Raw genomic sequence first — 72,089 nt, forward strand, 5'->3', positions numbered from 1 at the left:
CAAAATGGAGCCTGGAGTCACATGGGCCAGTCCCTGCATACTTTGCTGAGTCTGAAGGCATATTGGCCTTCTCTCAATGGGTCCATTGTATAGCTGATGGTCCTTAATGGGCCATCAAGCAGGCTAGGCAGAGCTAATCCCAGCTTGTCTGGGATGTCACCCAGAAGCATAGCATAAGTTTGCCATACAGACAGTATAGAGCCAATATTCATAACTTCAACTACAAAACTGATACACCCATATAGACAGCATAATCATAACCAGTAAACCATAACCTTGTCTTAGACACTCCATTTGACCCCCTTTATACAAGATTTGGGTGCCACTACAGGACCTTGGTTGCAACAATGATCTATATGGTCCCAGTTTATGTCAATAACGTCACACCCCCAACGCAAAATTGATGCAGGAAGGGATGACACAAACATCACTGACTGCATCCCAAGAGCCCCCCATCCTTGGGTCTGTCTCGCTACAGCTAGTATTGGGTTAGAAGCCATACCAGTGTACAACAGAAATGGTTTATCAAAGTCATGTTCAACAACATGATTGAACCTCTTTACAAACTCAAGGTAAAACTTAGTTAGAACAATAGTGGATTGGATCTGCTCTTGCAGCATGGTTCCTGTATGTCTCATGTGATCTTGCCAAGAGCTAAAGCAAACAGCTACTTTATCCATACAGGCTTGGGCAAATGTTTGGAACCCAATTAACATCAAATAACTGCAGATATTAATGTTCTTCATAGTACAGGAATCTTGGCATTTAGCCATGAAAGCAATATGGTAGTGTGCCTCAATAACGTCACAGACATGTTTGATGTAGTAAGTTTGTCAGGCCTGAGGTGAGAAGTGTTTGCAAAGTACAGGGGACCCTTTGCCAAGGGGCCTCTGTGTCACAGGTTCCTTCAAGTAATAATGATAAAGGGCCAGATTTTAAAGTCAGTTTTAAAGTTTTAAACCTCCGCAATTTTCACCAGATTTAGGCATCTTGATAAGAGCCAGATTTTCAGAAATACTCAGTACCCAGCATATCCCGGTATGACACTCAGGATTCACCATGCACCCAGCATACTAAGCTTTGTTTGAAAATCTGGCTCATAATTTGATGCCTAAATGGATTGTTGAGCATTTTTGAAAATCTGGCCTGTGAAACAGAGGTGAACTCTCTACTGCTACTTCTGATTTTCAAGACCTTTAAAGGTTCTAAAGGTGTTATATTTAATGCATACATGCAGAGAAGTTAGATAAAAATACTGGTTGAACCTCTCTAGTTCAGGACCTGACCGGTGGCGAACCAGAACATTTGTCAAACAACGGGAAGTCAATGCAGAGTGCCAGCGGGTCTCCATAGGCGTGGGAAGTAGGGGTGGGGAGTGCTGCAGCACCCCCAGGCTTTGTGCCCTGTGTGGCTCCCCACCCGGGGGCCCCGCTACTGCCTGGGGTCCCAGCCACCGGCCCCCCGCCCGGGGGCTCTGAGGCCGGTCCCAGCCCCAGGTCCTCCCCCTCCCTTCTGGAGCTTGAACGCCGCGAATCAGCTGTTTGCAGTGCTCCAGAAGCACTGGGAGGGAGGAAGAGGAGTTGGTAAGCGCAGGGCTGCTGGTGGGCGGCAGAGGGGGGAGCGTGGCGCCGGTGGATGCTCCGCACCCACTAATTTTGCCCCATGGGTGCTCCGGGGCTGGAGCACTGACGGAGTCAGCGCCTATGCTGGACCACGGATAGTGCTGGATTAGAGAGGTTCAACCTGTATTAAATACTCTTGCTGAAAGGTTTCATCATAACACTACCTTATTTGTTAGAATTCAGAACAATAACACACAAGAACCCCAAAACAGAGAGAGACAAAGCAGGCTTCTCCCTAAAATGCAGAGGTATACCTCAGCCCACCTTACTCTAGGACAGTGGTGGGCAAACTACGGCCCACGGGCCAGATCCAGCCCACGGGACCGTTCTGCCCGGCCATTGAGCTCCCAGATGGGGAGGCTAGCCCCCGGCCCCTCCCCGGCTGTCCCCGCCGCAGCCTCAGCTCGCCGTGCAGTCAGCGCTCTGGGCAGCGGGGCTGCGAGCTCCTGCTGGGTAGTGCAGCTGTGAGAGCTGCGGGGGCGTAGTGTATTAAATTGCTCCCCGTAGGAATGTGCTACTTACTGAGCACCAGGACTGGCAGCCGTAAGTAGTACACCGTAAGTAGTATATTTCTATGGGGAGCGATTTAATACACTACACCTCAGGTAGGGAAGGCTGTGCCTCCCCAAACAGCCTGGCCCCAACCCCCTATCCGCCCCCTCCCACTTCCTCTCCCTGACTGCTCCCCTCAGAACCCCTGACCCATCCAACCCCTCCTGCTCCTTGTCCCCTGACTGCCCCTCCCGGGACCCCCTGCCCCTAACCGCCCCCCTGGGACCCCACCCCCTATCCAATCCCCCCTGCTCCCTGTCCCCTGACTGCCCCGACCCCTATCCACACCCCTGCCCCCTGACATGCCACCCGGGACTCCCATGCCTATCCAACCGCCCCTGTTCCCTGTCGCCTGACTGCCCCCCGGGACCCCGAGCCCCTTATCCAACCCCCCCATCCCCTTACCATGCTGCTCAGAGCACCAGGAGTACACCGTAAGTAACACATTCCTATGGGGAGCAATTTAATACACTACACCTGGCCCTCCATACAGTTTTGGAACCGCGATGTAGTCCTCAGGCCAAAAAGTTTGCCCATCCCTGCTCTAGGATGACTCTCTGGAGACTGATTCTGATTGCACACTTCTCTACAAAGCCCTCTAGCCTGCAAGCATGACTAGGAAACCACTTACACATTAAAGTGATAGCTTGTAATTTTAAACACAGTTTTCAATACACCACTAAAAGGTGTCTAAAAATAATGCTTTTAAGGACATCAGGTCATCTTAATATCTTTCAGCAGGTGATTAAGGCCTTATTTCAAAGAAAATAAAAATTCATTTCACATATGTGACTGTGTAGTTCTGAGAAATGGTTGAACTGTTTAACCTGAATCTTCCCCAAAATATTTATCTTGAGGCAGACACCCAGAATGGAAAGTTTCAGCTCAAATGGTTAAGTGTTGGCAGTTATAAGCAGGGCCTTATAATGGAAAGAGGTACTTGCCCTTACTATGTTTTCCTGACAAGTGGCTGGTAAACTGAACTGTTAGACTGCATTTGTATTACTATTTGTTACCTTTATGGTTGCTATGGCAATCTCTTTAGACTACAGTAGAACCTCAAATATACGAACACCACAGTTAGGGACTGACCTAACTGGACACCATGTGAAACCGGAAGTAACCAATCAGGCAGCAGTGGAGACAAAACAATACAAAAACAAATATTGTACTGTGCCTATATTGCATCTTAAAGGTAGGCACATCTGGGCTGCCTGTCCCCATCCCTATCCCCACGCTCGGGGCACCCACTTACAACTAGGAGTTGAAGACGGTGAGATTCTCAGGCAAAGCTGTGAGTCCCTGCTGTCAGCAGGGCCGGCTCTGGCTTTTTTGCCGCCCCAGGCAAAAAAGCCTCCGGCCGCCCCCCCCCCAGTGGGGGGGGGGGAGGGCGGCCGGAGCCCTGGGCGGAGGGCGGCGAGCCCCGGCCGGGGCTTCGCTCTCCCCCCGGCGGCCAGAGCGCCGGGGGGGAGGGCGGCCGGAGCCCTGGGAGGAGGGCGGCGAGCCCTGGCGGGGGCTCCGCTCTCCCCCCGGCGGCCAGAGCGCCGGGGGGGAGGGCGGCCGGAGCCCTGGGAGGAGGGCGGCGAGCCCTGGCGGGGGCTCCGCTCTCCCCCCGGCGGCCAGAGCGCAGGGGGCAGGGCGGCGAGCCCAGCCGTGGCCCCGCTCTCCCCGGCGGCCCGGCCGGAGCGCCGCACCCCCCCCCCCTCCAGGTGCCGCCCCAAGCACAAGCTTGGTGGGCTGGTGCCTGGAGCCGGCCCTGGCTGTCAGCCCAAGACAGCCAGAGCAGAAGCAGCATTGGGGTCTACACTGCTTTCCTGTAAGCGGTGGGTGCTGTTTTCAGCTCCCCTCCCCCAGCTGAGATGGGGGCTGCTGTTTTCACCCACCTGCTGCTTTCACCACCACGCCGTCTCAAGCTTGCCTGGGTCCTGCGAAAGAAGCTGCCTGCAAGGAAGCTGACTAGCTGCCTCTGGAAACTGTCCCGGAGTGTGAACTGCTGGAGCCGGAGTTACGAACATTTCAGAGTTACAGACAACCTCCATTCCCGAGCTGTTCGTAACTCTGAGGTTCTACTGTATCCATAACCTATGGCGGTGGTCCCCAACCTTTTTGAGGCCAGTAGCACATTCATGTTTTCAGAGGAGTGTGGCGGGCGCCAACAATTTTTCAAGGCTTATTTTGTATTTGTACATTAAATAATACGAAAAACATCACATTTAATATTACATAATATATGAATCCAGAGAGAAGAGAGAAGCCGGAGAGAAGCCGCGAGGACAGAGAACACCGGCGCCCGCAGCCCCGGAGTACTCTGTCCCCAGCAGGCACGGGGCCCCGGCTTCTCTCCCCTGCTGGGCACTAGGCGGGCCCCGCACCTGCCGGGAACAGAGAACACCGACACCCACAGCCCCGGAGTTCTCTGTCCCCGGCAGGCGCGGGGCTGCGGCTTCTCTCCCCTGCTGGACACTAGGCAGCCGCACATAAATGCCCCAGTGGGCGCCATGGCGCCTGCAGGCACCGTGTTGGGGACCACTGACCTATGGCCTTTGTCACAACTGGTCTCCTCCTTTTACTTTTTGTCCTGCTCTATTGTAAATGCTATCCCCTTCATATTTATAAATATTCACTCATCTTTCAGGGGACTGACTCATACTTTGCCATTTGTTGTAAAATAAATGTAGAGCATGGAATAAGCATCTAAATAGATACAATAACAGATGTAAAACAATATATTCATTCTGGCCAAGATTTTCTAAAGTGATTAGTGATTTTGGGTGCCCAACTTAAGCTACCTTAAAGGGCCCTAAATTTCAGAGGGTGGGTGCTCAGCACTGTCTGAAAACTGGGACTCTTTAAGCTGGCTCAAGTTGGGCACCCAAAAATTGAAGCACCCAAACTCTAGCCACTTTTGAAAAATCTTGGCCTCTTTTCTTTCTCTTTCTCTTTTTTTCTTTTTCTTTTTTTTTTTGGTAGTCCCTGAGCTTTCTTCTTCTTCTGCCACACCCTTCCTTAGTTTAGATGTTCAGCTGCTGACAATAGGTGTCTCTCCTGTTGTACTGCATGCTGATCTTTTGAGGTAATAAAGAGTTCTCTTGCATTTTATAGGCATGTTTAGTCCATTGACACCAAATGCAATAGCTTTTTCAATAAGATTTGGATCGAGGTGGACTGTGCATTATGTCACCTCAGATAGTGTGTATCTGGTTATGTTTTTAAGGTGGAGTCTTGTGTAATTTCTCTTTACTATTTGTGTTCTATTTCTGGAGGGGATGGTATCTAGTAGTTTGAACATAGTATTGAGTGTCAGAACTATAGTGTGCCCTGACAGAGCATGATACAGGATCTAGCCCTTGGATCATAAATACTTCAGGACAGAGATTATGTCTTTCTATGTGTTTGTACAGTGCCTGACGCAGTGGGACCCTGATCTTGACTGAGCCCTTTGGGTGCCACCATAATAGAAGTAATAAATAACAATAATAAGGGCTTCAGCTACCCACACACGTGAATTGAGTGCTCCCTCACCCCCTCTTCCCAGGCTGAACACTGACTCTCCACTCTGCACCTGCATTTAGTAATGGGCCTGAGCCATAGAGTTTGGTGTGTCTGGTAGATCAAGTGGCAGGGTCTAGCCCTAAGACAAGATGTAACAAGTGAAAGCAACAAACAAAGCAACCTCCTCAGTGTGGAAAGTACACTTGGGCTCACTTTCTGTTGTTTGGATATGATTTTTAAATTTAGATTTGTTGTTTTTCCCTTTCCTTACATTAACTAACCTCATCTGCCCCTCAGTCAAGCATATATAGATAGATAAACAGATGGGTTGGGTGTAACTGCTGCCTTATATTCAGGATAACTGTAAAGAAGCTCTTGTAAAGAAGTGGCTGAAAGAAGAGTAATAGCACCCAAAACATGGGCCCATGAAGAATCTTCAGTAGAAGGCAAACCATGCCCTCCAATGTGTTTCAAATGCTGGGGGTAGGGTTTGATTGATGGAACTGTGAGTTCTGTGTGTGAGACAGAGAGAGAAAGACAGCACAAGGGGACGGACACACACACACACACACACCCCAGCTGGTAGTACAACCCTGAGAAAAGCCTAGAAAAAGCTTTTGATGTGTGCTGGCTGACAGATGTTTGATCCTGTGAGCAAGGAAGCTGCCTCCTGTTGTTTGCTTCCTCCTGGATTCCAGGAATCAGAAATTTGTCCATTCATTGTAAATACACAAGAATGGATCAAAGGTATCAGACTCCATTATCAATTTCTTTTCCGGCTGGGAACCAGTGCAGCTCACTCTGCACTCAGATGCTTTCTGTGCAACCTATATAGAAGAAAGTGGTCACTTATTCTCACTGCAAAGGGAGAGGGAACTCAGCCTTTTTACAGTGGCTACAATATGACACTCAGGCACTTCTAGCACAGTGTGATTCATCATTTTGTCTGCTGCAGGCAGTCTTTTGTTTCCTTTAGGAAGTGTCCTCGTTTGGGGCAGCAATAGTTCACTTTCTGCTGTGGGCTCTCTCTCATCTTTTGTCTTCGGCACAGGTGGCTGGCCCTTTTTGGCAAGACCCGAGAGTGCTCTGTGCAGCTCACGGATTCTCTTTCCAGTTCGGTATCTGCTGTGTCTTTTTTTATATCACAAGGACATTTCTTCTTTGAAGCAATAATCCATGTGCTTTGTTTGCTGGCTGCTGTGTTTTCCAGTTTGATGGAAGTGGGTTTCATGGGGGGTTGAGGGGAGGGAAGGATTCTGTTTCTGTGCTGCCATCCCTCAGTACTGTATAGAGATCTTAAATAATTTAATTCCTCTCATGCAATTACCGCCTTACTACTGTAGGAACCTCCATTTCAGCTGTTTATTTTGTATTTTTCAATTCTGCCCGACATTCTCCTTCACTTAAGCTGCAGGCACATCTTATCCCCTAAATCCCAAGAGCATCATGAAGGAAGCCAGGCACCGCCTAATATGATATTTTCTATACACAACTGGAATGCATGACACACTTCCCAGAATAAACTGCAGTATCCAGCAATTACTGCATTAACTTGCGTGAAGGGGAGTAGAGTCCTAGCTTTTCAGCTTCCATGAGTGCTTTGCCAGCTAATCAGACTTTCAAGTATGCTTACTGAAAGCAGCAGGGATTCTACTCCTTTAATTACCTCACCCCCTCACAAAACAAAAATAGTAAATCTAATCAAACAGATGTACCTTAATGGCATGTTGGCGACTGCTGCTCTTAGATAGTGGGCCTGGTTCTGTGCTCATCAGAGTCAAGTGGCATTCTGCCATTGACTTTGTTGGGAGCAGGATTGGTCCCAACAGTTTATTTAGATGGAGAACTCAGCTCCAAGTTTCCTTTCTTTTCACTTCACTTCTCCTGCTGGATCTGCATACCTGTTAGGGGCTCAGTCCTGTAAAACTTCCAACTCCCATTGACTCATGTCGGAATGCCATGCATGGGAGGAGAGCTTGCTGATCAGACCACAAAGGTACTGACTGATGTTTATAAGGGTGATGATATGTCTTTGGCCCTGGACGTTAGCCAATAATTGTTAAATTCTTGTGTCTGAGATATCTGATAAAGAGTTAGGGCTTGTCTACACTTAAACTGCTGCAGCAGTGCCTCTGTAGTGCTTCAGTGAAGATGCTACCCATGCTGATGGATGGGCTTTCTCCTCGGCGTATGTAATACAGCTTCCTAAGAGGTGGTAGCTATGTTGATGGGAGAAGCCCTCCTGTTGACATAGTGCTGTCTACTTCAGGAGTTAGGTTGATATAACTGCGTTCCTCAGGGGTGTGGATTTTTCACACCCCGAATTACATAGTTACATTGACATAAGTTGCTAGTGTAGACCAAGCCTTAGACAGCACGCTACCAGTTTAAAAAATAAAAAATAAAAAAAGAGTTTGTAATTCTGCAACAATAAAATAAAATAAACTGAAACCGACTTATATTCATGGTCCATGCTAAGTGAATTTCTAAACCGTAATTCAGCAGCATAAATGCGGGAAAGTAATTTAGATCTTAAAAATTCTTTGAAAAACACAGATGGTGCAAGGAACAGAGCAAAGGGTATTGTTAAGAAGTAAGAGGTTTATGTTAATAATGTCCCTTTACAAATATTATGAATCTAAAATTTTAGCCAACCTGAAGGCAGCCTGTGACTTGGATCATTTAGCTATTTACACCCTTAGAAGAGGGTACTCATCACGTTTTGCCAGCACAGTCATTAGTATGTGGAAAACTGGGCAAACGACTAGGAAGCCTAGCCTGAAAATTTGGTCCAATCCAAAGTTTCTGTCTAATCTGCACTGGCAAAGCCAAGCATAGAAATGGAGATTTCATTCCTCAGGGAATCTCAGCAAGAGGCAGAATTTAGCCCATGGTTTGTGCCCACATGGTCAATTCAGTTAGTAACAATGATAGCTAACAGCACTGGACTCTTATGATAACTTGGCTTACAAATTTACCCTAACTGTGAGCTCAACTGTAAAAAGTGAATGAAAGTTCATAAGGTGTCACAATAAGTTATACCAATAAATGATAATGGGAAAGTTTGCAAATGGGAGCGAGAAAAACTGAAATAGTCTAAACAAAAAGGCCTACTGATATAATTCAAGGACTGTGTTAAAATCGTGCCTGGTAAACAAGAACAAAGTATGAGACAAAAAAAATCAACAAACCAAAATTGGTGTGTCAGAAATTAGGCCTAGTTGATGGACCAAATAATGAGAAGACAGGCTATTCCATCCATCACTTCCTTTTGGCAGTCCTTAAAGAAAGAGACTTAAAGAAAAATTGACTATAGAGTGAGCTTCACTATCGTGGCTGCCAACTCCAGTCTCCTGGGACCCTGGATCTTCTTCAGTCAATCCTGAAAGACGTCCCAACCAGACCGGGCCAGAGAGTCGGAGCCAGCTGACATTACCACCTCCACCAGCTTCGACTAAATCCCAAATGCTACCTGGGATGTGAGACATATTGTCTCCACCCCCCAACACTTGTGTATCCTTTTCCTTCCCTACCCTTTTTCGTCTCTCTCCTATCCTTGTTTTTCCTGCTGCCTACTAAGAGTCTGGCTTAGTTTGCCAAGATGACATATTTTGAAATGCTGCCATAAGCCTGTGACCAGAAAGAGGCAGCTAAAAGCAATGCCCTGAACAGCCTGATGCTGGTATGAGTTTGGCAGCTTTTGGAGTAGCTGATCAGAGCTGGCGCAGTGGCCATGTTTCTCTATCAGTGAGATTGCAAGCAAAAAGTCAACAAAGAGCAGCTGCATTTTCTGTCTTTGCTGCTCTTTTCTCTGCCCTTTTGCATGTGTTTGTCTTGGTTTGTCTTCTAGGAAATGAAATCAAACTTTAACAAAGCAGCAATAACAACAGCTCCAGTCCATCTTGACTAACGACTTCTCTTTTCCACAAAAGGACAGTTATTACCATCTTTAATACTATCTAAAAGACTGTCAAACAAGGGTTTTTTCCTTCAAAAAACTCTCTCCAGCTATGGGGAAAGGGAACAAATAACGTTGAAATAAAAGCCTCACTTAATATTTGACATTTCAAGTGCTTTAACTGTTTCCCCTCTTTTCTGTATCTTTAATAAAAGGTTAAAAAAATTAATAGTACATTTGTCATTGTACTAAGCAGGCTAAAGTCTCTCCATACCAACCTCTGAACCTTGTTTAAAACTGTTTAATGTTGGACAGTAACTAAGGGTAGGTCTATGCTGCAATAAAAGACCCTCCACATGGCCATGGCTGGCCCAGATCAGCTGACTCAGGTGCTTGGGTCTTGAACCGTGGGGCTAAAATTGCTGTGTAGGTGTTTGGGCTCAGGCTAGAGCCCAGGCTCTGAGACCCTCCCCACTCACAGGGTTTCAGAGACTGGGCTCCAGCCCAAGCCCAAACATCTACACTGAAATTTTTAGCCCCCTTAGCCTGAGTCAATTGACCTGAGCTCTGAGACTCAGTGCTGCGGGTTTTTTATTGCAGTATAGCTATACCAAGAGTTATGTTAATACCTTTAGCCCATATATTCCATCTAATTTAATACAACTCTTGCCAGTGATTAAGGCTCATATGTGGTTTTCTTCCTGTACCTGGTTTGGTGCATTTTTTTTGGTAGTGTTGACAGGACCCCTTAACTGTGCCAGTGAAACCAGTTTGGTTGGCCCTTCCTCCTCACAACTATGTGTATAGTAGGAGAGGCCAGGGAGCGCTGTCCCATGAACTGCTGTTGCCATTGTCTATGCCTGTTCTCTAGGCCAGGAGTTCTAACAACAAAATCTGTGGTGACTCTTGCTGGTGGCTGCTCTGACAGTTTTTCCTAAAATATGAAGCTTGAGCCTTAGCATCTCGGGGCTGAAGCCAAAGCCTGAGCCCCAGCACCCCAGGGAAGATAGGTTGGGAACTCACCAGCCACCTGCGGAGTGCCAGATTCCTCTGGCATTGTGCACACCAGCCCCACTTGTCTCCAGTGGTGCTGCCCGGAGCCCCTGAGGAGGCTGCATAGTGCAAGGGGCTGATCCCTGCTGGTAGCGCCAGTGCAAATACCAAGGCGGTGCATCCAGGAGCAACAGCTGGATGCTGCAGGGAGTGGCCGCTGCTTTCTCTCTCTCCCCCCCCCCCCCCCGCCCATGCTTTGGAGGCTGTCGTGGCCACAAAAAATCCACTGATGGATGCACACAGCCTGGGTGGCCGCATTTGAGAAATGCTGCTCTAGGCTCGATTCTCCATTGCCTTGCACCTTGTGTAGTCCTCTACATCTGTGCAAAGTTGATGTAACAGGCTACTATTCTGAACTGGTAGCAGTTAACTTACTTTGCACCGGTGTAAATGATTACACAAGGTGCAGCAGGCTGGAGAACCAGGCCCTCCCTCTCATACTGAGGCAGAGTGGGATAGTTGCCCCCATCTTCTCGGAATACAATGATACAAACACAATTAGGCAACTGTGATAGGTACAGATGCACAAATGAGGTTATGTTGTGGAAAAAAAGCTGCTGTGTGGCTGCAGCTCCAGGGTGTTTGTTGTAAATAGGTCAGATGAGACTGTCATAAAAATAGGATTGTACTTGTAGCAGAGAGAGCGCCTAGGACATGCCATGATCAAACATACTCAAGCACAAAGAATTGTTTAAAAAAGTTCACATCTTTCCTATTTAGAATTGCATCAATTCTCATGTTTAACCTCACTCCATCTCTGTGACACTCTTTTAGAGCTACATATAAAGAACCAAGGCTGGACATTTTCCAACTGAGTATTTTTCTTTTGGAAAATGCCCAATAGTTGCAAGTTAAATGGTTTTGTGGAACCATGTCAATTTTGATGAGATTTCATTTAGAAAGAAAAATTGGCGGGGGGGGGGGGAGAAAGGAGCATTTCAGGAAGGTCGAAATGGAACTTGTTGATCTTTTTGGCGCAGAGCATTTGATTTTCCATTTAGAAATGACTTTTCATTTAAATTTTTAAATATAAAATAATATAAGTCAAAATCAGAATGAAATATTTTGATAGATCGAAAACAATTGGCTTTTTTTTTTAATTTAGTTTCACAAAAAGTTTGTTTGTTCTTTTCATTCCATTTTACAGTGGAAAAAATATCAAAATCTCAAAATTTCCCATTCAACTAAAAAATCCAGTTCCCATTCCACTCTAGTTATGTCCTTATTCTCAGCAACTGCTGCAGGTACCTGGTAACTCTTGATGAGGTGAGTTCAGGTACAAGTTGATCCTCCTTGAACAGCAAGTTCCTTTTCATTTGAGGAGAAAGCATTTGTTTGACCAGTTTTACCACTGGTATTTCTTTTTAGCCATAAATATGGGGCACAGAACAGATGTTATAATTGTACTGACTTGGCTCGGATAAAATCAAAATCTATCTAGCCGCTATTGATCTCCTGAACTTTCTGCCCAGATTTTGCCACTCTTAGATTTTCTTCTTGACCTCTAAAAAAATAAAAATACTATGTTACATAATTTTGTGTACAAATGATTTACAAAAGCAGATCTGCCCTTAGGCTGCTCACTCAGTTCTAGGAGGAATGAATGTCAAGCATACTTGACAGACCTCTAACTGCTGATTCTGTATGCAACAACCTTTGGCCTGGTCTACACTACACCTTTAATTCGGATTTAGTGGCTTTAATTCGAATTAACTCTGGAACCGTCCACACAACGAAGCCATTTAATTCGAATTAAAGGGCCCTTTAATTCGATTTCTGTACTCCACCCCGACGAGCGGAGTAGCGCCAAAATCGAATTTGTCAATTCGAATTAGCGTTAGTGTGGCCGCAATTCGATGTTATTGGCCTCCAGGAGCTATCCCACAGTGCACCATTGTGACCGCTCTGGCCAGCAATCTGAACTCGCATGCACTGGCCAGGTGGACAGGAAAAGCCCCGGGAACATTTGAATTTCATTTCCTGTTTGCACAGCGTGGAGAGCACAGGTGACCACAGAGAGCTCATCAGCACAGGTAACCATGCAGGCTGATAATCGAAAAAGAGCACCAGCATGGACCGTACAGGAGGTACTGGATTTGATCTCTATATGGGGAGAGGATTCAGTGCTAGCTGAACTGCGTTCGAAAAGACGAAATGCCAAAACTTATGAAAAAATTTCCAAGGGCATGATGGAGAGAGGCCACAATAGGGACACAGATCAGTGCCGCGTGAAAGTCAAGGAGCTCAGACAAGCCTATCAAAAAGCAAAGGAGGCAAACGGTCGCTCCGGGTCAGAGCCGCGGACATGCCGCTTCTACGCTGAGCTAAATGCATTTCTAGGGGGGGCCGCCACCACTACCCCACCTCTGACTGTGGATTCCGAGCTGGGGATAATCTCATCAGGGACACCTGATGATTCCGCGGAAGGGGAAGAGGAGGAGGAGGAGGAGGACGAGCTGGCAGAGAGCACCCAGCTCTCCGTTCTCCCCAACAGCCAGGAACTGTTTCTCACCCTGACTGAAGTACCCTCCCAAGCCTCCCAAGCCAGCACCCAAGACCATGACCCCATGGAAGGGACCTCAGGTGAGTTTACCTTTTAAAATAGAAAACATGGTTTAAAAGCAAGCATTTTTAATGATTAATTTGCCCTGAGCACTTGGGATGCATTCGCAGCCAGTACAGCTACTGGAAAAGTCTGTTAACATGTCTGGGGATGGAGCGGAAATCCTCCAGGGACATCTCCATGAAGCTCTCCTGGAGGTACTCCAAAAGCCTTGCCACAAGGTTTCTGGGCAGTGCAGCCTTATTCCGTCCTCCATGGTAGGACACTTGACCACGCCATGCTAGTAGCAAGTAATCTGGTATCATTGCCTGACAGAGCCTGGCAGCGTATGGTCCCGGTGTTTGCTGGCATTCAAGCAACATCCGTTCTTTATCTTGCTGTGTAATCCTCAGGAGAGTGATATCGCTTAGGGTAACCTGGTTGAAATAAGGGAATTTAATTAAGGGGACTGAGGTGGCCGTTCCTACTGGGCTGTTTGCCTGTGGCTGAAAAGAAATCCTTCCCTGCATTTAGCCAAGTGCAAGGGGGGGGGGAGGATTGGCCCAGAGCTTTTCGCGTTTTGCTAGCAGGGATCTTCCCTGATACCAGCCAGGCGGTGGGGGGAGGGATAAAGCACTCATCCCAGAGAATTCATGGCGGGTGGGGGGGGGGGGGTGTTAGTTTGGTTCCTGCAGGGATCTTCCCTGATACCAGCCACGCGGTGGGGGGAGGGATAAAGCACTCATCCCAGAGAATTCATGGCGGGTGGGGGGGGGGGTGTTAGTTTGGTTCCTGCAGGGATCTTCCCTGATACCAGCCACGCGGTGGGGGGAGGGATAAAGCACTCATCCCAGAGAATTCATGGCGGGTGGGGGGGGGGTGTTAGTTTGGTTCCTGCAGGGATCTTCCCTGATACCAGCCACGCGGTGGGGGGAGGGATAAAGCACTCATCCCAGAGAATTCATGGCGGGTGGGGGGGGGGTGTTAGTTTGGTTCCTGCAGGGATCTTCCCTGATACCAGCCACGCGGTGGGGGGAGGGATAAAGCACTCATCCCAGAGAATTCATGGCGGGTGGGGGGGGGTGTTAGTTTGGTTCCTGCAGGGATCTTCCCTGATACCAGCCACGCGGTGGGGGGAGGGATAAAGCACTCATCCCAGAGAATTCATGGCGGGTGGGGGGGGTTTGTTAGTTTGGTTCCTGCAGGGATCTTCCCTGATACCAGCCAGGCGGTGGGGGGAGGGATAAAGCACTCATCCCAGAGAATTGGATGGGGGGGGGGTGTTAACCTTCAGCAGCAGAAAACAAGCTAACAGGAAAACTGCAGCACAACGGGCTTTGCTTGGTATGTGGGAAAGCAGGGCGCAGAAGCCTAAAGACAGTGGCTTACCATGGCAGCATGCAAGGTGAATTCTGTTTCCCCGACCTGCGTCTGTGATCTCTAGCAGCAAAGCCACAGGCACTCAATATTAAGAGGCAAAATGCGACCTTGCACAGAAATCACATGTGCTATGTAATGTGAATAGTATACACCGTGAAAGAGTATAAGCATTGTTCTGAAAAATGTATCTTTTAAAAAAATTCTCTCCTTTTTTCACTCCCTCCAGCAGGTGCAAATGTTTCAAGCCTCCCTCCTCCTTCCCGAAGGCTATCCCAGATAAGGCGTCGTAAAAAAAAAACGAGAGAAGAGATGTTTTCCGAAATCATGCAATCCACCAGGAATGAAAGAGCTCATCTGAATGAGTGGAAGGAGACGGTTTGCAAGTATAGGAAAGAAGCCAGTGACCGTGAGGACAGGAGGGACCAACGTGAGGACATGAGGGACCAACGTGAGGACAGGAGGGACCAACGTGAGGAGAGGAGAGACGCTCGAGATGAGAGGTGGCGGCAGGAAGATCAGAGGAGTCGGGAAGCAACGCTGGGGCTGCTGCGTGAGCAAACAGACATGCTCCGGCGTCTGGTGGAGCTTCAGGAACGGCTGCTGGAGAACCGAGTGCCGCTACAGCCCCTGTATAACCCCCCTACCTCCTCACCATGTTCCATAGCCTCCACACCCAGACGTGTAAGAACACGGGGGGGGAGGCTCCGTACACCCTCCCATTCCACCCCAGTGGACAGCCCAAGCAAAAGGCTGCCATTTTTTTAACCTTTTTTTACTGGGCTTTTCCTTCCCGCAGATCCTCCTCCCAAACCCCACTCAGGTTCTGTGCCGCTACAGCCCCTGTATAACCCCCCTACCTCCTCACCATTTTCCATAGCCTCCACACCCAGATGTGTAAGAACACGGGGGGGGGGAGGCTCCGTACACCCTCCCATTCCACCCCAGTGGACAGCCCAAGCAAAAGGCTGCCATTTTCTTAACCTTTTTTTACTGGGCTTTTCCTTCCCGCTGATCCTCCTCCCAAACCCCACTCAGGTTCTCTCCCTCTTTTTATAATCAATTCATAAAGAATAAATGATTTTTAAACAATGGTGACTTTATTTCCTTTGAAAGCAAGCTGGGGGAAGGGGGAGGGTGGGTTCCTTACAGAGAATGAGTCAATAAAGGGGGCGGGTTTTCAGGAAGGATAAACAAACATAAATTTCACACTGTAGCCTGGCCAGTCATGAAACTGGTTTTCAAAGCTTCCCTAATGCGCAGCGCTTCATCGTGTGCTCTTCTAATCGCCCTGGTGTCTGGCTGCGAGTAATCAGCAGCCAGGCGATTTGCCTCAGCCTCCCACCCTGCCATAAAGGTCTCCCCCTTGCTCTCACAGAGATTGTGAAGCACACAGCAAGCAGTAATAACAATGGGGATATTGGTTTGGCTGAGGTCTGAGCGAGTCAATAAGGATCGCCAGCGACCTTTTAAACGGCCAAATGCACATTCTACCACCATTCTGCACTTGCTCAGCCTGTAGTTGAACAACTCCTGACTCCTGTCCAGGCTGCCTGTGTATGGCTTCATGAGCCATGGCATTAAGGGGTAGGCTGGGTCCCCAAGAATAACAATTGGCATTTCAACATCCCCCACGGTTATTTTCTGGTCCGGAAAGTAAGTCCCTTGCTGCAGCCGTTTAAACAGATTGGTGTTCCTGAAGACGCGAGCGTCATGAACCCTTCCCGGCCAGCCCACATGGATGTTGGTGAAACGTCCCTTGTGATCCACAAGTGCTTGCAGCACCATTGAGAAGTACCCCTTGCGGTTTATGTACTGGGTACCCTGGTGCTCCGGTGCCAAGATAGGAATATGGGTTCCATCTATTGCCCCACCACAGTTAGGGAATCCCATTGCAGCAAAGCCATCCACTATGACCTGCACATTTCCCAGAGTCACTACCTTTCGTAGCAGCACCTCCGTGATTGCTTTGGCTACTTGCATCACAGCAGCCCCCACAGTAGATTTGCCCACTCCAAATTGATTCCCGACTGACCGGTAGCTGTCTGGCGTTGCAAGCTTCCACAGGGCTATCGCCACTCGCTTCTCAACTGTGAGGGCTGCTCTCATCTTGGTATTCTGGCGCTTCAGGGCAGGGGAAAGCAAGTCACAAAGTTCCATGAAAGTGCCCTTACGCATGCGAAAGTTTCTCAGCCACTGGGAATCGTCCCACACCTGCAACACTATGCGGTCCCACCAGTCTGTGCTTGTTTCCCGGGCCCAGAATCGGCGTTCAAAGCCTATAACCTGGCCCATTAACATCATAATCTCCAAAGCACCGGGGCCCGCGGTCTCAGAGAATTCTGTGTCCGTGTCCATGTCCTCATCACGCTGGTCGCTGCGCTGCAATCGCCGCCTCCTCCTCCTCCTCGCCTCTTGTTTCTGGTCCTGTGTAAGCATAAACTCCACGAGAAAGCGCGAGGTGTTTATAATGTTCAAGACTGCGTTCTGGAGCACAACGGGATCCATGCTTGATGCAGAATGGAGTCTGCAGAGTTCACTCAGGAAAAAAGGCGCGAAATGGTTGTCTGCCGTTGCTTTCAGGGAGGGAGGGGGAGGCTGTACCCAGAACTACCTGCGACAATGTTTTTTGCCCCATCATGCACTGGGGTCTCAACCCAGAATTCCAAGGGGGGTGGAGACTGCGGGAACTATGGGATAGCTATGTAAAAGCTACCCACAATGCAACGCTCTGGAAATCGATGCTACTATGGTAGCTTGGACGCACACCACCGAATTAATGGTGCCTAGTGTGGCCGAATACATTCGAATTTATAAAATCGGTTTCCTAAATTCGAATTATATAAATTCGAATTAATCCTGTAGTGTAGACATACCCTTTGACAAGAATTGGTCATTCGGCAAACTGTGGGAGTGTGGGCTCTGGTCTAATGGGAAATGAGAGACAGAAGAATGGGTGTTAGTGGTTTGAGATCACAAGCGGGCACTAAGTGTGGTGTATTGACTACTGTGTTGGAATTGCACAATGTGATGTGATGTGTACCTCACGCAGGCCCTGAAAGGGTTAATGAGGGTCTGAGAGGCCAATTACAACACCTGGTGGGGGGAGAAAGCCAGAGACCCAGGCTAAATTAGAGTTTAAACCCAGCTGCAGAAGTGATTATAAAGGAGCAGAAAAGGGGGCTGCAGGGAGAGGAAGGAACTCTGTAATCACGCTCTGGGACTAGAGAGTAAGGAGACCAGATGGAGAGACAGAGATAAGCCCTGGGATCCTCACTTGAGTAGAAGAGACTGGCAAGTGGCCAGCAGTGACATAGAACAGCCAATGGAGTGGAGCAGGCTCTGGTGGGAAGTACTGGGAAGCCCTTGCAAAAGGTATTCCAGGGAGAGAGCTCGGAGAGGGATGTAAAGTCAGGCCCAAGGAGGATGCAAGGAGGTTTTTGTTCATACTTTTTGGCTTGAGGTTTTGTTGGGGAAATTGCAGGGGAGGGTCCTGAGAGTACCAACTCTGAAACAAAGGTGAAGTTAGAGCGGTTGTAGGGGAGAAGGCCTGAGAGAGATTGGGAACAAAGAAGTTCAGGGAGGCAGCAGCAAGGAGTTGTGTGGAGCAAACCTTGGCTCCTGGTTATAGGGTCCCTCTGGTGGAATCCGGTGTAGTGACAGGCTCCCCTACTAGCCACAGGAGAAGCCCATCCTCATGTAAGGGGATAAGGACATTGGAAAGCCCTCAGAGAAGCATTGAGGTGGTGCTAAAGACCTTGTGTGAGGACATTTGGACTGTCTTTGGTTGGACTTCCTGTTACTCCAAGAGGGGTGGACTAAATTGTGACCTGGCCAGAGGGCTGAGTCACTGAAGAAGTGGTCCACTGGAGGACCAGAGTGGCTGTCAGCAGGGGGCACCATCTGGGGAGAGACATTCACTTTAAGGGGGGTTAAGAGGTGTGTGGGGTTTACTGGGCCTGCTTGCAGGGTAGGGGGCTCGATAGGGAAGCTTGTAAGCTGCAGTCTGTTTGCAGCTAACCAGCCTACAGTAAGATGGAGTGAAGTGTGCTGTGCTGCCTGAAGGAGCAGCTGGCTTTATCTCTTTCTCTGTTTTTGGGGATTCTTGTGTGTTCTCACTCTGAATTTTAAAAAAAATATAGTGTTGTGTTGCACTGCACCCTTCTAGCAAGAGTTCTGTGCCACAAATATAACACTAAACACACCTGAGCTTGAGTCCTATCTCTAATGTGGCTTCATCTGTGGCCTTGGGCAAGTCAGTGTCTCTCTGCTGTGGTTTTCCCAACTGTGAAATGGGACTAATAAAGGTGCAGGCATAAGGAAGGGGTCTAAGGTGTCCACCTGCAAACTTGCCATGTAAAGAAAATCTTGTGCTCCTGCATCTCCACACAGGGGAAGAGACAGGCCAGATTGATGGAGTACTGTCTATAAGGAGCAGACAGCAGAGCATTACTTATTTGGCTGAGGACAGAGCAGGGTAGATAAAGGGGATATAGAGAACCACAGGGAAGAAGACAGATGGAGAAGGTCTCACTTTGCCTTCGCTCTTCCACAGCCGCTTGCTACTTGTTGCAAAGATCCTGTCCTGCATTTCAGATACCCCCGGTTGTGATGAATGTGGAAAGGAGAGAGAAATCCTTCCTGGGTTATTTTTTTTTTTTAATTCCCCAAATCTGGGAGTATTTTAATGTTGTTAAATTATTTATTTTGATGAACAAGAAAATATTTTTAAAAGTTCCTGGCCCCTGCTTTGCACAGATTTCATGCTTCTTTAGAAACACATCATATAATGAAGACCAACCCAGCAGGTATTCTTCACCCTTTGATTGTATTAATCATAATTATACCTAGCTCTTTGCATCAGTAGAAATCCAAGCGCTTTACAAAGGAGGTCAGTGTCATCATCCCCATTTTACAGAGGGGAAAACTAAGCCACAGGGAGAGGAAGTGACTTGCTCAGTGTCATGGTGTAGGCCAGTGGCAAAGCTAGAAATAGAACCCAGGTCTTCTGAGGCCTCGTCCAGTGCACTATCCATTAGGCCACATGTCTCCCATAACCAGCCACCCCCTTAGGACAGTGAAAATACCCTTCTCTTCCCCTGACATCAGCCCTCAAGAAAATCCATTGCGAAGAGATGAGCTTTGCAACATGCCCCAAAGGTCATGTTTGGGAAGTTTCAGACAAAGGGACGTGGGAGGATGTGAGTTTCTGAGCAAAGAATACCTCTGCTGATGTCGTTTGCAGCAGTATCATGGGGGGAGAGGCCAACACTCGGGTCCCAGGTCATTTAGGGCTTTCTAGCTCAAACCCAGATATAGCTGGAAACCCACAGGCAGCCAATGCAGATCCCATCAGTGTAATGTGTTTACAGTGAGATGCACCACTTAACAAGCAGCTTCAGTTTCCTAGGAGAATTAAAGTGCATACCAAATAGAGTATACTGCAGTAGTCTAATAATGAAGCAATAGAGGCATGGAACATGGTAATGAGATCCACAGACAAAAGAAATGGTTTATATAACCTCTTGTCCAGATGTTGATAAACAAGACCACCCTAGCCACTGCAGTACATAACCACCAATTGGGAATGTAATCAGATTGTTAACTTCAATAACAAATGATATATGGACACTCTTAGGTATACTCTTTCCCAGTTCGTCCATTTATACTTCCCAAGCAAACACCACCACCTCTGTTTTATTTAGGCTGAACACAGTATCGAGTAATTGCAGCTGGAGGGGTTGGCTCAGTGATCTAAGCATCGGTTTTAAACACCCAGACTACCTGGCACCACACCTTCAAATTCAGACAGGTTGAACTCAGCTCTTCGTTGTTCTCAGGCAGATACATTGAACTGCCCTAATTTTAACACGTCTGGGGCTTTTGGGTGTTTTTCTGGTGCCCCATTGTCAAGAAGGAGATTTTTGGGGCCTTGGAGTTTCCTGTTTGGAACGGAAATTGGGGATACAGAATCAGGGTATTTTCTTAGTGTAATCTGTTTATGTACAATATGTACACAAGCCCTGTTTCCTTGAATGGCATGGTAACAAATGACATGCAGGAAACTGTTCCTTGGAGGAACCTCAGGTAAGGCCCATTAACCCCCTATGTGCATATTTACTCTGATAGCAGTGTAACCAGTTATACTTTTTACATTGATACCTTGTTCTTCAGTAAAATTGCTGGTGTCTTAATGGGAGACATGTAGCCATATGCTGAGGGAAGGAGGAGGTCAGCCCAACACAAATTGCCATAGCAATGCTGGAGGCAAGCTGACTGAGGACTTCTATTTCCTGTTATCCTTGCTTTTCAAGCCAGCTTTGGACCCACAATTCCAGCTAAGACACATAGCTGTTTTGCAAGCCAACACAGGTACCAGTGATGTAAGGGATTGAATTTATAGCTGAAATCAGTTCTTTCCATTAGTACATCAAATGGCTATAAGGCATCCTTGGCAATCACAACAGCCACTCCAGCAGAATTGAAATAAAAACGGAAAGAGACTTGCTCTGGAATAATTTATGGTGACAATGAATAGCTCTTTAGTAACCAGTATAGAGCAGGGCTGGGAAAACTTTTTGGGCCGAGGGCCACATCTGGGGCAGGGGGTTGGGGTGCGGGAGGGGGTGTGATGTGCAGGAAGGGACTCAGGGCAAGGGATTGGGACAGAGGAGGGGTGTGGTGTGCAGGAAGGGGCTCAGGGCAAGGGATTGGGACAGAGGAGGGGTGTGGGATGTATGAGGGGACTCAGGGAAGGGGGTTTGGGTGCAGGAGGAGTGCGGAGTGCAGGAGGGGGCTCAGGCAAGGGGTGCAGGAAGGGTGCAGACAGCGGGAGGGGGCTCAGGTCAGGGTTTGGGGTGCAGGAGGGGTGCAGGGTGCGGTAAAAGGCTCAGGGGGTTGGGGTGCACAGGGGTGCAGGGTGCAGCAGGGAGCTCAGGGCAGGGGGTTGGGGTGCAGGAGGGGTGTGGGGTGTATGAGGGGGCTCAGGGCAGGGAGTTGGGGTGCAGTAGGGGTGCATGGTGCAGGTAGGGGGCTTGGGGTGGGGTGCAGGAGGGGTTCGGGCTCCAGGGTGGCAGTGGCGCGCACCGGGGCCAGGGCAGGCTCCCTGCATGCCTGCCCTGGCCCCACACCGTGCCGCTCCAGGAAGTGCTGTGGCCCCTGGGGTGGGGGGGAAGGGGCGCAGGGCTCCGCATGCACTGCCCTTGCCGTGCCTCCAGGTACCTCCCCCAAAGCTCCCTTTGGCTGCGGTTCCGCGTTCCTGCCCAATGGGAGTTGCGGGGGGCGGTGCCTGGAGGCAAGGGCAACACACAGAGCCCTCTGCCCTCCCCGCCCCCCGCCCGGGGGCCGCAGGAACTTGGTGCTGGCCGCTTCTGAGAGTGGTGCGGGGCCCGTGGCGCCACGGTGGGCAAACCTGCGGGCCGGATCCAAAGCCCCGAGGGGCCGGATCCATCCCGTGGACCGTAATTTGCCCACCCCTGGTATAGAGGGGGGACAGAGGAGGGGTGTGGGATGTATGAGGGGACTCAGGGAAGGGGGTTTGGGTGCAGGAGGAGTGCGGAGTGCAGGAGGGGGCTCAGGCAAGGGGTGCAGGAAGGGTGCAGACAGCGGGAGGGGGCTCAGGTCAGGGTTTGGGGTGCAGGAGGGGTACAGGGTGCGGTAAAAGGCTCAGGGGGTTGGGGTGCACAGGGGTGCAGGGTGCAACAGGGAGCTCAGGGCAGGGGGTTGGGGTGCAGGAGGGGTGTGGGGTGTATGAGGGGGCTCATACATCTACATTGTACATCTACATTGTACAAGTTTTTTGGCCTTCAATTAGTCTTGCATTCTGAAGAGCATATACTGATAGTCCAACAGCTTCTATAAAATGGAGGGGATGGTTTAGAGGTCTAAGCATCAGGTTTGGCATAACTGCATTGCTTGGATCCACAGATTTACTTGGCAAGGTAAATTCAGCCCTTCATTCTTCTGTGGGAGATAAACTGATTAGCAGTTTGGATTGTTCTTAAGAATCATAGTAGTTTTATTTTGCAGATGCTCAATGTGCTATAAAGTTAGCTTGTTGTAATAATGCATGCCACCATTTTCCTTATTTCCTGGACTGTAAACTCTTCAGTGTAGGGCTGATGTCACAACTTCTATATGTGGCATATATCTTTTGTGTCTGGTCAGTGACTTAGCTGTTGACTTCAGGAGTCCTGTGATTTTTTAGGTCTATGAAGCGCTTCTTCTCAAAACCAGAAGAGGTCTCGTTGTAATGCATAAGACTGAAAAAAGAGCTGTCTTAAAAAGTAACAATACCCAATAATTGCAATAGTGCTGCAGTAGAACCTCACTTATCCAAAGGCCTCAAGGGATATCCAAAACATTTGGGTAAACAAAGTATCAGATGAAAAGAGGAACAGGCCACCTGGGTCCCCTCCTGTGAAACACAGTGAAGAAAATGCCAGATGGCTTTTCATAGTGACTGGTTTTAAAGATGCCGTATTCTGGGCAACACCAGCGTATCTGTACATGTCACAGGGGAATGACTGGACTTTAATTTCCACACAGAGCAGAACCTCAATATTGTTACAGCAAAAAGTCTTGAACATTAGGGATCATTGATGGATAAGCATCCATGATTAAATTCTCCATAGAAAGAGTTAAAGATGCCATGCAGTAACCGCCTTCAGAGTATTGTATGGGTTAAACACAATTAAGAGTATTGTATGGGTTAAAACAACCTTTCTTCCTCTTAGACTTATCGGCGTTTCCTGTATGTTGCACAAAAAAAAGGGCTAAAGGCCAGGCCACCTTTCTAAATGATGCAGTACAACAGGAGCCTTGCACTAGTGGTTTCCCAGGTGTAAAGTACAGCAGCTGAGGGAGGAAAACAGGCACAGAGTGTGTTAAAGTAGGTGGATCTGTTTGAGAGAGAGACAGAGGCCCAAGGACAGTTGCTTCTTGTGACAGGGTAATCAGGTATTTCTGAGGTTTGTGCTGAGATAGGATAATGATCAATCATAAAATACATTTATGTAATACTGTTCTTTCCAATGTATTCTAAAGCTCTTTGCAAACTAAAGAAGCTGAGACTATACTGGGGTCACTTAATTTACCCCGGAATTGCAGCTATTTGTAGTGTGAAATGCAACATATTTTTTAACAGTGCCCAGTAACTCTACAAAAGCAGGAGGTCTCAAGTTTGAATCACAGCAGACATACCTTTATGTAGTAGGCGAAAATAATTCCCTACACACAGTGGTTCCCTTCTATTTTAAATTTCTATGAATAATGTATCCATATGAAAATGCAAAGAGAATTATCAGTTTCAGACTGATTCTGTTCTCAGGGGCGGAATGGAGTTCTACCAGTGCAGTACTACTCCAGAAGGTGATGTAGTAGCAGAGTACCAATCTAGCTTACTCTCTCCTCACTGCACCTCTATGTGTGCACATATACTACATATTGTGCTGCATAGTTTTTGCTGTTGTTGCCCCACAGACCATCATGTTGCATCCTATATTGTTAATCTGCTGAGTAACATTTTAAATAAAGGGAATGCTTATGTCTTATTAGACATTAATGAATACTGAGCAGTGACAGCACAATGCTGTTGTAGATACTTTTAATTATGTATAAAGACCACAAAAGACTATAATTTATATCAATTTATTATCACTAACTATAATGGTAGGCAAATTGAAAGCTGAAATCAAGCAGGAAAGGGGTCTAGGTCAGGAATTCTCTGATAAACAATGGATTGAACTATGTAACCAAATACATAACCTTCATTAATTGGAAGATACACATCCTATAACTATAATCACATACATGCACTGGGTATCTCCAAAATCTATATATAAAATTATAGTAACTATGATGATAAATATAATATTGAATCAGAGAATCTCAGGTCCTATCATAATTCTGGGATAAAGTTTCTAAAAGTTTTCTTGGAAACTCATAATTTATGCCAACCTCAAGTTTGCTTTATGATGGTATCAGAGACGCAACACACCATTCTGGCAGAAAAAGGGTTAATACAGACTCCAACAAGAAGCAAGGCTAGGACTCACCTGCAGCTGCAGGTATAAAAAGGTTTTGCAGTCAGAAAATGAAAAGGGGCCCAGGATGGAAAGTGAAGGATGGGAAGTGAGCCTTCTCCCATAGAATTTTGTGTGCTGAAGGTACCTGAGAAGAACTGTAATATGGTCAGTGAGCAAAAGTCACCAGCAGTCAATAGGGATTTTCAGTGGGATTGACTGAATCATACTATCCCTTAAACTTTGTTTTGGGCAGAGTTGCATTAAGAGGCAAGTTATATCTGTATTTGAGGGCTTTTGAGGATAGAGGGAAATGGTCTGTGGGTGAAGTTTACAGGGGATGAATAATCAAAGATCACACACACACACAGAGCTTAACCTCAGCCAAAGCATCCTGTGTCACTTCTTAACAGGATGGACCTAACTAACATGACTGCTAGGTGAAACATCTACACACTTGCTTCATGATCCATCTGACCTTTCTGTAGAGAGATGCAAAATTAAATTACCTGTCTGCTGTTAGGAGTTGAAACACTGGTGGAAAGACAATGTCCCATTAGTGAAAGGATAGATGAAGTTCTGTAGATACTTGTCTTCCTCTGATGAAAGTTACCTGAATAGCCCTTCTTTCAGGTGTTGCTGGCAGAAAGAAGGGTTGGGTTTGATATCTTGGGGGGGGGCCCTCTTAAAATTACAAAAAACCCCAAACAATTTAACCCTCCCCCCCACCTGTAAATACCTAAACCTAAATACCTCTCTTGGGCACCCTTAATAGGTAATACCTATACACTGGTAAGCACAGAATCTGTGTACAACACATACAAAAAAACCCTTTTATTAAGGGGAGACGAAGCACAGCATTAACTTGGGGAAACACAGTAACAGTGAATTAACAATATAGAGATAATAAGTATAACACCCACACTACAGAGTATTTTTGGCAGCAGTCTTCACCGGTTTCCCCACCTGCTGGTGTGAATGTGGAATGAACAAATATCCCTTTGGGTATGTCTACACTACGGGATTAATCCGAATTTATATAATTCGAATTTTGGAAACAGATTGTATAAAGTCGAATGTATGCGGCCACACTAAACACATTAATTCGGTGGTGTGCGTCCATGTACCGGGGCTAGCGTCGATTTCTGGAGCATTGCACTGTGGGTAGCTATCCCATAGCTATCCCATAGTTCCCGCAGTCTCCTCCGCCCATTGGAATTCTGGGTTGAGATCCCAATGCCTGATGGGGCCAAAAACATTGTCGCGGGTGGTTCTGGGTATATCCTCCCCCCTCTCCAGGGAAGCAACGTCAGACAACCGTTTCGCGCCTTTTTCCTGGGTGAACAGTGCAGACGCCATACCACGGCAAGCATGGAGCCCGCTCAGTTCAAGACAGCAGTCATGAACATTGTAAACACCTCGCACGTTATCATGCAGTTTATGCTGAACCAGAACCTGCAAAACCAGGTGGCAAGGAGTAGGCTATGGCAGCGCGGCGGCGAGAGTGATGAGGATATGGACATGGAATTCTATCAAACCGCGGGACCCGGTGCTTTGGAGATCATGCTGTTAATGGGGCAGGCTATAGCCGTGGAACGCCGATTCTGGGCCCGGGAAACAAGCACAGACTGGTGGGACCGCATAGTGTTGCAGGTGTGGGACGATTCCCAGTGGCTGCGAAACTTTCGCATGCGTAAGGGCACTTTCTTGGAACTTTGTGACTTGCTTTCCCCTGCCCTGAAGCGCCAGAATACCAAGATGAGAGCAGCCCTCACAGTTGAGAAGCGAGTGGCGATAGCCCTGTGGAAGCTTGCAACGCCAGACAGCTACCGGTCAGTCGGGAATCAATTTGGAGTGGGCAAATCTACTGTGGAGGCTGCTGTGATGCAAGTAGCCAAAGCAATCACTGAGCTGCTGCTACGAAAGGTAGTGACTCTGGGAAATGTGCAGGTCATAGTGGATGGCTTTGCTGCAATGGGATTCCCTAACTGTGGTGGGGCGATAGATGGAACCCATATCCCTATCTTGGCACCGGAGCACCAGGGTACCCAGTACATAAACCGCAAGGGGTACTTTTCAATGGTGCTGCAAGCACTTGTGGATCACAAGGGACGTTTCACCAACATCAACGTGGGCTGGCCGGGAAGGGTTCATGACGCTCGCGTCTTCAGGAACACTAATCTGTTTAAACGGCTGCAGCAAGGGACTTACTTCCTGGACCAGAAAATAACCGTTGGGGATGTTGAAATGCCAATAGTTATTCTTGGGGACCCAGCCTACCCCTTAATGCCATGGCTCATGAAGCCATACACAGGCAGCCTGGATAGGAGTCAGGAGCTGTTCAACTACAGGCTGAGCAAGTGCAGAATGGTGGTAGAATGTGCATTTGGCCGTTTAAAAGGTCGCTGGCGATCGTTACTGACTCGCTCAGACCTCAGCCAAACCAATATCCCCATTGTTATTTCTGCTTGCTGTATGCTCCACAATCTCTGTGAAAGTAAGGGGGAGACCTTTATGGCGGGGTGGGAGGCTGAGGCAAATCGCCTGGCTGCTGATTACGCGCAGCCAGACACCAGGGCGATTAGAAGAGCACACCAGGAAGCTCTGTGCATCAGAGAAGCTTTGAAAACCAGTTTCATGACTGGCCAGGCTACAGTGTGAAATTTCTGTTTGTTTCTTCTTCATGAAAACCCGCCCCTTTTATTGACTCATTCTCTGTAAGGAACCCACCCTCCCCCTGCCCCCAGCTTGCTTTCAAAGGAAATAAAGTCACTATCGTTTAAAAATCATGTATTCTTTATTAATTGATTATAAACATAGGGAGAGAACCGACAAGGTAATCTGGGTGAGGTTTGGGAGGAGGATAGGAGGGAAGTAAAAGGCCACTGAAAAAATTCAATATAATGACAGCCTTTTGGTTGGGCTGTCCACTGGGGTGGAGTGGGAGGGTGCACGGAGCCCCCCCCCCGCGTTCTTACACGTCTGGGTGAGGAGGATATGGAACATGGTGAGGGGGGAGGGAGGTTATACAGCGGCTGCAGCGGCAGTCTGTTACCCTGCTGCCGTTCCTGAAGCTCCACCAGATGCCGGAGCATGTCCGTTTGATCACACAGCAGCCCCAGCGTTGCAGCCTGCCACCTCTCATCTCGAGCGTCCCTCATGACCTCACGTTCACTGGCATCTTTCCTAAATTTAGATACCGTGTCCTTCCACTCATTCAAATGAGCTCTTTCATTGCGGGTGCATTCCATTATTTCCGTGAACATCTCATCTCGCGTCCTCTTTCTCCGCCGCCTTATCTGAGATAGCCTTCGGGACGGAGGAGGGAGGCTTGAAAAATTTGCAGCTGCTGGAGGGAGGGTTGAAAAAAAGGAGAGAAGTTTTTAAAATGATACATTTTACAGAACAATGCTTATACTCTTTCATGGTGAACAATACTATTCACATTACATAGCACATGTGATTTCAGTACAAGGTCGCATTTTCCATCTTAATATTGAGTGCCTGTGGCTTTGGTGTTAGAGATCACAGACGCAGGTCCGGGCAACAGAATTCAGCTTGCATGCGGCCATGGTAAGCCATTGTCTTTCGGCTTCTGCGCCCTCCTTTCCCACATACCAAGCAAAGCCCGTTGACTGCTGCGGTTTCCCTGTTAACCTTCAGCAGCAGAAAAAAAACTAACCCCCCCCCCATCCAATTCTCTGGGATGATCGCTTTATCCTTCCCCCTACCGCGTGGCTGGTATCAGGGAAGATCCCTGCAGAAACCAAACTAACCCCCCCGCCCCCCTCCTCCCGCCATGAATTATCTGGGATGATCGCTGTACCCCTCCCCGCACCGCGTGGCTGGTAACAGGGAAGATCCCTGCTAGCCAAACACGAAAAGCTCAGGGCCAATTCCCCCTCCCCCCCGCGCTTGGCTAACTGCAGGGAAGGATTTCTTTTCAGCCACAGGCAAACAGCCCAGTAGGAACGGCCACCTCTGTCCCCTTAATTAAATTCCCGTATTTCAACCAGGTTACCATGAGCGATATCACTCTCCTGAGGATTACACAGCGAGATAAAGAACGGATGTTGCTTGAATGCCAGCAAACACCGGGACCATACGCTGCCAGGCTTTGTCATGCAATGATACCAGATTACTTGCTGCAAGCATGGCGTGGTCAAGTGTCCTACCATGGAGGACAGAATAAGGCTGCACTGCCCAGAAACCTTGTGGCAAGGCTTTTGGAGTACCTCCAGGAGAGCTTCATGGAGATGTCCCTGGAGGATTTCCGCTCCATCCCCAGACACGTTAACAGACTTTTCCAGTAGCTGTACTGGCCGCGAATGCATCCCAAGTCCTAAGGGCAAAGTAATCATTAAAAAACGCTTGCTTTTAAACCATGTTTTATATTTTAAAAGGTAAACTCACCTGAGGTCCCTTCCATGGGGTCATGGTCTTGGGTACTGACTTGGGAGGGTACTTCAGTCAGGCTAAGAAAAAGATCCTGGCTGTTGGGGAGAACGGAGTGCTGGGTGCTCTCCGCAAGCTCGTCCTCCTCCTCCTCCTCCTCCTCCTCTTCCCCGTCCACAGAATCCTCAGGTGTAGCTGATGAGATTATCCCCACCTCGGAATCCACGGTCAGAGGTGGGGTAGTGGTGGCAGCCCCCTCTAGAACTGCATGCAGCTCGGTGTAGAAGCGGCATGTCCGCGGCTCTGACCCGGAGCGACCGTTTGCCTCCTTTGTTTTTTGATAGGCTTGTCTGAGCTCCTTGACTTTCATGCGGCACTGATCTGAGTCCCTATTGTGGCCTCTCTCCATCATGCCCTTGGAGATTTTTTCAAAAGTTTTGGCATTTCGTCTTTTTGAACGAAGTTCTGCTAGCACTGAATCCTCTCCCCATATAGCGATCAGATCCAGTACCTCCTGTACGGTCCATGCTGGTGCTCTTTTTCGGCCTGCATGGTTACCTGTGCTGATGAGCTGAGCTATCTGTGGTCACCTGTGCTCTCCACGCTGGGCAAACAGGAAATGAAATTCAAATGTTCGCGGGGCTTTTCCTGTCTACCTGGCCAGTGCATCCGAGTTCAGATTGCTGTCCAGAGCGGTCACAATGGTGCACTGTGGGACAGCTCCCGGAGGCCAATACCATCGAATTGCGGCCACACTAACCCGAATTCGAAATGACAATATCGATTTTGGCGCTACTCCGCTCGTCGGGGAGGAGTACAGAAATCGATTTTAAGAGCCCTTTATTTCGAAATAAATGGCTTCGTTGTGTGGACGGGTGCAGGGTTAATTCGATTTAACGCTGCTAAATCCGAATTAAAGTCATAGTGTAGACCAGGCCTTTAACACACCACTTTCCCCCTTCCTTCTGCTGTACCCCACTCACGGTTTGTTGTCAGAGGTTACCGAAGTCCCAGAGTCCAAGGGTACATTATGGTGGTTTCACTTGCGGCCTCCGGTGGAGGAGATGAGTGCTGCCTGACTTCCATGGCAGGTATCATCTCTGCAAAAGAGCTCTGCTCAGGAGGTCTCTTCTTCAGAGGACTCTTTCTTTCCAGAGCCCTCAGTGCTTAAAGTGTGAGGGATTGCCAGGGGACACAGGCCTGACAAAAAACCCAAAACTAAACATACTTTAAGTCTTGTCTTATCAAAGCTGCTACTCTCAGATTATGATAGACCCCTCCACTTTTTTCAAACCACTTTCAGCACTGAGATGGAGCTGGGCAAATAATTAATTGTTCAGTCAGAAAACTGAACAATCAAAACATATATTCTGTTTGGTTCTGAAAATATTCAAAATGTGTCAACAACTTGGAAATGTCTGTTTCAGGCCAGCAAACAGCCTGTGTGTCCATGTCCCCTTTAAGCCAGTGGTCAGGGTTCTTGCTGGGATGTAGGAGACCCCAGTTTGAATTCCCACTCTTGAGCAGGCAGTTGAACTCAGCTCTACTAGTTCTATGGTGGGCAGCCTAATTACTAGGCTATTCTGGGATAGACTGCTCTCAATCTCTCCTGTAGAAGCTGTGTATAACTACTTATTAGAGCAGCAACTTGACCTTGGTTTTCCCCTTGCCAGGTGAGTACCCAGACAGGTTAGATCTTGGGAGACAGACCTGTCCTCGCTTACAGACAACCCCCCAACCTAAAGCAAATACTCACCAGCAACCACACATCAATGAAGAAAAACACTGACCCAGGAACCTATCCTTGTAACAAAGCCCGATGCCAACTCTGTCCACATATCTATTCAAGTGACATCATCATAGGACCTAATCACATCAGCCATACCATCAGGGGCTCGTTCACCTGCACATCTACCAATGTGATATATGCCATCATGTGCCAGCAATGCCCCTCTGCCACGTACATTGGCCAAACCGGACAGTCTCTACGCAAAAGAATTAATGGACACAAATCTGACATCAGGAATCATAATACTCAAAAACCAGTGGGAGAACACTTTAACCTGTCTGGTCATTCAATGACAGACCTGCGGGTGGCTATTTTACAACAGAAAAACTTCAAAAACAGACTCCAACGAGAGACTGCTGAGCTGGAATTGATATGCAAACTAGATACAATCAATTTAGGATTGAATAAGGACTGGGAATGGCTGAGCCATTACAAACATTGAATCTATCTCCCCTTGTAAGTATTCTCACACTTCTTATCAAACTGTCTGTACTGGGCTATCTTGATTATCACTTCAAAAGTTTTTTTTCTCTTACTTAATTGCAGGGCTGGCTCTGGCTTTTTTGCCGCCCCAGGCAAAAAAGCCTCCGGCTGCCCGCCCGCCCCCCCCCTGCGGAGGGGGGGGGAGGGCGGCCGGAGCCCCGGGGGGAGGGCGCCGGAGGGGAGGGCAGCCGGAGCCCCGGGGGGAGGGCGGCGACCCCCGGCGGGGGCTCCGCTCTCCCCCCGGCGGCCAGAGCGCCGGGGGCAGGGCGGCGAGCCCCAGCCGGGGCTCCGCTCTCCCCCCGGCGGCCAGAGCGCAGGGGGCAGGGCGGCGAGCCCGGCCGTGTCCCCACTCTCCCCGGCGGCTGGAGCACCGCGCCGCCCCTCTCCAGGTGCCGCCCCAAGCACAAGCTTGGTGGGCTGGTGCCTGGAGCCGGCCCTCCTTAATTGGCCTCTCAGAGTTGGTAAGACAACTCCCACCTGTTCATGCTCTCTGTATGTGTGTATATATATCTCCTCAATATATGTTCCATTCTATATGCATCCGAAGAAGTGGGCTGTAGCCCACGAAAGCTTATGCTCTAATAAATTTGTTAGTCTCTAAGGTGCCACAAGTACTCCTGTTGTATTTGACTTAGGTTCCCTACTTAATGAATATTTACTCCAGACCTCTACTTTCTTCTCCGCTTCCTCTTTGAAGGTGAAGGAGGTAAGGGAGGGGGGGTGTTAACTTTTGCTCCTCTGCTTTCCTGTTACTGTGTGTTCTAAAAACTAAATAAATAAAATGGTTCAACTTTTAAGATAAGCAAATCTGCCAGTTTCATCCCTATCCTTTTGGGAAGAATAAAATGATAATTTACTGTGCTTCACCATTGCCTTTACACCCATCAGCTTATAATTTAAATCATCAAAGGAATATTCCACAACTACTATCATTTGATAAACTAGCTAGTTCAACAGTCTCTCTGGAATAAACAATGACTGACACTGCTTTTGCCTCTTTCATCGAAAGAGCCAAACCATGGGCTAAACTGTGTCTATTACACTGGCCCATGAGCAGGTTGAAGTAGAACCAGAACCATGCTCTTGAGGAGACCGGTGAGGTAAATAAGGTAAAGTCCTGTCCCCATGGACTCAGTGGGAGTTTTGCCATTGACTGCAAGGGGGCCAGGATCTCGCCCTCTGCATTTTGTCTCTCAGAGCTCCCATAGGAGCGTGCCCACTGCTACATCCCTTAAAGGGTGGAGCAAGCATTCTCCTCTGTGGCCAGCAAGTTCTTCTGGTTGGTTCAGAGAAAGATTGGACCATGGGACCACCTCTATACTGCTTCTTTATGGGGGCTAGAGCATGCAATGATGCTGGTGGGGGAATGACTTTGCTCTCAGGACTACCATCATCTCTGACACTTACATGGGGGGTGGGGGGGCGCGAAGGAAGAGACTCCGTGTGCCCTCTCTGCAGAAGCTAGGCACAATCTCATGTTCTCTATATAACATCAACAAAATGCAGCCAGAGCTGGACAACACTGCACAAGAACAAGTCCTTCTCCATTTGAAACTCTAGGGAAATATTAGGTAGAATGGAACATTATCCAAATTGTGAGGTATTCGAGACACCAGGGTTACCTCTTACTCTTGTGAAAAAGATGTGGGATTCTGAATGACCACATGGCATCAGGGCCTCACTTTCCTATCTCACCCAATCAACAATAAGCATTTCCAAGTATTGTGCCTACTGAATCACTACTGGAGCACATTTGTCCCTAGAAGTTTCCCGTTAAAGTACTGACCCACACCAATATCACAGCTCATATTAATATGACACCAGAGATACTCCTGTCTAGAGAGATACATTTTAATGATTGAAATAAAAAGTATTTTTTTCTTAGTTCAACAGTGAAGATGTGAGGCTGGAGGATCATGGACATTTTTAAGGGAAGAAAAAAGACAGAATTATGCCACAAGGTGGCAGTCTCAGCATATAGTTCAGCTGAGGTTTTAATCAAAATGTTCAAGGTGTTTGAGGAAATTCCTTCCATCTAATAACACAACCTAAACGAGATGAGTAATGATTAGGGTGACCAGATAGCAACTGTGAAAAAACGGGACAGGAGGTGGGGGTTGCCTATATAAGAAAAAGTCCCCAAAAAATGGGACTGTCCCTTTAAAAACGGGACATCTGGTCACCCTAGTAATGATTAATTTAAGGGTAACACTCCTTCATGTACATTTCCATGAAACTATAATTACTAAGACAGTTGTTACATTTATTTCAGTGTTTCAAAACACACGAGTCCTAAGGGGAAAAGAAGGAGGCACATTAACTCTCTGTTTTCTTGATGTGCCCTTGCCTAATTGTTTATTATGTAGTCTAACAGTTTTGCCTTAGCATCTTGTTCTTCTATGCATTCTCTGCAGTTAAAATAGCACTTTTTGGCATCTCTTCTGAATTTGTTTCTCTTTTTTTAATGTAATATTCTCCTGTCATCTAGTTGATCTCAAAATATCAACTTTAATTCACGATCTCCAGGTTTTTCCACACAAATCCCTTTTTAATTTTTTTGGCTGTGTACCTTTATTTTTTGCAGTCTTCCTCTCTTGTGCTGTATGAGCTTTCAACTTAGGAAGAAATTTGTTTCCTTGGTTTTTTGTTTTTAAAAAAAATATCACAACATGCTCCAGCACTTTTCTAGGATTAAATGTATAGACCCGAACACAGTATTTGAAGTGCCTTTCCACTGAATTCCTCTACTTTAGCAGTGGAGGATCTACTGCTTGTACATAAAAGTAGTTATTAGCTATTCTCCTGCATGACTGTTATTGCAATCAAGAGAAAAGTTGAAGGGACGGTAGTGGATATGTGAAATAACCACAATAAAGAACTGATCAGCACCACAGAAAGTCACTGTAAAACAGCAAGTAATCCTGGAACTTGATGTATTGTGGTAAAGCAAAGGACAACACAAGATAATGACTACAAACTAGAACTATGACAAGATACCATTGACACAGCAATGTACAAATTCTATTGCAGACGTTATGATTGTCCTTCCTGAAAAATCTCTCTGTAAATTTCACTTTCAATAACAGCCATGTAACAAACGGGCCAGTCCTGCGCCTATTGAATCCAGAATCTCGTCATTGACTTCAATGTGAGCAAGATCAGGCCCAAAGGGTGTGTATTTAGTACATATGCAAATATAATTCATTGCAAGAAGAAAATGGGGCCTGCAAGAGAGTTTAATACAGGAGTATTCAGTCATTTTCTCCCTGTGTTTGTAAAACTCTACTTGTTAACTTCCCCGTCTGATCATTGAAAAGGCTTTAAATATTCTAAAGCTCAGTTCTTACTCCTACATCATCTGACCCCAAAACCTCAATATATTCCCAGCCATTCACAAAATTCCCATCTTCAAAGGCGTGAACAATGCAGTGCTTGTTACAAAGCAGAGCATGAGCTCATCCATTGTAATCATTGTACTGCTTTGGCTACTCTTCCAAAGTGAAGTTTTGTGGCAATTTATGAATGTGTACAGGGGAACTAGCAGTACACAAACTTGGGTTGAATCTTCATAGAGTAAAATTGAGTGGATTGCGGCCTTATGGCTGATGTAAGAATAGGATTTCTGAATGCTGGGAAACACTGGCTGTTAATATAATACAGTTCAGTTTCAGTTCAAAATGCAAAGTCTCTCAAAGGATTAGAGAAGCAGTATCAGAGTATAGTTTGTGAGCATCTATACAATCTGATACTCAGATAATCCTTTCATCGTTTGACATTCAGGACTGAAGTGAAACAAAGGTGATAAAAGAAGAAATGCAAATTAGCAAGTTTTGAAGTTAAGGATACAATTTACTGAGGTTTAAACTGTCAGGGAATTTCTGTAACAGCTGCATTTCATGCAGATGAGTTATAATTGTATGGGAATGACACATTTTAATTGGATTAGCTGTTGCTTTCAGTGCAGAGCATCTCAGCAATGCAGTTGCTCCATCAGTTGCTCAAGCTGTGAAGTAGAAAACCTGGATAAAATGGTGCCTTGCGACCTGGTTCCCTGCAATCCAGTGCTTGATGGATGCTATGCACTGATCAGCTGGAGACCATGAAAAGACAACACAACCAAAGGGCAAACTAAGGGCTTGATCCTGCAGATGCTTACTAGCAAAAGCAGTATGGACCAGCACGAATTTTCCCATGGATACAACTGGGTCGTGTTTGCCACTTGGGGCTCTAACTCCATCCTATATTTTCACGTGTGTGAAAGCATAAAATAAAATTAGATGGTTTTTATCTTTATATAATCTAGATAAGAAATGAATCCAGGGTTGAGGATGTTAGGGTGAGAGTGGGAAGACCTCCGTTGTATTCTGAGGTCTGCTCCCGACTTGTTGTGTGAACTTGGGGAAGACATTTCACTTCTCTATACCTCCAATGTCCCAGTCTGTAAAAATCAGGCTATTGATACTTTCCTTTCTAACAGTTTGATTCAAAGTCCTCTGAAGTCAATCGAAAGACTCCTATAGGCAGGATTAGATGTTTATTGGTAAATGTCGGTAAACAGCTATTTCACCATACACACACAAACTGACAAAAAATGTCCATCGATAATCAAAATATTCAGAAAGGCAAAGTAAAAAAATGCTGTTTGAGAACCACTTATTAGTTTGATTTAAAGATATTTACTTTGACACGTGATGTTGACAATTTGTGTTTTAAACATTATAAAGCTTTAAACTGATAAAAATTGGGGGAAAATGCTTACAAATAAACATCTATAACTGTTGAAATTAATAAAAAAAATTGAATTTTGCCAAGCCTAACTGTAGAAAATCAAAAGGGCCCAACCCATTTTTTCCCTTTTGTATTTCCCCTTTAGCACTTAACCATAACTGAGTTGAACTTGAAAACAAAAACCCAGATGCATATGCCCTTACACTTTGCTAGATGGGGTTTTGGAATCTGAACCTGGCTCTAGATCCAAATTTTTTTACTTCAGGTCTGTTGGGAGTAAAAGTTGGGAAACTGAGTCATTGCTCCACCCAATTTAGGCTTAATCAAATTTTGCCTTTATTTATACAATTTCAGGCAGAATTATTGTCACTTATAGTGTCTGAACATGTATTTATATCAGACAAATAATAATAGACAAGGTAGAATTGGTAAACGAGCCCAAGTTACAACATTCTGAGGCACCAGGAAGTCCGTGATAGTCATTGCCTTCTCTGATTCCTTGGTCTGATCCTTCAGCCCCGTCTTTCAGTTTCTGGTCTGGTGTTTCTCCAGTTTTTGAGCCTTCCCAGAAAAGGTTTTTTTTTAATTTATCATTACATGGTTGTGTAGCTCTTTCTTGCATCTCCTAACACAACCTATTACCTTTGTTCTGTCAGCAGTAACATCATTTTAAGCAGATCAGCAATTCCATGTAAAAGAAGAATTGGCAAAACCACATTTCTGCCAGCAAGGCCTTGGCCTAAGTATTACCTCATCTGTGTTCATTCATTATTCATAATTATAAATAATTAAAATATAGCTAACAAAGCTTTTAATCTTACCATTGAACAATCCTTCATCTTATATTTCAGTGTTGTAAGTCAGTGTATGTTATCCCCTTAAGCTATTTGGGGAGGGGATTTGGAGAGCACGCTATGATTCTTTACTGTCAACATTTCTTATCTTCTTTAAACATGGGTTTTTCATTCAAAGTCCAGTTTTGTTTGTGAGTCATTACAAAGAAACTTCATTAGACATTTTCCTGTGAATGCATTTTGAAGGTTGGCTTAATTTTAGGACCTTGATATTTCATTGCATTTAATGGTACCCCAACAGGCCTATCTCCGAACTTTGCTATTCATTAGGACAAAACAGTAATCTATTTACGTAACACACTGAAATGGCATAACTCTTACAAGTGGCAGTGAACTGAATAGACAGTGGAGAGTGCTCACATTTTTATTTATTGTTTCTCCATTGAGATAAGCCCCTTTGATGCCATTTTGTTATGGTTTCCCATTAAAAAAAATAGACATTTCATATATCTCCCATCTACAAAACAGCTACCCTCTCTAAAAGTTCTCAGTAGTATTGGGACATTTTAAAAGCTAAATCCAGTGTCTCTTGAAATAATGAACTAATTAATCTAGAATGGGTGTAAGTTAAGCAAATAATAGAACAACTGCAGTATATATAATTACTATAGTCAATCTGTGACTATCTAAGACTATATTACAGACCATGGTTGTTTGGAAGTTCCTGGCTTAAGCAAGAGTTGCAGCTCAGACCATCCAGAAGCAAAGGACACCTACCACTTGAGATAAAGGAAAATGTCTTTTGGCTATATAGGACCCATGACACACAACTGAGCAGTTCTTATTCTCTCTAGTAGGATGCAGTGATGTGCACTAACCCGTTCATTCCAATAAGTTGCATTTTTAATAGCATCCTTTATTCAAGGAACTCAAAATACTTTAGATAATTAAGCATTGGAATATGCAAGTGAGGCAGGTAAATACTGTCATATCACCAATTTACACATGGATGGGGGTGGAAAGTTGAACAACAGAGGGGTGAAGAGACTTGCCAAACATTACAAAGTAAAGCTCTGGCAGAGCAAAGAATAGAACTTAGAACTCCATCTCTGTGTTCTAACCGTTAGTCCTGCTGTCTCCCTCCATGAAGATAAAATGTTTCCATATTTAAGCTGCTTTGCAGGTAAACTCTGAACTGGAAACACTCAACTGCATCATAATCTACTTCCAAAAGTAAGCATGAGCAGCCAAGATTTGTGAATATTTTAGCCAATGTCTTGTTTATGAGTGGTAAATAGTATGTGAAAAAGCCAACAGAGTGCATTTGATGTTTTGTTATTTTCAGGGATGAGACTATGCAAAGTCATGGAATCCAGGAAACACTACTGGTAAATATTGTTTGTTTAATAACACATTTATCAGCACACAAAGACAGCGTATCAAAAATATACGTCCTTAAGTACATTACAATGCCAGTCTTGTGCAGGGAAATTTAGCATTCCGCTTGCATTGCTGCATCTGAACGTGACTTGTTATGCAAAGGTTGCCTATATTTTGTTTATATCATTAATACCACTACGTGATTCTTCAGACACCTCATTTGCTGCTCCATTTTGAAAGAATGATGTAAACAGCCAGCAAAATTTTCCACAGAGATGCTATTCATGAACATAGTTTGTGATGCTTTGCAGAGTGCTAGCTGCAGTTTTTAGTTTCCTGGGAATAAAGCCTATTAAGCAACCCTTCTGTTAGAATTGCCATAGCAACCCTCACACAATGCCAATGTCCTAGATTTTCCCCAGCCTCTTGTTTCTGAACTGACAACAGTGATTTTAATGCTCCTTGAACCAAATCTTTGCATGTGGAGCCTGCTTTAGAAAAATGCTTTTAATCAGGGTTGGTTTTTCTCTTTTCTTTATGCCTGAGAAGAGAGTAGGGAAGGCTTTTAGCACAGCATCCCTTTCTGCCTCCTGTAAGGCAAAGTTGGATAAAGACTATAAAAACAATGCCAGATTCTTTGATTTCAATATCAGTCAGTGTTATGAGCCACCATGCAAATGATGCTGTTATTGTGTCTGCACATGGGATGATTTATAATAGACATTTTACATCTCTGGGTTGGGAGGTTTGGAAGGGATGGCACGAAAATAGAAAACGAAGCTACAGACTAATCACTGTTACAGAATCAGACCAGCTCTCAGCTCTGACCGTAGAATAGTACAAATTAGGGACTCAATTTAAATCAATTGGAGCGTTTCTATTGATTTAATTGCAGTTGGATTTGGACCCAGTATGGTGACACTCCATAAAAAAGGGTGGGTTTCTCTGTTGATTTTAGGCATTTGCTGGGCACAAAATCTGAATGTTATTGCCAAGGTTCTGTAGCTGTAAGCTGTGGTGGGGAAGCCTCCATCAATAGCCATAGGCATAATTCATCAGCCAGGTCGAACACATGGTACTAGCTGGCGACATGTGAGAGTGAGTAAGCAGAACTAACACCTAAGGATGCTGTTCAGAGCCAATTCCCAGCAGCAGCCAGAGATCATGCTGTATCTGGCTCAAAACAAGCAAGGCAAAGCTTTTTCTGCACCCTAAGGAACCACCCCAGCTGACAGTTAATAAACATATGGATAGATATTTACATTACAAATACATTCCCTTGTTTAATAGAAAAATCAATGGTACCTTATCAAAATGGCTAAACTCTTATGGTGAAAATGGTAAATAATAAATGTATAAAGTACTATAGGGACTCCAGCTATGTGATATATAGCATAGGCACCATAGACTCCATCCCCAAATAAACTATCCCTTGGGGCAAATTATGAACACCTTAATCACAGTGATATGAGTCAATAAGATTACTTAGGTAAATGCTCATTAATAAAAGGGGGTTCACCATCTCATAGTAGATTAATAAACATGACGGTTTAATAACCATGCTTAGCACTTACATATTCAAAGTGCTATACAAACATTAACTAATTCTCACAACACATCCCCGAGGTTGGGATGTGTTACCCCAATACACCCAAGGCAGTTGTGTCACAGAGTGGGTAAATGACTTGCCCAAACCAGCAGAAGGAAATTCGCATCAGGTCTGAGATTATTAGAGCTCATAGCTCCTTGCTGCTGCTCCGATGTTGAACCCATGTTGCCTAGGATAGTGTTATACAGGAAGTGATTACAGCTCAAATACAAGTCTGAAGTCAGCCCCATCTTCCAAAATGGAGGACGACCTTTGGTCCCCACTGCCACATCCTTTCACAGCAATGACAGTTGCTCCACACTGGAGATGGGGGGAATGCTTTCCCTAGTATAGTGACACACAGTGAGGCCTTTAAAAGAGGGGGTGATACAGCAGCTTCCCCTGACCTATCAATATATAACACAAAGAATCTAAAATTGGAGGAAAACATTTCATAACAAATCTAGAGACCAGAAATTTTATAACTGGCTGAAATTTATTTAACTACCGGCATTGACCAAGCCACTGGAAAGCCCAGGGTGCTGACTTCATCCCCACTGTGGCTGCAGAAGCTCTGTCTCATCATCCCTTTCAATCACATAAAGCTGTGCTTGCATGAGAGTCTCATGTTCTTGAACCAAACACCATCAAGTTGTTCCATATAATCTGTGCGACAAAGTAGCTAGTTTCATTTCCAACTTGAGTGCTTGTACTGCGGCTCTCCTGGATGAGGCAGTGTAACTCTATATACTTCTCCTGATCAAAAGACTAAGAAATAGGCCACAGGGATGAAGGAACAGCTAGTGGGGGGCGGCGGGGGGGGGGGGGGTACTTACAGTTTTAAGCTAGCAATAGCCAAAGACCAGGTTTTGTTTTTTTCAAAGAAAATCATGCATTATGCCCCAATATTTGACACATTTGCTCCCTGTTTTGTCAAGCTGTGCCTTAGGATGTGTGTAAAGCACTGTGTGAACTTACTGTGCTACCTCAGTGACGTGTGTATATATATATATATATATATATTTTTTTTTTTTCTGGTGCATATGTTTGGGAAAGGTTCCCCGCACCATGGATTTAATGTCCTTTAAAGGACAAAGTTTCTTTTTTTCCTTAAATCTCTCTCGAGGCTGTAACTCCAGGTTTCTCCCCCACACCCAACTTGGTCAGGCCCCTCAGTGGAACCTGTAACTACAGAGCCCTTTCCCCCCACCCTCTTTTGACATCATTCCCTACAGTGGAAGCAAAGATGATGCGTTAGGTTTGCAATCTTGTACGAGGTTGAATAAAAGCAGTAGTAAGGCTTGTTGGGAGCCCCTCTGTGATCTTGAACTGTGTCTGTTTTTTGTTGAGCTGATAAATCTCATCCTTAGAGTCCTGCCAGATATGCCCCCCACCCCAAGGAGCCCTAAATATGAGTCTGTTCCTATCCTCCACACTAGACATACCACCATGGCAGCCAACGCAGAGAAAAGAGGGGTTCTGGGAGATATTCTTCCCAGACAGCGATACAGAAATGCCTGCTCATTAGAAAGTGTGAGCTTTTGCTACTATTGTGCACATAGTATGTACAGCAAACTAAACTGAGTTCATAGCTCCTGAGGGTAACAAAGGCTTTTAAATAAGAAGCAGGATAATTTAAAAAATACAGAAATATCTAAAGAGACTGCACACTAACTCAGCAGGAGATAGGGAAAAAGCAGGAGGGTTCCTGCTGGCATAATGGCAGAGCTGGATGAAGCACTGAAATCTATGCTTCAGAGGATGCATATTAAGTCCTGTACTATAATGCCACACATTTTGCTAATGCTGCTATAATTCAAGGTCTCAGGAGTCTTCAAAACCCTCCCAGAGCCCATTACTGACCACCCGCATCTCCCCTTGAAGGGACACATCACAATTCTTTCTCCTTTGGTGGGGGGTTGGGGTGTGTGTGTGGAACCATCAGTGCCACCAGAAGGTGTGGGTGAAGATAGCCACAAGTCCACAGGGTCAGCTCCACAAATGCTGGCATGCAGCACTTTCTTCCTTGATTCTGAGAAATCCCTGAGCTCAGAGTCACTGAAGAAAGAAATGGGAGGGTCCTATACATTGTTACACATTTTTAAATACTGTAAATTGTTTTGACAAATGTTAGAGGAGAGAAGAGCGAAGCAGAATAGAAAGCCCAGGTTCAGATTCTTAGTGCTCCTGTAACTTACCATGTTTCTGGGTCCTAAAGTGAGTGATTGAAGTTGAAAGATTAGTTTACAGCCTGGCCTAAACATAAGAACGGCCATACCAGGTAAGACCAATGATCCGTCTAGCCCAATATTATGTCTTCCGACAGTAGCCAATGCCAGGTGCTTCAGAGGGAATGAACAGAAGAGGCAAGCACCAAGTGATCCTGTCATTCACTTCCAACTTCTAGCAATCAGAGGCTAGGAACACACAGAGCATGGGATTGCATCCCTGACCATCTTGGCTAATAGCCATTGATGGACCTAGCCTCCATGAACTTATCTAGGTCTTTTTTTTTAAACCCCATTATAGTTTTGGCCTTCACAACATTCCCTGGTAACCAGTTCCATAGGCTGACTGTGCAGTGTATGAAGAAGCACTTCCTTTTGTTTGTTTTAAACCTGCTGCCGATTCATTTCATTCGGTGACCCCCAGTTCTTGTGTTATGAGAAGGAGTAAATAACACTTCCTTAGTCACTTTCTCCACACCAGGCATGATTTTATAACCTTTTCCAATTCTAATATATCTTTTCTGAGATGGGGTGATCAGAACTGCACGCAGTATTCAACATGTGGGCGTAACATGAATTTATATAGTGGCATTATGATATTTTCTGTCTTATTATCTGTTAAAATTATTATTAAAATTCTGTTAGCTTTTTTGACTGCCCCTGCCCATTGAGTGGATGTTTTCAGAGATCTGTCCACAATGACTCCACGACCTCTTTCTTGAATGGTAACAGCTGATTTAGTCCCCATCATTTTGTATGTATAGTTGGGATTATGTTTCCCAATATGCATTACTTTACATTATCAACATAGTGATGTAGCCTTTGCTACATACTATGGTAACTATGGAGTCGGGGGGAAAGAGGCAGGAGTTCTTCTAAACCCTTGAGGAAACCTTGAGTAGCACACCCACTCCCCCAGTCCACAGGCAAGGTGCAAAGAAACACATGATTTTATTATGGCAGATTAATTCAACTATATACTCAAGATCGTGAAGGAACAGCCTGTCTGATTCCAGCACCCCACCCTCCCACCCTGGAGGATACTGAATGACACACTCAGCTAGTGAAATACAATAGAAGCATTACATCTTCAGCATAAACTCTCATTGGCTGATCATGTGCTGGGGGCAGAATACTGGACCTAATAGCTTCTGGACGATGCTGGCTGTACAAACTAATCCGTCCTTGGAGGTCATACTCCACCACCCCTTTTTCCTAGCTTATTTTTACTTTTTGGGTGGGTGGTAGTCACAGCCATGGTCCAACTTTGGAGTTTACCTTACCCCAGTCATTGGCAACCTTTCCTGTGGATATACCCTTCCACAGCTAGGAGAGGACAAAAGTCTTGTCACTGGAGCAGTGGGGGAAATTAGCTTTCCCAAATCTTTCTCCTCTAAATACATCTTCCTTCCATCCTAGTAAGAAGCTCATCTACCTAACAAGGCACTGATACAGTCCTCCATCAGGAGTGTTTCCGTGCCCCTTGAAAGCACATGCAGCATCTCATGCCCTGCTGCCCCATATGCACTGAAGTTAGAAGTGGTGAAGGAATACGCTATATTCCACAGCCTCTGGAACTCTGATCCTCTATACAGTCTTCCAAATTCATGTCATCTATAAGGTGCTCTTACTGAGCTAACTCAAGTATTTATAAGCTTCCTATCACCTTGGTATCGAAGGGTCTAATGGGCACTTGCGTTCCTTATAGGGCTATAGTCTCACCTCTTGGGCTCACGTGGTGAACTTCTCCCTTTGCTGTTTAAGGTGCAGACCTTCACCACCCATTCTGCCTCCTTGGTCTTTTCTCATCAAATTGGCAATGTCTCTGCAGTCTGAAACTGATCCATTTTGTTTTCTTTCTGTTTAATGTTAATATTGGAGGATGGATACATTGGTTCCTAAAGCATGGGAGATCTGGATTCTCTCTCTGGCTTCCTGTGTGACCTTGGACAAGTCATTTAAACTCCATTGCTCAGTTTCCCCTTCAGTGGAACAGGGATAGCAATGCCTGCCTACCTCCTGGCAGTCTTGTGAGTGTGAAGTCATTAAAATTTGTGAAGAGGCAGGTGGACTGTACTAGATAAAGAAGCTCTAGAGTAAAACAGGGAGGCAGATTAGCTATAAGGATAATAATAGTTCCCTTATACTAATAAAATTCCTTGTCCAGTGTAAAAAAAAAAAAGCAAATTTCTGAGATTCTTTCCCATTGTCACTTGACACACTGCTCAGGAACCCCTGGTTCAGTTTTGCCTCTTCTCCTTTTAAGCACTCTAGGTTTTTTTTTAAATACACAACCACAATCACAGCTTTGCATTAAGGTTTAGCCCTTTTAAAACTTTAGGAACATCTTTATTGATTTGTCATGATTCAACAGAACCATTAATTGGTCAAAGCTGATTTCCCATTTGCTGGCACAGTACACGAGGGTCCCCTATCACATACTGCTGTTGTAAATACAGCTACAGGCTTAGTAAACAAATCAATGGACACAATGGGTTTTATAGTTTTTACATGACAAGAAATATACAGAACAAAGCTGGTAAGCAGGGGTGGAGGAACAACTAAACAATTGTATTTCATGGGAGATATTTTTCAATGGCCTTTTTTCTGTCAATCCAAGACCAAAGGGTAACTTTGCAAAAGAAAATAACTTTGTTCATACAATTGTGACACGTGGCTAGAAAGGGTTAAACATCTTGCAAAATAAATAACCCGCAAAAGACGTGTTTTGTATATTTACATATGTATGAGTAGGGTCGACAATGTAAACAGTCCCTGTCTATGCCGTATTCTGATAGTTCAGAGATCAAAAGAACATCCTAGCATTTAAATGAATTGCAAACACGGGATATCTCGGTATTCATCTCTCTTTGAAATGTACTGTGAATGGTGGAGGAACAAGCAAATGGCCTTATGTTAATTTGTATAACTAAGTACCGGTGATGGACCTCCTTCAAAGTCATCCTAATTACCTTTTGAATTCCCAACTTGTCAAAAGACATGAAATTGTATAAAAGATCCTTGGGTCCTGATTCTGTCATCTCAGATCTGCTTAGGCTTCATCAGGGGAAGTTTGAGTCGCAAGACTGAGGTCACAGTTATGCTGATATGCCCTGAATATGAGAGTTGGACATTGGACTATAACCTATGAACTGAATTCTAAAGGAACTCTTTGCAACTACAAAGCTCACCATCTCTGCTATGAATTTGCACCTCAATGAATTGAACTCATGTCTGTATGTATATTGATCTTTTAACCATACTCCCTCTCTTTTGTTTGTTAATAAATTTTCGTTTAGTTAATAAGAATTGGCTGTCACATGTATTTGGGTAAGATCTGAAAAATTCATTAACCTGGGAGGTAATGGTAGAACCTTTTCTTTTATATGATGAAATAAGATTTACAGAAATTTTCAGATGTGGATACCTGGATGGAGGCCTGAGGCTGGATCATTTTAAGGGAACTGTGTTGTTCGGACTTCTGAGTAACCAGTAAGATAATAAAGAAGCTATTTTATGCTGGCTTGGTAAATCTAATATTGAAATATCCACCAGCTTTATGGGGATTGTCTGCCCCGTTCTTTGCAGTTCACACTAATTGAGTGACGATAGCTGGCTCCCCACTAGGACCCCGGTCACAACAATATATCCCAGAAGTTAAAATGTCATCCACTGTCAGAGTTCTTAAATAAAATATGTGATGTTCTTGTCATTGGTATTTTTTATGAATAAAAGGAAAAGGCGGCAAATCTTTGTCCTATGGAGGCCTACCTACCACAGGGTCCATATACTATTGATTGGCTCTCTTACTGACTGCCAGCAAGGTTAATTTTTCAATAACCAGAATGACCCAGACTCTTGTGACCTGGCAGAAAACATTTTGGTTGTGCTGGTTTATCTATTGTATTTGTACCTATTTTGCTGCTACTGAGCAATCAGCTACTACAGAGAGCTTTCCCTGCAAGAACCCTTGGTGTGGGGGTTCTGGAGCAGGGGCATTCCATGGATGGGGCCAAAGTGGTCCTGTGCTCCAGCTAGTCTACAACTAGGAGAAAATTAAAGCAGTCCTCAGGCATAGCCTAACCAGTACGAAAGGCTGAACTGATCCCTGAGAGCCCCAAGATCAGGAAGGTACAAATGCACCCCCGGCCAACTCTTCAATTCCTGTGATGTGCTCTGCACTGGTAGAGATGAATTTTGTCCTCATATATCCAGAAGAAGAGGAATTACCAACCAACGGGGCACTGCTTAGTGATGGGAAATTCTTTTCCTCTCCCTTTTTAGGGTCCTATGCACTGTTCCCATCAGTCACTGTGTAACCCACACACCTCCTGGGTGTGGTGCTCTGTCCCCTCTAGTGGCAGTGAGATTAGTGAGTCTGTTCTACAGCCTTAGCTAAGAGTCATGTGGTTTTTAGCTAATGCAGTAGAGGCTCATGCATTTAGCTTCAGAGGTCCCAGGTTCGATCCCGCCCGCCAGCGACCGGGGTCTGTCGGTGTTACAACTGCAAACCTAGGGAGTAATAGAACAGGACAGTAATTGAGCTCAGCTTTATCACATGGTACAGAGAAGCATGAACAAAAACCCCAAATCAGAAAATCGCACAGTTGGCAGTAATTTGAATCTTATTGCCAGATAAAAACGGTGCGTTTGGGTCTATATGACAGTATGGCCCAGTGGAAGGGGCATTGGACTGGGACTCCCAGTTCTTCCACTGACTAGCTGCATGGCTATGGCCATGTCACTTAACCGCTGCTTACGTATATGTAAGAATGGGAAAAATTATAATCACCTTTGATATGCATGGTTAAAAATTGTTAGTATTATCATCTCTGCCACAAAGTACTACGGAGCATTGGGATAACAGCTCAGCAAATAGCCTTGCTTTGTGTTTTTTAAAGAAATATTTCTCTGCAGCAGTTTCCTTTGGGCCTCATAAAACTTTTTTTTTTTAAATTAAGGTTACATGTAAAGCTTTTATTTATTAATAATTTTGCCACACCCTCCCCCCAAGGTTTAAAAATCATGAACTTGACTTAAAATAATCAGCTCTTTAAAATTATATACACATTTTTGGTTAGTTTTATTTGCCTTCTGAGTTTGGAGGCTTTAGATTACACTTGGGTCACATATATATGCTGGCTTTCCTCTGCAACCAGGAAGGCTAGGAACTTTTTTTTTTTTTTAAACAAACTCTGAGATTCTCACAATATCACTTGACTCTAGGAGCTGAAGACTGACAAAAAACACCAAATACCGTAAGAGTCACAATAATATAATAAGAAATGGCAATGTTTGTAATTTCAATAGAGGTTACAATCAGAGAAATCTGCATCATGTCAAGTCGGCTGTCTATGGCCAATTCCAAGATGCTTGACTGTTGCTAAGTCTGCTAGGACAGACACACAAGTTTACAAGGGCCAAGCACAGTAGATTGTCAGGTGAAAACTGAATCTGATGTGAATGTTGGGGCTGGTGGACTGGATACCGTGTTTTATACAGTCACATCACTGGCTGGTGGGCCAGAATGAAATCCATGCAGCTCAACTCTTAAGTGTAAGGATTTTGATTGTTAGGTGGAGGGCGGGGGGGAGACATTCTTTTCCTGTGAGGAGAGGGAGATAAACAGTAGGAGGGGAACGTGATTTGCTGCAGCCCTCATGGTAGTTAATTGCAGCAGCATAGATGATGATAATCCAAAGAATTGCATTGAATCAGCAGGGAAACACTGCATGTGAAAAAATTGTGTCTGTAGCTGTCTGTTTGCATGTAGACATAGATGCATAGCTTGACTGAACCAAGAAGGTATACATGGCTAATTTAACTAGACAAAATTCAGACAAATTAAAAGCACACAATGTAATTCTAATCTAAAATCCAAGAAACCACTAAGTAATACCTCTGGAGTACTAAAATGCTTCAGTGCTACCTGGATAGGGACTGGTTTAAAGATCTGATGTCGGGAATTAGTTCACTTTCAACAGAGGGAATCCTTCAATTCTGCTTTCTTCTGTGCCATATCTTCCTATGGACAAAGCCGTTTTCTAGCAGTAGGCATAAAGCTTGGCAAACAGGAGCTCAGTGTGAGTAAGTGAGGGACTGCACATGCTTGAGTGTGTGTGTATATATAACTTGTTAGCTTTCCTAAACTGTGGGCTTGTTAGAGTTTCCAATTCCTGGATCTTGAAGGCAGTTTATTTGTAGAAAACATGTAGTTTGTTTGTTTGTTTGTTTGTTTCTACAGTGCTATCTGTGACTTCCGAGGAATGGTTTCTTTGTCAATGTGCTAATTCAAATACCACTGAACAAAGAGACTTCCCCCCCTTTTGTCCCGTGAGAGGTCATCTTTATTCAAAAGCTATGAATGATGTGAGCAGGGTACTAATCGCACACAAAGAGCCGCATCCCGAGCTAGCCAAGCGTACAGCTGTCTTTTTGTTTACAAAGATGGAGACGGAACCTAAAAAGTGTTCCTGACTGCATAACAATGGGATAGGCTTGCAAGAGGCCTGTGATTTGGCTGGGCCCCACTTTCCTGGAGCTGAAGAACCTTTATTAAACATAAATCATGTCAGCTCTTACCAAGAGCCTGTCTAAGCTTATAAAAGATTCCCCTTTGCTTCTCAAGTGACACGATGTAAGGGAATCATTCTCAAGTACCCCAAGGACTAGAGCACAGGGCCAGTTTGGGGACAAATGACAATTTTGGCTGTTTAAATGCGAACACTATTTTTTATTATGAAGGTGTTTGCAGCTTGGTTCATATCTTTTTAAGCTGGCAGGTTGTTCACTATGCTTTATTGATTCCATGTTGGCTTGAAATGTCAGGAGGTCATAATGAGTGATATTGTGCTAGTGGGCTGTGAAGAACAATATAGAATCCTGTTAGCCTCCAGGAGAAGTACTGCACTAACGTTGATACTGTCAAGAAACTAAGACTGCCTCGGGAATTGAGAAAGGAAATGACTGCAGATTTCAGCTCCACAAAGTGCAGAGTGCTTCTCTTAGCGAAATAATGAATTGAACAGTAGATTCTAGGACTGAAGGCATGCCTGCACTATTTTCTTGTGCTGGGCTATTAACACACTCCCTTTTTTGGTGACAGAAATGGCACTTAAGGTATAAAGAGTGAAATTAACCAGAGAAAATATTTCCCCATGACTGTTGTTATTTGCAGATACTGTACATAGTTATTCAACTGACATTTCTGTGCAGGGATAGTGACAAAGGCGGCTTGTGTGATCAAGAGCGGGAGGTTATAGTGTCCACATGCCTCTATTAAAATGTATTGCATGCTGTGAAAAACGTGAACCCCGGTCTCGTAATCCAACACTCCATTCAGGAAGTGTCACCATAGCTTCAGTATAGCTATTCCCACGTCCCCCATAACTCAATGTCTAGCTGCAACCAGCTGTTTGGGAAAGACAGAAATTCACTTCCATGTTCTTCATTGTGCTATGCTAACACCTAGCTAATAAACAGATCCAGAGACTAGTATGTCCATCAAAATAAACCCTCTTCAATAAATGGCACCACTCTCCATCCTTTGGTTGGACCTGGGAGAGAGGAGTCTGCTCCTGTGGGCTACTGATTTCGCCTTTGCAAGTCAGGCACAGGAGTATCTGATGTGTACTGGAGCTAACTAGGAAACTCTGAGCTTTGTACTCCATATAGGTCTCTCATCAAGCTATAATTAAACACGATCCATTTTTTGCTACTTGTATGGAAAAGTGCCATCTCAAACCTGGCAGATATCAACTTCTCACTGCACTTATTATTAGCATTTGTGCACACCGGATCACTAAAATTCCAAAGTAGAAGTAATGACACCTGATTTCCAACATGCCCTATTCCCCCCCCCCCAATGTTTGTGTTAAACTCTGATCAATTTTTCTGCTCTTGCTTTGCTTGCTAGAAGATGTGGCTGACAGTCATACAAACAGAGCATGGGTCTCTCTTAGAATCTTCTTTCCCTTCCTCAAACATGCAGTAGTCCAAAAAATACTGAAGGAAACCCACCCTAAATGCATTCATTCTAGCCAACTACCATCCCATGTCAAATCTCCCTCTCCTGACCAAGCTCGCACAGAAGCTAGCCAAAGGCCAACTGCAAACTTATCTAAGTGAAGTTAATCTCCTAGAACTGGCATAATCTGGATTCAGGTCAGGAGATGGACTTGAAACTGCTTTCATGGCACTGATGGATGATCTCCTCCTGTCAAAGAATAGAGTGCAGACATCCATTCTCAGCCTCCTGGACCTCTCAGCAGCATTCAACACTTCCACCATAAGAGACCACAAGGATGGCAAATGTTTGGATGAGATCAACTCTTGAACTAAGAGCAGCTGGTTCATGCAGAACCAGAGCAAGACTGAGATGATGGGGGTGGGCAGAGGAATACATTTTGAAGAGTTTGCAGCTGTGGTGCTGTCTCCTTCGGTTGAAGGTACACCCCCTGGGCTGTAGGTTCCTCGCTGAGTTCTCACTTAGCAGTATCCATGATTAACACTCTGTACCATCTCCCCTTGGCTAGGAGACTCCATTCCATCCTGGTGGAGCATGACCAGACCACAGTTATTATATATGCCTTTGTCACCATTTGGTTGGATTACAGCAATGCAATACCTGGCTATGAAGCCTTCAGCCCTAAGGAAACTCCAGCTAGTACAGAATGCTGCAGCATGTCTCTTCAGCAGCACAGGCTATCATGACCACATCAGACCTTTACTCTGCTCCAGTGTTCGCTCTAATTTTTCCCACCCATGTGCAGAATGAATTTTGTTATGTGCACCAATATGGAGGTGATGTGTGACACATCACCTCCATATTGGTGCACATAACAAAATTCATGTGGTGGGGTGGGGCCGAGAGGTTCGGAGTGTGGGAGGGGGCTCAAGGATGGGGCAGAGGGTTGGGTGTGTGGGGGGTGAGGGCTCTGGCTAGGGGTGTGGGCTCTGAGGTGGGGCCAGAGATGAGGGGTTTGGGGTGCAGTGGGGCTCCTGGGGCAATGGTGGGGAGAAGGAACCCCCCCCCAGCTCTCTTTCCCTGCAGCAGCACCTGGGTTGTGGGGGAGAGGTGCCCGTCCCCCGGCCATGGCAGGTCTGGGGCTGGGCTGGGGCTGGGGGAGGGGCACTGCGGCAGGTCCAGGGCTTGAGGAGAGGCACCTCTGCCCACCGTAGCACTGAGTGCCTGCCTGGCGCTTAATAGGCAGCTGCATGGCTGCGCAGCCACGCAGCTTAGAGGGAACTTAGCTCTGCTCCCCACATTGGCTTTCCATAGAATATCAAATCAAATTCAAGGTCTCAGTCCTTTTCTTCAAGGTGCTCTATAGCCTGGGCCCAGGGTGTCTAAATGACTGCCTAAAGCTCCAGGATGAGGACCATGGTCGACAGCTCGGCTCCTCTGGTACAATGGTACAACTTTCTACCACAAGGGTAAAGCTTGTCAGTCTCCCAGGAAGCAAGGACCATCACAAACCTCACCACCTTCCACTCCAAGTGCAAAGCATATTCCTTTGACCTGCCTTCTCTAACATAAACACATTGCAACGTGTATAAAAAACACTTTCCAAAAGAAAACACTCCATTGCACACGCTTCTCCCCTTGGGGAGAGGATGAGAGAACCAACACCACAGGACAGATGTTGGTGATCATTTAATGCGCTACTGGAAGGCGCTCAGATACTGTGATAATGAGTGTGGTATAAGAATATACAATAGAACATTGAAAGGCACCGTGTGGCTGGAGAGAGACCATCTTTCAGGGGTAGGCCATCATTTTCAAAGGAACCTAAATGGGAGTTAGGTGCCCAACTCCCTTGCGCTCTTTTGAAAATCCCCGCCAAAATGTTTAAATGAGGTCTGTCCACTTTTGCTAATTAAAGATCAAAGAGTACTTTGGAAAACAGCCCTAGCGTCTGGGCCCAATTCCAACATGGGAAAATATATTGTGGCCTCCCCCCAACTTCTTTAGGGTGGTTTGAGCTCCTAGGAGAGAGCAAACATGTCTATCAGCTGCATGAGGGGATCCCCCACCTCCTCCCCTGCTCACATATGCTGTGGCCAGGCACAGTCTGGCCCTTACTATTACTTGTAAGTTGTAAGGAAGATGCCTAAGGAAATCCCAGCAGTTACAGGAAGCTCTGTGTCACTCTTCATTACTGAGTCAATGCCTCAGCATTGCATGGCCGGAAGTGCCATCTTTAAGGCAAGACATAAAACTGAGTTCCAGACCACACGATCACTGAACCTAAATTCCCTCTGTGGTTTCAATTGCTATCTGCTGTTCTTCACTTCCTATGCAAAACTCCTGGGTAGGGCTACTGGAGCTAGTAAACAAGCATATTTTATGCCTCTCTCCCCTGGCATTGATGGTATCTTTGCCATTAGTTTTACTCTACATCTGTACTCTCCTGGCAATTTGGAACAGGAACTATACCATGCTCTACTGCACTTTGTTACCTTATTTCATTAGTTTAAATACATCTAAGAACCCAGTATGAGTTTGAGTTATACTCATGAGGCATTTATAAATTTACCATGTACCAATTTTTGTGGCTCAAATTCAGTACTGCTGTAATTTGGTACATCCCCATTAGGATATTCCCTGGTTTATACCAGCAGTAAATTTGGCCCTGACTCTGCAACAATGACTACTCTATTAGAAAAAGCTATGTCTGTCCACTACACCATTAATACCTTCACAGAGAGGAGACAAATTTAACTGCAGATGGTGGGCTACTTTAACATACAATAGCTTTTCTTTGGGGATCTTTTGTGTTCAAGGTTTGTTTCATGAGAAGTTTGGCAGCAGTACAGCCAAGCAAAACTTATTTGGAAAGATACATTTCCTGATGTGAGTACTGAGCTGGGTCAAGGGCCAAGGGACTGTGAGAAAGAAAGAGATGTGTTTATGCCACAGAGGTCAGTCATCATGCGTCCCTTGTAGGATTAACTTGGGTGAAATTTGTACTCGCTTTCTCTCTTTCCCTGATCTCCCAGTCACATTAAAAACCTTCTGCCTTTTCCTAAATAACATGCTCCAGAATCATTTAAAACTTGTTAAGTCAAAGGGACTTAGTGTAATTCAACTGACGTGATGTAAACTGCAGTAGAATGAATGATGGCATTTAAGTAAAAGAAGCATTGCCTTAGTTCCTACTCTAAATCTGCCAGAAGTTTTATACTATTTTAACTATATTTCATCTCCATAATCATTCATTTTTTTCAGCTGTTATTGCTAAAAAAAACCAGACACAGGTTCCAAAATTATTTCACTCACCCATTAAGAAAAAGCAAACAATAACAACTGTCAATGTGAAAATTCACAGAGGATGGGGAAGGGATTCAGCCATTATTAATGTCTCTATTTAGTGTGGCAACTTGGCTTAAAAATTCCAGATGTAAGTGGAAGCAAACCACATTAAGTTTATAGTATTTGTATTTCTTTCTCTGTACCTTATTGTCCCCACCTGTAACACCATGACCAAAATCTTTCCTACAAGTGAGCGAATAATTTAATTCATAATGCATCATTTGAACAATGAAGCAGATCCTCAGGTATTCTAAGCTGACGTAGCTCCATTGAAGTCCGTGGAGCTGTGACAATTTATACCATCTTCAGATGTACCTTAATGGAGTTAGCCTCTTTCTGCTTCTGGAATATCTGTGAGCAGACTGGAATTCCCTAGGATTTTATTTAATTGAAAGTACTTGCTTTTTTTCTTTTTTAGCTCTATGGATTGATCACGTACAGTTATCTTTATGGATTCATGGTTTGAGCTGTGTGGTGATTGGCCAGATAAGTCACGTGAGCCCATTCCTGAGGTCCTTGTTCACAGGACCGGCTCTAGGCACCAGCAAAGCAAGCACGTGCTTGGGGCGGCACATTTCCAGGGGTGGCATTCCGGCCATCCTTTTTTTGCTTGGGGCGGCAAAAAACCTAGAGCTGGCCCTGCTTGTTCAGGTTTTACACAGTCAAATGCTTATAGAGGTCAATGGGCGTTTGCTTGAGCAAGCAACTTGGGAGTCAGCCCATGGTATTGATTCTTTTTTTTCTCAGCCAAGTAGTTACATGTGTGAATTTAAAATTAGTTCATTTTCTACAAATATTAGCACATGAAACTTTGTAATACACTTTCTGCAAAACATTCACACCAGTTAAACAGAAATGGCCATAGAGAGCAAATGCACCAAGGGTCTGAGAAGCAAGGCTAACCCAATTTCATTATTTGCTCTTTGCAGCGGGAATTGTCATTTACTGTATACAGTAGAACCTCAGAGTTATGAACACCAGAGTTATGAACTGACCAGTTAACCACACACCTCATTTGGAACCGGAAGTACACAATCAGGCAGCAGCAGAGACAAAAAAACCAACCAACCAACCAAAAAAGCAGCAGATACAGGACAGTACTGTGTTAAACAAACTACTCAAAAAATAAAGGGAACGTTTAAATAAAGATTTGACAAGGTAAGGAAACTGTTTCTGTGCTTGTTTCATTTGAATTAAGAGCAGCATTTTCTTCTACATAGTGAAGTTTCAAACTGTATTAAGTCAATGTTCAGGTGTAAACTTTTGAAAGAACCATAGCGTTTTGTATCAGCGTGACGAACATTTCAGAGCTACGAACAACCTCCATTCCCCAGGTGTCCGCAACGCTGAGATTCTACTGGATGTACAGCACTTAGCACAGTGAAGCCCTAACCTGGTTGACAGGTGCTACCACGCAATACATATTTCATAATCATTTAAAAATTCAAGCAAATAATCACAACTGTGTTTCAAAATCTCTGCCCAGCATTAATATTTACCTATCTGCCAGGTAGGGTGTGAAGCCTCCCTTTATTAAAGTGTTTTGAGGTCCTTAGATGATGCTATTGAAGGATAAAGGATTTATTAGCCATTTTGTAAGGTCCTATTGTACCACAGGACACATTAGGCTGATTCACCCCATTGCACTGCACCTTGTATCCTTGATCAGTCGCACCATGCTGCTGTTCTGGGTTGGTAGCCTTTTACTTACACTTGGCACCAATGTAAATGACTACACAAGGTGCAAGACAATGGAGAATCAGGCCTGTTGGCCTTGCTTAGGCAAAATTCCCACACTCAATTCTGTCCCAATCAACTGAATAAACTTCTCTCACTCACCAGCACTACCTAATGCCTACAGACTTTTAACCACAGGCAGACAGAGTTTTGACTTGCAGTTACCTGGGCTTGCACACCTAGAATGATAACAATTTTCTCTATTGACCAGTACAGATGTGTTTCTATTGGCATTTTCCCACTGAGCTGACTATAAATCACTATGCTTTTATATTATGAATGAATTTCCCCACAAACAACTTTTCCATCTCATGTGGGGCACCAGAACCTGTTAATACTGTAGCTTTCTCACCCCTGAAGAGATTGCATCAAAGCAATTAGTCTATCAAATCCTAGTGACATGATAGACTGTATCTCTGACTCTCCATGGGTCACCAAGAACATTTGTGCTCCTCGGGAACAATGCATTTCACAAAGCCCAGAAAGAAGCACACAAGAGCCAGGGACAAAACATTCTCAGTAGAGGGGATCTGGGTGTAGAATGAACTACTGGAGGAGATTAGACAAATCCAGCGTCTCACTGCCTTGAGGAAATGCTGCAAAACCTCCCTATTTGATAAAGTTTTCCATCATAACAAGAATTAAGAATTTCAAATCTTTTTAGGCCACAGGCAAAAATAAATTTGATGGTTCCCAGCCTAGTCCGTAGGGAAGATTTTCCATCTCACAGGTCAACTATATAGTTTGGCTTAGTCAACTGATGGAAGCCCTGGATAAAGATTGGAACAGCTGTAAAGATATTGCACGTCAGCATTGAGGTGCATTGACAATGTCATGGAGAAGGGCTTTCTACTTCTACAGCTGCTGCAAAAATCACAAGGAGCTCGTTTCACTGCTGTCAAAGTGCAGAGTGATGTTATATTTGGTTAATCATCAGGATGTGCCAGCTCATATTAGGTACTGGAATTTAAAAGAATAATGGGATTTTTGTTTGCCTGAGCCAGTTAAAGAGACAGTGTCTAGGGTTTTAGGCTAGTGGTTAAAGATTTTAGGCTGCTGTGGAGAATTTGCCAGTGTTCTTTAAACCAATGTTATTGTTCTCTGCCTAACAGATGAAGGTCACAGGCATAAATATAGTTTAAATTCTGGTACATATAAGAAATTAGGTCCTTCTTTACTAATTCCTCATGTCTGTAAGTGAAGAAACCGATCTCAATCAAAGTCAATTTTTTGCTGCATTATGTTATCCTTGTCTTGGCCTTCTCTATTTTTTGGTCTATTTTTATCCACCCATAAAAACTGTACAATCAGTCCCTCATTACAAAAGAGGCTATGTTGGATAATTTTGTACCAAACACTTTGCTGGTTAGTTATGCAGGCAGAGTTTGTGCTTTCAGAGGGAAATTGAACAGACAGATTTCTTTTGCAGTTATTAAATCTTCCAAAAAATAATAATAGGCAGCATTCATATCAAAAGCATAAAATGCTGAGAAAGAGTCTTGGCTCAAAAAGGAATGACAGGATCAGACAGGTGTCAGTCCAAGGGCACAAGCAGAGACAAGGCATCTTACTGCTTAAAGCAACCCCCAGCTGCTTGCAAACCTCTAGAAGAATGTTTAATGAGCAGCAATCTCCTAAGCTGCTCTGAGGTATCCTTAGTAACGGGGTTATTCACCCATTATACTCTGGCCTTATGTGTCACCCAGCAGAGTGAGCTGGATTCTGCTACAGCAGAACAACGTGAGAGAGCTATTCAGGCTGTTACTGACTCAACCAAATGGGGGCCGTACTTTTGGCCGTCTTAATTACCTGCTGCTGTTTGAAGGGGAAAAAAATCAACAAAACAATCCCACCATCTCCACTGGAGAAAAGAACTATCCCTTGCTTTGAAGGATATCTCTAGATATTAGTTGGCAAAAGCCTCCCTAGTTCTCGGCTGGTTTTATCTCTTGGTCACCCTCCCCTGAGTTTGTTCTTAGTACAGAGAGTATTTATCACTGGCAGCAAGACACCGACATATCAATAGCAATCTCTTTGCTAAATCAGCTCTTCATTGCCTTGAGCCAAGTTTGGTTGAATTGAAGAAACATTTAAGGGCTAGATTGTGCCAACTTTGCCCATGTTGAGTGGCCTCTAAGGTCTTGTACACACACACACACACACACTACTATATTGGTGTAGTTAAAGCAATGCAACCCTTTCTTCTGTGGACGCAGTTATATTGGTATAAAGATGCTTTATACTGGATTAGCTATTCCCACATGGAAAGGGGAATGAGCTATATCAGTAAAAGGCACATTTATCCCAGTATAACTGCATCCACACTAGAGGCTTTACCAGTATAACTTTATCGGTAAAAATTCACACCCCCTAGCTGACATAGTTATACTGCTACAAAACCTGTGGGTAAACCAGACCACTTTAAAATGTCTGGGACTAGTGGCAGAGTAAGGTACTGCTTACTGTGAGGCAATGTGGCAGAATCCAGCCCAATGACCTTGCTGTCTTCAAGTTTTTAATACAAACTATTTGAACAACAAGATCTTTCCCATTTTTGGACATCATACAGAAAAGACTATTTTTGACCAGGTCCTCAGCTTGTGTAAAATCCATGAACACCAGCTGAAGATCTGGCTTCTGGAAAGCATCTTCTGTAAAGCTCAGCCATAGAATCCTAGCTGTTAGAGGGGAACACACCTGTTAGATCACTCAGGCCATTCACCTGACAATTTGGGGTGGTTGCTTGTTGTTCATCAGGACTGGATGCCTCTGGTCCTTTTGTGGTGCTGTCTAGCGTGCTTGCAGGCGAACAGAACACAGAGGCACAGGAGAAGTGCTAGGGATAGCCCTCTGCACTGAGGGTAGCAAGTCTTAGGCCTCCTGTATACTCACCCCCTTACTCACAAATGGGAAGTGTAAAAAAAAGAAGCAGTGAGACTTTGGCAGGGGATGAGCTCAAGTGTTTGGCTATGTATTTCCCCTGTCAAGCCTCACTCCTGACTAGTAGCAGAAGTAACTTGAAAGCCATACTCTCATTAATGCATGGTCAGGTTTCCTGCCCTGTGTCTCACTTTTGCCATGAATTTATACACTCCACACCTGCTGTGTGCAGGATCAAGCCTTTACTAGTGTTGTATCCAGTCTAGCTTCAAATGTGCCAAGCAATGGGGCTTCCATCATAGCCCTTAGAGGGTTATTTCACAGGCTATTAGAACTCCTGATAACTTCCCTCTCCTAATTTCATCCCAGTACTCCTCCTCCTTGTCAGCTATCTTCTCGGTTGTGACTTAGGCCAGATTTTGTCCCATGGACACAACTACTCGTGCATTTCAGCAATATGCATTGTTCCACAATTGTTTGTAGAATGCTAAATAATTTTTTCAATTGTGTAACATTTCTATATTTTTAACCCTTGGATAAATATAGCATCAAAGGGCCCATTTGCTCTCCTCTGAACTGGATACATTTCATTTAATGTCAACAATGAGTCACATCAACAAAATAAACGGGGGGAAAAGAACTATTTCTGCTCTACTCTCATGGAAGAGAAGGTTTTGCAAAAATGACTGTAGAAAGGGGGAGTGTGTGTGTGTGGGGGGGGGTGTACACCATTCCCCATCACTTCAGTGACCTTCCTTGGCTGAGAGACAGACTTTCTTCAGAGCCTCTTGTCTCCGCTAGTAACTCAGCCACAGGAGTCACTATGGAGTGACACACGGCATTCTCTTCTGCCAGGGGCTGCCATTGCCAACCTACAGAATCAGATGCCATGTTCAGGAAGCACAGTTTAATCTCTCACATGGCAGCATACAGCACTGACTATACAGCCCCTGTTGATAGTTTTCTCCCAGCAGGGCTAACCTACTTCTCCTCAGCTATAACCAGAGATAGGAAGCTTCCAGTTAGAGACAGCCTATCTAGAAACTCTTTGATCCTGATATTCTGTGTTCCACACATCAGTGATCCTCCTGGTAAAAAGCTCTTTCTAAATCCAGCCCATCTGCATTTCCAAAGTGTCCATCACTGTAGCATAGGGATCCCTTATCAATCCTTCCTTTGCTTCAAGATATTGCTTCAGATTGTTCTGCAATGCATGTTTTCCAGAGGTTTAATGGTGCGAATAACAGTCACCGGTTCTCATCAGCCAATCAAGGGAGAATTTATCCACATTTGTCATTTTGCAATTTGTATTTGAAAAACCTACAGGACAGATTTTTGTCAAGATGTTTCAATTGTTTACTCAGGGTAAATAAATGTTAATCTGTTTTTAATCTATAATGCATACTGTCTTGTCAACTTCCTGTCCTCTCGGTGACTTCTGTTTATACAGAATTGCAGCTCCCATATCTGCAATAGGCTCAGACACATGACTAATGGCTCCACATTTAGTAACTATGTTATGTGGGTTTCTTTCATTATTACAAATAGACCAACCCTTAGAAATAAAATTAAATAAAAAGGCCCAAACCAGCTCCCACTGAAGTCAAGGGCAAAACTATTTTCTTGCATCAGAAATGAGAGAAAAAGAATCACCTCTGTTAGCTTTCATGAAAATTACCCAACCTATTAAGAACAGCATAGCTATAGACACATCAGTCACACAGAGCTACTCAGCAAGATCTAGAAAAAGCGACAAAGATTCCTGTGGCACCTTATAGACTAACAGACATATTGGAGCATAAGCTTTCGTGGGTGAATACCCACTTTGTCAGATGAATGTAGTGGAAATTTCCAGAGGCAGGTATAAATATGCAGGCAAGAATCAGTCTAGAGATAACGAGGTTAGTTCAATCAGGGAGGATGAGGCCCTCTTCTAGTAGTTGAGGTGTTAACACCAAGGGAGGAGAAACTGCTTTTGTAGTTGGCTAGCCATTCACAGTCTTTGTTTAATCCTGAGCTGATGGTGTCAAATTTACAAATGAACTGAAGCTCAGCAGTTTCTCTTTGAAGTCTGGTCCTGAAGTTTTTTTGCTGCAGGATGGCTATCTTTAAATCTGCTATTGTGTGTCCAGGGAGGTTGAAGTGTTCTCCTACAGGTTTTTGTATATTGCCATTCCGAATATCTGACTTGTGTCCATTTATCCTTTTACGTAGGGACTGTCCAGTTTGGCCGATGTACATAGCAGAGGGGCACTGCTGGCACATGATGGAGTATATTACATTGGTGGACGTGCAGGTTAATGAACCGGTGATGTTGTGGTTGATCTGGTTAGGTCCTGTGATGGTGTCGCTGGTGTAGATATGTGGGCAGAGTTGGCATTGAGGTTTGTTGCATGGATTGGTTCCTGAGTTAGAGTTACTATGGTGCAGTGTGTGGTTGCTGGTGAGAATATGCTTAAGGGTGGTGGGTTGTCTGTGGGTGAGGACTGGCCTGCCTCCCAAGGCCTGTGAAAGCGAGGGATCGTTGTCCAGGATAGGTTGTAGATCACTGATGATGCATTGGAGAGGTTTTAGCTGAGGACTGTAGGTGATGGCCAGTGGAGTTCTGTTGGTTTCTTTCTTGGGCTTGTCTTGCAGCAGGAGGCTTCTGGGTACACTTCTGGCTCTGTTGATTTGTTTCCTTATTTCCTCATGCGGGTATCGTAGTTTTGAGAATGCTCGGTGAAGATCTTGTGGGTGTTTAATGGGCAGCAGGTTTAAAACAAATAAAAGGAAGTTCTTCTTCACACAGCGCAGAGTCAACTTGTGGAACTCCTTGCCTGAGGAGGTTGTGAAGGCTAAGACTATAACAGTGTTTAAAAGAGAACTGGATAAATTCATGGAGGTTAAGTCCATTAATGGCTATTAGCCAGGATGGGTAAGGAATGGTGTCCCTAGCCTCTGTTTGTCAGAGGATGGGGATGGATGGCAGGAGAGAGATCACTTGATCATTACCTGTTAAGTTCACTCCCTCTGGGGCACCTGGCATTGGCCACTGTCGGTAGACAGGATACTGGGCTAGATGGACCATTGGTCTGACCCAGTATGGCCATCCTTATGTTCTTATGTTGGTCTCTGTCTGAGGGGTTGGAGCAAATGCAGTTGTACCTCAGCGCTTGGCTGTAGACGATGGATTGTGTGGTGTGTCCGGGATGGAAGCGGGAGGCATGAAGGTAGGCATAGCGTTCGGTGGGTTTTAGGTATAGGTTTTCGGTATAGTTACTAGAAATTAGAGTTAAATTTAGCTTGGTTAGCTAAATTATAGGTAAGGTTCTATAAATTAGTCATGTCAACACTGAGAGCAGAACAATGTTAAAGGAACTACAGCCATTTTAAAACACGGCTGGTACCAGCAGCGTTCTAGCACGGTTTCCCAGATCTCAGTGGACAGAAATGTTTCATCAGGGATTGGGCAGCTACCTACAGGATTATACTATGTATAATACCATTGTAATTCTAATAAAGTTCTTAGACAAAATAATTCCTATCTGCACTGATAGGGAAAACTTTACTAGAACCCTGAGAGCAACAACTATCATTCAAGTTGGTTGCAACTAGTAGTGCTCTACTCCCCCAGTGAGGACAGGGTTATTGACTTCATGGCAATGCTTTTCTACTGCTGTCTAAGAAGAACACAACTTGCTTAGCCATGGATGAGCAGTCTGGCCAAATACCTGCCACGGGCACATTATTAGCACACAGAAGTGTGATGCCTTTTGGCATCTCCCTATCTGCTGTATATCCCACATGATCATAGAAAAACAAAATTACTTGACTGCTTCATATGGGTATCAGATCGCACAATTACAACAAAAATCTTTTGCCTCTGCTGTAAATTTGTCCTGCACACTCCTGCCTGTCACATTAGTCATGCAACATACTTTCAGAGTTTGTTTAAGCCATGGAGTCAAAGGCTGGTTTGCAGCTGCTACTGTGAGTGCCTGCAGCTATCAGGTATCAGTCAGATTTTTTTTTTACACAAAGACATATGTTTATTTAATTCCTTGTCCCATATTTCTCTCTTTTGTAGTGTTGTGGGGTAAATTTTATTTCTTCTTATTAATATCTTGGGAAACCTCCATGTTTGCTAGAGTCCCAGGGCTGCATCCAGCATTTAAAGATACAGTCAATATTGTGGTGTTTCATGATGTCACAGATTCCTTTGCAGATCTTACTGAGAATAAAGAATGTGAGAATCCTGACTCCACAGCAGGGGGCAGTGCTATATGATAAATGCTTTTAGAGCAGTTCAGACACTTGATCACAAGGAGTCTTGAAATTATAGAACCAAACATAGCAACCTAGGGTTCATTTAATAGTCCCTTTTCTCACTAGCCTAGAAGAAGCACTTGGGATTCTGAGTGCTTGTTTAAAATTGACACTGCAAAACACAGTATTGCACCCAGATAAAATAAATACTCAATTTTTAGGTCAAAAAAGAAGTCAAGATCCAAGAGATATTTTAGTGCTTAAATATACTCTGATATTCTTGCTGGTATCAAAATATACCAGTGTGCTTTGGAAAGAGACCGACCAAGCATCACAAGGATACATCCATGTCATATATTATTTAGATAGATCTAAGTGACCTATATACTTCTGCACTGTAGTCTGTCCCGGATATGTGGATTTGCAGTCCATCCTAAACAGGAGGCATTTACTTTAAGAAAACAAAACTTAAAAGCCTACCACAAAATTATTGACCAACAGGCTTCTATCCAGCTTAAGTTTCAGCTTTGTCTTCTCTGTTTCCCAGGGATCACACCCTGCCTGGAGCTTTATGTACACAGAATAATATTGTGCAAATAAATATATTGTTACATAGGCCATGGCTACCACCACTGTTTAATAGAGAAATGTGGCCTGCACAGACTATGGGTCCCACAATGCATGCTCCATTTTGACCTGAGTGGTAGGGCACTTAGCCCAAGATGGAGCATTACTGCAATTTTTCTGAGCTGCCTTTCAGTAGTCCGCTTCATTTTATGCAAAATATGGGCAGCCCACAGTTGGGCAAAGTGTGGTTGTTCTTGCTGCAGGTCCCTGGTTGCTGTTTAGGATAATACGTCAGCGGATTGCTGTAGTGTTCATAATTATAATTAACTGGTGCAGGAAAACTCAGCTGAGATGCAGTATCTAACTTTCAGCAAGGTCCTGGCATTTTTACCCAGCCTTCTGAGTTTCTCACAATGAGGTTCAAATAACTTGCCCCAGACAGTGAAGTGAGTCTATGGCCAGGAATCCTACTGGTTCCCAGTGCTGTGCTTCTAGCCTTAGGTCAGGCGTTCATCAAGATTTTCATAGCAGGGACCACATTTTGATAGTCATTTATTTATTTTGATTTATAACATACAAAAAATAGAGAGAGATTGTCTAACAGGCCACCGCCCTTCCCAGTCAAGATCACCTCCCCTCCCATTCATGACTGCATAATATTACTGTAGCAACTACAACAGTTGCATATATGGAAGAGTATCTTCAGGACACCTATACGTTTATTAAATACTTTGCTAAACACAACAGGCATTTTGAAAAAAAGTAATCACTTCGGTTCTTCGTTTTGTCTCCCTTTCATGCCTCTTCTGGTCCTCTCTCTCCTGATCATGTTCCTCTGCTGCCTGGTCCCCTTCTCCACCTCTCCACTACACGTGATTCGTTGGCTTCCCTGCCCTAGCCGTAATGGGTATTACTCTTATCCCACTGTTACAGTGCCTGTGATCTCTGAGGCCAGCTCCAGTTTCCTCCTTTGTCTCCTAGAGCAGGAAGGCTGGCTCCACCTCCTTGTGGCCCACTGCTTTTATAGCTCTCCAGTTTCTTTTTTGCAATGAAAGGCCTTAACACCCGTAGAGGCAGCTGGAAACAAGCAGGAGAGCCAGCACCACGTAACCAATCACCTCTCTGTGGACCACCAGCAAGTGCAGTGCAGAATCTGAGAACTACTGCACTAGACCATATAGTCTCCTCCTCTACAGAATCTTTCCTGCTGGGGCTTAAGCAATGTCTGCCCTGGAGTCCATATTGCCACTTGCTTGATTCTAGATATTGAAAACCATGGTGCTCATCCTCCAGCTCAGAGAGCAGGTGATCAGTATTCTCTTACAAGTCTGAAGCCAATGTAACTGTAAATCAGGTGGCAGGAGGCTTCAGGCAACAAGCAGCCTGAACCTCCTGCCTGGAGATACCCAGTGCATCACCTTGGTGCTAGCAATTTTGGCTTGCCAGCTGTATATGTAAGAGCTCTATTGTGCCTGTTAGGTATAGTCCTGTGTTATGGGGTGGGGCATAGGCACACTGCTCTAAAGGAAGCTCCAGGAAGCAAGCTCATCTGTCTGCATTTCCAAATAGCCCATCACTGTAGTGCCCCAGAGTCCCCTGGTGTGTTATGGGAGTGCCCTTGCTACTATCCCTCTTCACAGGGTGCTTGGCCCTGTCCCTTGCCCACAGTCCCTGCCTCCTTTGGCCAATGTGTGCCCCCAAGGGCTGCACAGAGTGAGTAACCCTGTGCTTCCTAGATTGTAGATTATATAGTACTGACAAGGTACTATGAGGTTTGTGGGTGGGCAGATGATCCTTGTGTACCCCCCCCCGCCCCCCGCCAATTATGCAACCATGTAAGAGCCTATCAGAATGTGGCCCTAAATAATCTCTCTATATTTAAAGTAATAGATGCAAAACGCTTGCGTAGAACAAGGCTTATTAGGTTTGTTTAAAATGGGGCTTTTGCTGCTGAATTAAAGTGCAATGATGACCTATTTCACTGCTTTTGGTGCTATTCTAGTAGCCATTATATATGGAGCGGAAAAGGAGCTGGACAGCTATTCTCATTTAGCACTGTTCTCAGCCCTGACTTTGAAATGTCCTAGTCCTAGTACAATTTAAGTGAAACGTTCTTTCAGCAACTCTGGATTTCAGTGCTCTTTAAAGTCAAAGGGAGGCAAAAGGCAGCAAAGGAAGAGGCACACTTATATTGAAGTAATTTGGGGATTAAGTCCCAAATAATAATATTGCAACGAGCTGCCTGTAGCCAGAGCTGCTGCAAATACTTGCATGACCCAATATTCAAATCAGCACGAGGAAGGGACAGGCCTTCTGGGATTTTGTGTACATAGTTATTGGGCTGCCATTAAAGGGGAGGTGAGTCTCGTTTATTGAACACTAATGGGGTCTGTTTGTCACAGTTCACAACAATCTGGAGGGTTGTGTGTCACCTTTCGGGGAACTGCTAAAAATTAGGTCAGTCAGTATCAGCACAATCCAACAAAGCACTCAGGGAGGGGAGGGGACCAGCCATTTCATTTAAGGAGGGACAGGTTTACGCTTTGGTACCATATTCGCTCAGGGGCCAAAGGCCTTGCCAGCTGTTGGGCTATAGCAATACAAAGTCTTCTGCTGTGTCTGAGAAAAGAACAGGAGTCCTTGTGGCACCTTAGAGACTAACAGATTTATTTGGGCATAAGCTTTCGTGGGCTAAAACCCACTTCATCACATGCATGCAGTGGAAAATACAGTAGGAAGATACATATATACACAGAGAACATGAAAAAATGGGGGTTGCCATACCGACTCTAACGAGACTAATCAATTAAGGTGGGCTATTATCAGCAGGAAAAAAATCTTTTGTAGTGATAATCAGCATGGCCCATTTCAAACAGTTGACAAGAAGGTGTGAGTAACAGTAGGGGAAAAATTAACATGGGGAAATAGTATCGGGGGGGTAGCTGTGTTAGTCTGTATCCACAAAAACAACAAGGAGTCCAGTGGCACCTTAAAGACTAACAGATTTATTTGGGCATAAGCTTTCATGGGTAAAAAACCTCACTTAGATGCATAGAGTGAAAGTTACAGATGCAGGCATTATATAATGACACATGAAGCGAAGGGAGTACCTCACAAGTGGAGAACCAGTGTTGGCAGGGCAATTGGATCAGGGTGGATGTAGTCCACTCCCAGTAATAGATGAGGAGGTGTCGATTCCAGGAGAGGCAAAGGGGGCTACAACAGTGGTACTCTCAACTCATCTAACAATATTGTTAATCTATCTAACCACACACTTAGCCCGGCGGAAGAGTCTGTCCTATCTCGGGGACTTTCTTTCTTCCCCACCATCCCCACGAATTTGATACAGTTCTGCAGTGATCTGGAAGCCTACTTTCGTCATCTCTGACTCAAGGAATATTTTCAATACACCACTGAACAGTGCACTGACCCACAGGAACCCTCCTACCAACACTACAAGAAGAAGAACTCTGCGTGGACTCCTCCTGAGGGTCAAAATGACAGACTGGACCTTCCGCAGACGTGCACAGGCTGAAATTGTGAACAAACAGCATCACTTGCCACATAACCTCAGCCATACAGAACACAATACCATCCACAGCCTCAGAAACAAACTCTGACATTATAATCAAAGGGGCTGACAAAGGAGGTGCTGTAGTCAGAATGAACAGGTCGGATTATGAACAGGAGGCTGCCAGGCAACTCTCCAACACCACATTCTACAGGCCACTATCCTCTGATCCCACTGAGGAGTACCAAAAGAAACTACACCATCTGCTCAAGAAACTCCCGGCTACAGCACGGGAACAAATCTACACGGACACACCCCCAGAGCCCCGACCAGGGGTATTCTATCTGCTACCCAAGATCCATAAACCTGGAAACCCTGGACAACCCATCATCTCAGGCATTGGCACTCTTGCAGCAGGATTATCTGGCTATTTGGACTCTCTCCTCAGACCCTAAGCTACCAGCACTTCCAGCTATCTTCAAGACACCACTGACTTCCTGAGGAAACTACAATGCATTGGTAATCTTCCTGAAAACACCATCCTGGCCACCATGGATGTAGAAGCGCTTTACACCAATATTCCACATGAGGATGGACTACAAGCTGTCAGGAACAGTATCCCTGATGAGGCCACATCACACCTGGTGGTTGAGCTTTGTGACTTTGTCCTCACCCACAACCATTTCAGATTTGGGGACAACTTATACCTTCAAGTCAGTGGCACTGCTATGGGTACCCGCATGGCCCCACAGTATGCCAACATTTTTATGGCTGACTTAGAACACCGCTTCCTCAGCTCTCGTCCCCTAGCGCCCCTCCTCTACTTGCGCTACATTGATGACATCTTCATCATATGGACCCACGGAAAGGAGGCCCTTGAAGAATTCCACATGGATTTCAACGATTTCCACCCCACCATCAACCTCAGCCTGGACCAGTCCACACAAGAGATCCACTTCCTGGACACTACAGTGCAAATAAGTGATGGTCACATAAACACCACTCTATACCAGAAACCTACTGACCGCTATACTTACCTACATGCCTCCAGCTTCCATCCAGGCCACATCACATGATCCATTGTCTACAGCCAAGCCCTAAGATACAACCACATTTGTTCCAATCCCTTAGACAGAGACAAACACCTACAAGATCTTTATCAAGCATTCTTAAAACTACAATACCCACATGGAGAAGTGAGGAAACAGATTGACAGAGCGAGACGGGTACCCAGAAATCACCTACTACAGGACAGGCCCAACAAGAAAATAACAGAACACCACTGGCCATCACATACAGCGCCCAGCTAAAACTTCTCCAGCGCATCATCAACGATCTACAACCTATCCTGGAAAATGATCCCTTACTCTCACAGACCTTGGGAGGCAGGCCAGTCCTCACTTACAGACAACCCCCCAACCTAAGCAAATACTCACGAGCAACTACACACCACACCACAGAAACACTAACCCAGGAACCAATCCCTGTAACAAACCTCATTGCCTACTCTGTCCCCATATCTACTCAAGCAACAACATCAGAGGACCCAACCACATCAGCCACACCATCAGGGGCTCATTCACCTGCACGTATACTAATGCTATATAAGCCATCATGTGCCAGCAATGCCCCTCTGCCATGTACATTGGCCAAACCGGACAGTTTCTACATAAAAGAATAAATGGACACAAATCAGACATCAGGAATGGTAACATACAAAAGCCAGTAAGTGAACACTTCAATCTCCCTGGACAGTCTATAACAGATTTAAAAGTAACTATTCTTGAACAAAAATACTTCAGAAACAGACTTCAAAGAGAAACAGCAGAACTAAAATTCATTTGCAAATTTAACACCATTAATTTGGGCTTGAATAGGGACTGGGAGTGGCTGGCTCACTACAAAAGCAGCTCTGCCTATCCTGGAATTGACACCTCCTCATCTATTTTTGGGAGTGGACTACATCCACCCTGATTGAATTGGCCCTGTCAACACTGGTTCTCCACTTGTGAGGTACTCCCTTCTCTTCATGTGTCATTAAATAATGCCTGCATCTGTAACTTTCACTCCATGCATTTGAAGAAGTGAGGCTTTTTTACCCACGAAAGTTTATGCCCAAATAAATCTGTTAGTCTTTAAGGTGCCACCGGACTCCTTGTTTTTTTCATGGGGAAATAGTTTTTAGTTTGTGTAATGACCCATCCACTCCCAGTCTTTATTCAAGCCTAATTTAATGGTCTCTAGTTTGCAAATTAATTCCAGTTCTGCAGTTTCTCATTGGAGTCTGGTTTTGACTTTTTTTGTTGAAGAATTGCGACTTTTAGGTCTGTAATTGAGTGTCCAGAGAGGTTGAAGTGTTCTCTGACTGGTTTTTGAATGTTATAATTCTTGATGTCTGATTTGTGTCCATTTATTCTTTTGCGTAGAGACTGTCCGGTTTGGCCAGTGTACATGGCAGAGGGGCATTGCTGGCACATGATGGCATATATCACATTGGTAGATGTGCAGGTGAACAAGCCCCTGATGGTGTTGCTGATGTGATTAGGTCCTATGATGGTGTCCCTTGAATAGATATGTGGACAGAGTTGGCAATGGGCTTTGTTGCAAGGATATGTTCCTGGGTTAGTGTTTTTGTTGTCTGGTTGCTGGTGAGTATTTGCTTCAGGTTTGGGGGCTGTCTGTAAGCGAGGACTAGCCTGTCTCCCAAGATCTGTGAGAGTGAGGGATCGTCCTTCAGGATAGGTGTAGATCCTTGATGATGCGCTGGAGAGGTTTTAGTTGGGGGCTGAAGGTAACGGCTAGTGGTGTTCTGTTACTTTCTTTGTTGGGCCTGTCCTGTAGTAGGTGACTTCTGGGTACTCTTCTGGCTCTGTCAATCTGTTTCTTCACTTCAGCAGGTGGGTATTGTAGTTTGAAGAATGCTTGATAGAGATCTTATAGGTGTTTGTCTCTGTCTGAGGGATTGGAGCAAATGTGGTTGTATCTTAGAGCTTGGCTGTAGACAATGGATCATGTGATGTGGCCTGGATGGAAGCTGGAGGCATGCAGGTAAGTATAGCAGTCAGTAGGTTTCTGGTATAGAGTAGTGTTTATGTGACCATCACTTATTAGCATTGTAGTGTCCAGGAAGTGGATCTCTTGTGTGGACTGGTCCAGGCTGAGGGTGATGGTGGGATGGAAATTGTTGAAATCATGATGGAATTCTCAAGGGCTTCTTTTCCATCGGTCCAGATGATGAAGATGTCATCAATGTAGTGTAAGTAGAGTAGGGGCGTTAAGGGACGAGAGCTGAGGAAGCGTCTGATGAAGTGGGGTTTAGCCCACGAAAGCTTATGCCCAAATAAATTTGTTAGTCTCTAAGGTGCCACAAGTACTCCTTGTTCTTTTTGCTGATATAGACTAACACGGCTACCACTCTCAAACCTGCCGTGTCTGAGTGATACAATATTAACACTGACAAACAGGCCGGGGCCAATGGGAACATTTGTGATATTAGGGGCTGACTGGAACATAAAGGGCCATTGTTCTGTCTATTCAGCACAGGCCTGTATTTGAGGCAGGACAGAACTCATAGGAAACACCCCGCACCCCCTTTGGAGGGGCTCTCACCCACAGGTTAGCCAGTGTGGGGCACTCAGTAGGCCACAGGGACACCAAATGTGAGCAGCCTCCATGTAGGGGTGTGTGTGTGTGGGGGGGGGGACAGGAAGACCTCTTGAACCCTCTCTCCCTTGCTCTCCCATGCAATAGCCAGCTATAATCTGGCCTTTAGTGTGGTTACAAGTATAGGGCCTACCCCTGATCTATGCTGCATGGGTAGATTCGCTGGAAGAGAGTATTGGAGGGAGCCAATCCTTGCTGTAGCAGCAGGCCAGGGTTCACACCGAGAGCTCAAGAGAGGGAATTGGCTATTGTGCTGAATGGTAACCCACTGACTCCAGGAGGGGTACTCTGCTGGCTGGAGGGATGTGCCCCCCCACAGCTGGTTGGCATGCAAGTTACCATCTGCAGCACATGTGGTGAGTGTGGCATATGGGGGAGGTGGGGTAGGGCAGGGCACGCTGCATCTTTTCAAAGGAGCAGCAGAGTGCAGTTGATCACCTGGTGCAGCTGCCTCCAGCTCTGTGGCAGCAGCATAGCTCTTCTAACCAAGGGGAGGTCTGTGCTGCATTTGCTCTCCCTGCTAGCGCAGCTCCTACCAGGAAAGTCAGGCTTTGCCTGTGATAAACACACACACCTTCGTTTACAAAAAAATCATGAATAATTATTGGTCACCAACATTGCACTAAAGTAGGTAACAAGCAACGACAAATACAAAGGGCACTCACTCACCAATGTAACCAGCCCATGCAAGACCTGCTCCTGCTTGCATTGAAGTCAGTGGGACTGTTGCCAGTGAGTTCCATCTGAGCAGGCATATGCTGCTGGGTAGTACAAATGATGTCAGTGAAATGTCGAAAGCCTGTGGCTTAAGTTTGCAAAAGTGACTAGTGATTTTGGGTGCCCAACTCGAGATACCTTAAAGGAGCCTGATGTTCAGAGGGTGGGTGCTCAGCCCTTTCTGCCAGGGAGGTGCATTTAAAGTGTCTCAAGCTGGACGCCCCAAAACAGAGACAACCCCAAATCACTAGTCACTTTTGTAAATTTAGGCTTTTAGGTTCTAATAATAAATGAAATCATGGATAAGGGCGAGGTTGTTTCGAGATGCCCAGTCTGCAAGTTGTTTGCCGTTGGTGTCAACCTGGTTGGTTGGTTTCAGCTGACGCTTGGAGGCTTGTAAACATTTGCCAGCCAGAAACCGCCAACCTGGATGGTGTCATGGAATTCAGTAAACATCAGCTGAATAGCATCTGCAATATCAGACTGAACGTATGTGGCTTGGCTGTGCTTCGAGTGTGCCACATGGCACAGCAGGTCGAAGCCATCGATACTGTAACCGTCTCCAGCCATGTTCAACCTTTACATCAATGACCTGCCAACAACGGAGCCACAAAAGTTCATTTACGCAGGCCCGGACGTTTCACGAGCTTGATGCCACCTTAAGCTAGGACATGATAAAGTTAGTTGACTACTGTAAGACTTGGCGCCTCCAGCCAAGCGTCATAAAAACAGTCTCCAGTTTGTTCCATCTTCATCACGCCCGTGCAACCTGAGAACTGGACGTTTATATGAATGGTCAGAAGGTGAAGCATGAAGTAGAACCAGTCTATCTAGGTGTGACCTTAGCCCACACACTGAGTTACCATGCCCACCTGAAGAAGACAGCAGCTAAAGTTAAGACGCACAACAACCTTGTCAGCAAGCTGGCAGGTTCGTCATGGGGTGCTCATGCTCCAACTTTGCGGACGTTAGCTTGTGCCACCTTGTATTCGGTGGCGGAGTCCTGCGCATCAGTTTGGAGTCGATTGTCATACACCAAACTGGTGGATATGCAGTTACATGCTGCCATGTGCATCATCTCCGTCACCCTGCGTCCGACTCCACTCCCATGGCTTCCAGTTCTGAGCAATATTGCTCCTCCTTAGATGAGAGATTGCCACTGGCAAGTTACTGGAGAAAGTATGTGTTAACCCAAGCCTGCCGCTGCACAATGACCTTTTTAAACCACCAGCTGCACGTTTGCCATCACATCACCTATTATGGTCTCATCCGTCACGCCAGGATGTTAGGGCGGACACACTCTGGTAAGAGGAATGGAGATCTGTTATAATCCCCAGCCAGTCCCTCGTCGCCGACCCCACAATTTGCCTGCCTGGGTTTGACCTGCCTCATCCCCAATGGGCCCTGTTGAACAGGTTCTGGACCAGACGAGGTCTCTGTGTGGCCAACCAGTATCACTGGGGCCTTTGTGACAGCCCTTTGTGCAGCTGTGGCACAACACAGACAATG

This window comes from Emys orbicularis, chromosome 4 (assembly GCF_028017835.1).
Source record: "Emys orbicularis isolate rEmyOrb1 chromosome 4, rEmyOrb1.hap1, whole genome shotgun sequence".
NCBI lineage: Eukaryota > Metazoa > Chordata > Testudines > Emydidae > Emys > Emys orbicularis.